Source organism: Solanum dulcamara, chromosome 2 (assembly GCF_947179165.1).
Source record: "Solanum dulcamara chromosome 2, daSolDulc1.2, whole genome shotgun sequence".
Taxonomy (NCBI): domain Eukaryota; kingdom Viridiplantae; phylum Streptophyta; class Magnoliopsida; order Solanales; family Solanaceae; genus Solanum; species Solanum dulcamara.
The window spans coordinates 30,881,864-30,953,952 of record NC_077238.1 but is presented as its reverse complement, the minus strand read 5'-3'; positions in this window follow the sequence as shown (position 1 = coordinate 30,953,952).

The following is a 72,089-nucleotide window of genomic DNA, read 5'->3' as shown; positions in this document are numbered from 1 at the left end:
TTTTGGGAGTCCGTCAGCTTAGGATTCCATGCAGCTCAGCTGGAAGAGGCTCCATTGTATCGGAGCCTAGTTTTTGATACTGTCCACGGATGTATAGAAATTGTTTTATCCATTCAGGGGTACGGCGGGGGCCCTGTCCCACCATATGTTGTCATTTATATGTTTAGAGGTCTGCAGACATGTATATGTGGGTTGTGTATGTCAGTTTGATTAAGCTGAGTCTACATGATATATGATATATGTTATTATGTTATGGCAGCCTTGTCGGCTTGCGTGCCCTATCGGGTTGTGGTACAAATGAAAAGGGCTACAGGTTTATGAAAATATTATCGCCCAGTGGGGCTCTGTTACATGATATTGTCTTATTTATGATTCAATGTGACCTCAGCTAATAGATATATGTACGGGGGGTCCAGGTCGGACCCCAGTTGCGGCCTACGGGGTTGGGTCGTGACACTAACGGTCTTGGAGGAGTAATCCAAAACTGCATGAATAGTAGAAAACCAATCTATGCATAGAATCAAGTCAAAGTCTACCATATCTAGCACAATTAGGTTCGTTCTAGTATCATACCTCACGTAGTCACCACAGAAGATCGCTACACTCGATCTTATACTAAAGAATCACCTATGGGGGTAGCTAAACACATAAGCACAAGTAATGGCTCACATAAAACATCCCATCGAGTATCATAACGCGAAGACACATACGAGTAAATAGACCCCAAATCAAATAAAGCATAGATGGGCTAATAAGAAATGGAGATCGTACCTATGAGGATAGAATCCAATGTCTCCACCTTCAATCGACTCAGAAAAAAGAATATATGTGACTGTGTCCACCTTTACCACCTGTCCGACCTGCCTAGGGACAACCCTTAGTATCCTTAAACTCACCCTATCATCGTGTACAATTTCTCTAGGCGACTGAACTGGGGTCTTGGGGCCTAAAACTATTGACCCTATGGACTCTAGTGACTCCGCCGTCTGTAATGGATTATAGTAGGAAACTTCCTAGCAAAGTGGCTTATCACATCACACTCATGCTGAATGAACCTCCCTGTGATATCCCAGCTGAACCTGAATGAACACCATGGCCTGATACCTAGAAGACTGACCTGAAGTCTTGTTGCTCTGACCACCGGCATCTGTAAATCTACTTCGATAAGCTGTAAGGCTACCTGCACAAGTCTACTAGGTAGATACTTAATCTTGGGTGCATCTACAAGCCCATGTACCATGTTTTCCCATATTTTTTAGGCATTTTTTATACGATATTATAGCTAATTGGTGTGTTTTAAATGAAATACCTATAAAGTGCAAACTAAGGTAGATGTTTAATTAAATGCAGGAAGTTGGAGAAGCACAAGAATTAAGGGAGAAAATTTCTCTCCAAGCGCGATGCTGGCACGCCGTGCCAGCATACAAACTTCAGAAGATCATTCCGAATGCGATATTTGCGCACCACACTAGGAGGAAAATAACAAATTCTCTACAGGCGTGATGCTGGCATGCCGTGCCAACCTACAAACTACAGAGGCAATTTCATGGCGTGATACTAGTGCACCACGCCACTGCAGTGCCATTAACTTTTCATTTGTTTATTATTTTGGGTCTGGCAATAATTAAAGTGGAAGCACTTTAAAGAGATTGTTTTAGGGTTTGAAATAGGTGCTGCATTTTTGATGGCGGAAAAGAGAAGAGAGCAAGAAGAACACAAGCATCTTAAGTTCCTTTTCTTCTTCTTTTCTTGTTCTCAGTAATTTGTTTGAATTTAAGTACTTTTTTTATCATTGGAGTATGAGTAGCTAAGCACCCAAAATTCTGAGGCTATTGCTACAAAGTCATTATTTACTATTATTTGAGTTTGGTTAATGATTGGGTTATTGATTTTAATTTCTCTTTCATTCTTGTGGATATGATTTTTGATGTTTGGCCAGCATTAAAATATATGTGTTGTCTACCTTGAATTCAGAAGAGTACAAGTAGATAGAACAAAGAATGGAAGGAATGTGTTCATACTAGAATATTCTAGGATAATTCGTATATAGGATGCTGTGACACATACCTATATGTAACGTTTGGTTATGATAAATGATGATAGTTTAAATGCATCTTTATTATTTCATTCCTATCCCCGCTCAATGATGAAGTTAGGTTGAAGATGAAGATAGGGAATTATAGGTCGGGAGACCATGATTGGATTAATAACCCTTTTTGACCAGTAATTGAATAACCTATCGGAGATTGAGATCAAAGAATAGTAAGCTTGACTTCACATTATGCCATAGCCCTTCATAATCTGATTAATATACGTAACTACTGCACTATTTTTATTTGTAGAAAATTTTCTTACAATCCAAAACCATTAAAAAATTATCTCACATCTATCTCACCATCGCAATTAATATAGTTATTTAAAAGAAATAGTTCGCCTTATCAAGGTCACTGTGGGTTCGATATATGTCTTGAAAGAGCTGCTTTACTACTTTAAAGACTACGTACACTTGCGTATGCAATTGTAGACACAACTGAACACATATACACAGAACCCATACATATGTCTACAGAGTTCTAAGAGTATCAATAGTATCATATGATAGGATAGGGCCCCCCCGTACCCCTAAATAAACATATATGTATATCAAAAGGATCTGTATAAAAAGTCTAGGCTCCGGGACAATAGAGCACTCCAAGACAGTTGAATAGAAATCCTAAGCTGGTGGATCGCCGAAGCTAGCATCTATACCTACAAGCATGAAATGCACCCCCCCCCCCTCTGAAGAAGGGGTAGTTAGTGCGAGATGTGTACTATATATGTAAAGCATGAAATACAATAAGAAAGATCATAACTGAAGTAAAGAGTCCAGGAGACAAGTATGATAGTCAAGAACTCACTGTACCTGTGCCTTACGAAACAAATCATGCATGTCATTATCACATACCGTACCTGGCCCATTATGGTACTCGGTGCCATAATCGTATCATTATATTATCATATCATTATATACATATACATATACCATACCCAGCCCTCTAGTAAGTGACTCAGTGAACAAAGTCGTGCGCACAAATATCGTACCTAGCCCATCATGGGACTCGGTTCCATAACCATATCATTGCATCATTATATCATCATATAGCATACTTGGCCCCCTAGTGAGGGACTCGATAGATAATATAGTAAAATGTGCATGATAACATACCCAGCCCGAGACTCGGTGAGAGATGTAATAACAGTATGCATGAGTAGAGTAGTGAGTAACCTTATGCATTTAAATTATCATTTGAGACTCAATAAATAAGTAGACTAATCAATACTTGAGTATCAGGGCGATAGTCATGTTCAGTACTCTTTGAGTGTCATTATGAACTATATTAAATAAAGCCTCAGGGATCATAGAAATGGATCAAGATAATGCGAAACAACTTATGAAAGTTAAGGACATTAATCATTATAGGGTCCTTAATATTAGGGACTTTCATATACTAACTACTATCCAATGTATAAAAGACTAAAGGGCAGTAGATCAACTACTTTAAGAGTTTTAACGTCAATAAGTGAATAAAAAATCATGAATCATACACGGAACTAATGAATGGAATTAACCCAAAGCTTATATCATATATCACTTATATCTAAGATATGCCAAAAGAAAGAAGGGCTAGCTTTACATACCTTCAATGCTTATCTATAACACAATACGTATACATTGCCCGTAGTGTCTCAACCTATATTGAGACGTCAAGAATTGTGGTTAAGCTATGGGTAGGTTTCAAAATGTACTCCAACGCTGGCAGCTCATTTCTAGAAAAATAGGCAACATTTTCCTTAAATTTAAACCAACTACATAACAACCAAGTCAACATCAACAACCACACATTCAAGTCCTATATCAAAGTTAGCCATGGAAAGATTCAAGAACATTCCAAAACAGTCCACATAATATGATGTTATATAGTTTTTTACATAACGACTATGACGTAATCAAGTTACTCTTAATAATCTATAGCCATAACACTTTATCTAATGACCTTATAATAGTCCAACAATTACAACAACACTATAGCCTTAACTACTCTTAGTCCTTCAATTTAACAAGACTTTAGTCCTTCAATTCAACAAGAACAATAACACACCCAAAACAGCCCCTAACTAACAACGTAAAGAGATGCCCGATACTCTCACGAACACCTACGAGCATGCCAAACAGACCATATACGTTCATTATATATTACTTAATACATTCTTTCGGTCTAAGTTCATGAACTACACCAGCAACCACACGTTAACATCACCTTCTTATGTTCAAGATAATTACATCAACATCATATAAACTTCTACAACAGCCCACACAACAATTACAACTACCACTTTAACCATTTAATTCCTTCATTCTCATTACATAACCCATGATACTAACAACCAAATTATTAATCTAATTCAACTCATCGACTTTATTTAAAATAGCCCCTATGGCTTGAACAACATTCCAATAACCACATACATAATTTCATACATTCAATTCACTTTTACACATTCACAACACGTCCAAATTCATCCTAAAACATATAGAAAATGATTAACTCTTACCTTAATGGGTTGGCTTCTTAAGTTGCCTCAAACTTGTGGATTACACGTGAGGCCTTCTTCCTGCTCTAATGATTAGTTCACATTATTAATCACCTCCAATTGATCAAAAACTACCTTAGAAATTTTATGTGGGGATCAGAATTTGGGAGCTTGATTTGTTCAACCATAGTTGTGAGTTGCCATGGCATGGACTTTCCTTTTTCTCTATATTTCCAATGATTGAAGATGAAAGAAATAAGCTTCTTAGTCATTAAATTGGGTATATATAGGCTACTTAGGGGTTGGACATGTGTCCACCCTTATGACATGTGTCCATTGTTGACATGTGTCCCATTATCATCCACACAACAATCAGATTCGGCCACATATCTTAGTGGGGCCCACTTAGTGGTCTAATTAAATTAATTAATCATAATTAATCACTAATCCTCACTTAATTCCTTCCACAAGTTTGTAAGTAGTTGCATAACCTACTTTCCCTTTTCATTTAAAATGCATCTCACCTATTCTAAGTAGGTGCATCACCTACTTGTTCTTTTCGTAGGTTAGCATATAGTCTTATCTTAAGGAGAAAAGGAAGAAGAGAATATAAAGTTTATGCAATGAGGTATTGATGTTGAAACAGACTTGCATCTTGTAATAAATAAAAAAGAGAAAAAGTTTGAGAGACAAAGTAAGCAATAAGGAGGGGTAACCTTAAATAGGCGGTTGAAGTGGAGCAATTGATAAGTGTAATATATGGAAATGCTTGGGAAAATTACCAAATAATAGTTCTTACCCGTCCATCATCCTACATTACAACCTGTGAAGATCTAGTGATCCTAATACTATTATAGTCTTGTATTAGTAGAGCAAAATACTAAGGGCAAGCCTATAGAAATTCTTGTGTCGCCCATGAAATCATTTGAGAGAGTGAGTGACTTTGTTTCTATACACCCACTATGGGAAAAAATGCTAATTGAGTGCTTGTGGGTGTTTCAATTGTAGTGAGATGCACAAGTTCAATTTTAAGGATTTGATAATTTATATGATGTTCAACTGAATGATATATATAGTTTGGTGTCTTATAGAGTTAGTCCTTGAGGTTGGGGGTTTTAAACAAGTCATGAGGATGTGAACATGCTTAGCTAGTGCTCATTATGCAGCCAAGACAGACTACCTTCTGTTCATGTTGGGTTAATGTCTGTGTCGAAGCCACGTGTTCATTTGAGGATAAACAAAAGTCTAAGTGTGGGGTGGTGATCTTGGGTTCATCTACGAGCCCATGTACCGTGTTTGCCCATATTTGTTGGAATTTTTGATAAGATATTGGAGCCAATTGGTGTGTTTTGAATGAAATACCTATCAAGTGCAAAATAAGGTAGGTGTTTATGTAAATGCAGGAAGTTGGAGAAGCACAATAAATAAGGGAGAAAATTTCTCTGCAAGCATGATGCTGGCGCACCACGCTAACATACCAACTTCAGAGCTCATTCCAGATGTGATATTGGCATGCCGCACCAGGAGGGAAACAACAAATTCTCTACAGGCGCGATGCTGGTGCGCCACGCTAGCATATAAACTATAAAGGAAATTTCATGTGCGATACTGACGCGCCGCGCCACTGTAGTGCTAACATCTTTTTATCTGTTTATTATTCTAGGATCGACAATAATTGAAATAGAAGCACTTTAAATAGATTGTTTTAGGGTTTGAGACAGGGCTGCATTTTTTTAGGCGGAAAAGTGAAGAGAGAGCAACAACAATATAAGCATCTTAGGTTCCGTTTCTTCTTCTTTTCTTGTTCTCATTAATTTGTATGAAGTTAAGTACTTGTTTTTCTCATTGGAGTATGAGTAGTTAAGCACCCAAAATTCTGGGGTACGAAGTCATGGTTTAATATTATTTGAATTTTGTTGATGATTGGGTTATTGATTTTAATTACTCTTGCATTCTTGTGGATATGATTTTGATGTTTGGCCAGCATTAAGATATATGTGTTGTCTACCTTGAATTCAGAAGAGGACAAGTAGATAGAACAAATAATGAAAGGAATGTGTTCATACTAGAATATTCTAGGATTATTCGTATATAGGATGCTCGTGACACATACCTATATGCCACGTTTGGTTCTGATAAAGGATGATAGTTTAAACGCATCTTTATTATTTCATTCATATCCCCGCTGAATGATGAAGTTAGGTTGATGATAAACATAGGGAATTATAGGTCAGGAGATCATGATTGGATTAATAACCCTTTTTGACCAGTAATTGAATAACCCATCAAAGACCGAGATCAAACAATAGAAATCTTAACTTCACATTATGCCATAGCCCTAGAATTTCTCATAATCTAATTAATATACATAACTACTACACTGTTTTTATTTGTAGAAATTTTTCTTACAATCCAAAACCATTATCAAATTATCTTACATCCATCTCACAATCACAATTAGTGTATTCATTGAAAAGAAATAGTTTGCCTTATCAAGGTCACTGTGGGTTCGATATCTAGCTTGAAAGAGCAGCTTTACAACTTGAGAGACTATGTACACTTGCGTATGCAATTATAGACCCAACCATATTGCTATGGATGGCCTCTGCAAAAACAACCCATACTATGTGATTGGCGTCCACTGAAACTTCCCTGGAAACAAGGCTTCTTGTCGCTGCCTCCGTTGTCCATGAGATGCATAAACTCAATAGTATGGACATGGCCTACTATCTGCAGGAATGAACAGCCTGATGCACTCATATGCTCTATAGCTAGCCTCAAATGAACATATAACCCTCTGACAAACCAGCGTACCCGCCCTCCTCTATACGCAAAATTATAGTAGCATGATTAGAGATCTCATGAAACTGAGACTCATTCTCTGTGACTGTCGTGACTATCATCGATCTCTATAAAACTATTGTGAACACATCTCTTAATCTCTCCCTTAAGCTGGGTGTACATACTTCTCCAAGAAAGCCTTGGAGAACTTAGTCCATGACATGGGCGGTGATCCCGTGGGTCTACAACTAATATATGATCTGCACCACTACTTCGCTGGTCCATCCAACTGGAAAGAAGTATAATCGACCCCGTGAGACTCCACTAATTGGAGTTTATGCAACCTCTCCTAGGAACTCACTAGAAACTCATGGGCATCCTCACCCGCGACACCTGAGAACCTATGAGGGGCCAATCTGATAAATCTCCCTAATATCTTCTTCTTCTCTGTGATCATAACCGATCTAGCTGCCAGGTGTTGAATCATCGTAGGAATAGGCTGAATTACTGAATGAGCTGTAGTAGTAGGCTGTAAAACTAGGGTCTGATCATATTGTGCCCTGGCCTGGCCTAAAGTCTGAGCCTCATCTCGGACTTGAGGTCCAGTTGATGTGCTAGGAAGGGTCCCTGCTTGGGACATACCCTCCATAAAACTAAGAATCTGGGATAGAGTATCTTGTAACACTGGTGTGGCCACGAATCCAAGGGGAGTGTGGGATGGATGCTCCTTTGTCAGTTGAGGATCGAACTCCTCAACCTCTTTATCCATCTCCGACAAAGGTGTTGTGGCCTAAGCTCTGCCTCGGCCTTTGATTCTTCCTCGATCCCTACACCAAAATGGGGCTCTATCTGCAGGTGCAGGGGGTCCTCATCTGCCTTGGGTGGATTTCTTCCTCGCCATCTGAGAAAGAGTGAAACAATAGTATTTAGAGGTGTTTATCATCATTAGCACACGAAGAGAAACAAGAATAGTAAATTAATTCTTAATAATGTATTATAGCCTCCCGAATATTGGATACGGATGTCATCGTACTGATTCGTGGGAATCTACTAGACCCTTGCTTGTATAATGGTGAGACCAGTGAATTTAACCTCTAATACCACTAACGACCCAAATCTGGGCCATGATGGTGACTACTATAACCCTCGACTAGGCAAGCCAAACCTAAGTCAAATCTCAATCTAATTAAATAATTAATAACATAAGGAAGCGGAAGAAAAAATAATATGACAAAAGAAAAGTAAGGCCAGGTGTAGATATGTAAATACGATACAAAATATACAAAAGGCCCAATAGTGACCAAAATAAATGACAAACTGACCCAAGATAAATCTCCGAACTTGGTGTCTCCTATACAAGAGCTACTAAGTACAAAAGATGACAATGTAAAAATATACAATAAAGATCTGACTATCCAAAAGTACAAGTGTAAGTCAGTATAAAAAAGGGAAAAAAGGAAGTCTCTAAACACCGAAAGCTCACCATAATCCGAATCTACCATCGCTAAGGATGATCAGACATGTGCTGGGAAGGCTTGAACTGGGAGCTTCATAAAAAAATGCAAATGTTCAGTATGAGTACCAAAACATGGGATACTCAGTAGGCATCATAGGCCGACCAATCTTAGAAAGAATAAATAAATAATAAGTAGTACGATGATACTAATAACAATAAGAGAAAAACATAAACTACAAATACATGAAAAGAGGGTACGAGAATAATCATAAGATAATCAAATGAGTCCAACTAATCATGTAATCACATCAATAATCTCAACTGATAAAATACCGGGAGAATGGACAATTATAATCGTAGTTAAGGCTCAATATCCTCCAAAAGTATCATGAAGCACCCAGAATAACCCTCAAGCTCATCAAATAATAGGGTGCCCAAAGTCATACCTTGAGCTCATCAACATCAAAATAATAACTCGGAATACATATCAACGGGCCACCCAAAATTCACACCTCAAACTTATCAAATAAAATAAAGTGTAGCCCAAAGTCAATAAAAGGGCTGCCCGAAATCATACCTCAAGCTCATCAACTATAAATTTCCATAAATAAGATATCACCAGTTTTTCCTTAAATCCCTCCTATTTATTCAACAACAAGAAGTTCTATTATTATTTTTTACTCTTTCTTTTAAATAGGGCTTTTAACACTGGCGAGGTAAATAACGCAAATGGTATAACAAAAATCATATGACAGCCACCTCTACCTCCAATCCAGCCTGCCTGGGGACCTCCCTTAGTACCCTCAGACTTACCCCTACCACCCTACATAATCTCTCTAGGCGGCTGAACTAGGGCACTGAGGCCTAAAACTAATGACCCGATGGACCCTAGTGACTCCGCCATTTATAATGGCTGATAGTAGGAAACTCTCTAACAAAGTGTCCTATCATACCACACTCATGCTGAATGAACTCTTTGTGATGTCCCAGCTAAACCAGAATGACCACCATCGCTTTAATACCTAGAAGACTGACCTCAAGAAGACTGACCTAATGTCTGGTCGCTCTGACTGCCGGCACCTAATGATCCACCATCAGTAAGCTGTAAAGCTTCCTGCACTAGTCTACTAGGTAGATACTGCAGTGGATGGCCTCTACCAAAAGAACACTTACTATGTGACTGGCGTCCACCAAATCTGCCTTAGAGATAAGGCTTCTTATCTCTTCCTTTGTAGGCCTCATGACACATAGACTCAATAGTACAGATATGGTCTATTATATGTAGGAAGGAACACACCGATACAACTATCTGCTCTATAGTCATCCTCAAAGGAACATATAACCCTCTAACAAACTGGCATACCCTCTCCTTCTCAGTCGGCATAATCATGATAACATGATTAGAGAGCTCACAAAACCGAGAATCATACTCTATGACTGTCATCGATCCTTGTACAAGCATTGCAAACTCATCTCTTAGTCTCTCCCTTAAGCTACGGGGTACATACTTCTCAAATAAAGACTCGGAGAACTGAGTCCATAACATGGGTGGCGATCCTGCGGGTCTGCAACTAAGATATGATCTCCACCACTTCTTCATCGATCCTTCTAGCTGGAAAGCGGTGTAATTGACCCTGTGGGACTCCACTAATTGGATTTTATGCAACCTCTCCTAGGAACTAACAAGAAACATGTGGGCAACCTCGCTTGCGACACTTGAGAACTTGGGAGGAGCCAATCTGATAAATCTCTCTAACATCTTCTACTCCTCTACTATCATAACTGGTCTAGCTACCATATGTTGAAGAACCATATAAATAGGCTGAATCTCCGAATGAGCTATAGTAGTAGGTTGTAGAACTAAGGTCTGATTATATTGTGCCCTGGCCTGGCCTAAAGTCTGAGCCTCCTTTCAGACTTGAGGTCTAGTTGATATTCTAGGCAGGGTCCCTACTTGGGACATACCCTTCATGAAACTAAGGATACGGGTCAGAGTATCCTGTAACACTGGTGAGGCCACGAAACCAGGTGGAGGCTGGGTTTGATGCTCCTTTGCTGGTTGAGGCTCGAACTACTCAACCTCTTTATCCTTCTCTGGCAAAGGTGTTGTGGCATGAGCTCTGTGTTATATTCCTTATTTTTGTACATTGGAATATTTTAAGCTAATCGAGATAAGTTTAAGGACAAAATCATTTTGAGATATGAGATAGAGACTTTTTAATCTCGATTTTTAATATGTGCACGATCTGCTAATTAATTACAATTAATGTGGAAATATTAGTAGAGATTAGGGATTAACTAACCATGATTAGATTATTAAGTAGGGATTTATAATTAGTTAAGGTAATTAGAGTGCTAAATTGACCCCACTACAACATGGCCAAATCTGATTGGTCCATGCTATAGTGGGACACATGTTTTAAGGGTTGATAGCATATATATGTACCAGCTGATGACAAATCATAACACATAATCATTTTCATAATTCATGTTCTTCATAACAACTCTTGAAAGAAAATTAAGAACAGCCATGGAAGCAAGTTCACGACCAACTCCAATATGGTGATAGAAAGGGAATTTTAATTCCATAAAACTGTTCTAAATATTCCAAGGGGGAAGCAATATTAGGATTTAAATTGAGAAAGAAGAAGTGGTGCAATTGGTGCAAGTAATTGTAGGATCTGTCCTAACTTGTTTGAGTTAAGATTTATTTTTCCTATGGTACAGTTGAAGTTAATGATATTCTGATGAAGAGATTAATTTGTATTAACTGCAATTGGAAGTAAGAAATTACATGATTATTGTTGGCGTTGTAAATGGACAAAATTGGAGTTGTTCTAATTGCATTAACGATTGATTAGTGTTGTCATTATTATGTTATTATATTTAAAGGTAATTTGCTTAAGTTGAAGGGCTAGAAATATAGTTATATATAAGTATAGGTGCTGCTTATGTTGCTCAAGACCCTTTTATAATTCCCTTAACATAACTTATAATACTCTAGGTACATAATCTCATGTCGTTCCTCTGCCGCTAATTTGGACTCTTCCATCTCGCGCGATCATACTAGTACTGACGTACTAAGGTCCATCAGAATTTAAATGTTAAGCGTACTTGGAAGAGAGTAATATTGGGATGGATGACCTCCTTGGGAAGTCTTTGTGTCGTGTTTCATTGCAATCCTTGCAATAATGTACGAGGCACTCAACTTAGTCCAAGATTTACCTTAGCGTTATCTTGCTAGTCTTCATGTTTTACCCTGCCCTTTCTCCTATTATCTTGCAACCGGTATAGGGGTAGATCCTAAGTTCCACCAGGACCATGTCCCTTTTTGGTCTTTTGATTTAACTTCTCTTATTGTATTCACCCCTTTTCGTATACACCCATTTATTCAGGTCTCAGCTAACGGTTCCCCGTACGGTCTTAGATATCATGGATTCTATCCATTATGGCTGGCTTTTAGATCTTGCTATCTTGTCCTAGTATGGGATTTCTTTTGAAGTTTTAAGTGTTCACAATAACACGTTGTAGTAGCGGTTGGTTTTACCTAATGCTTGTATGTTTCATATCCATTTCCCCTCTTTAAGGTGTAGCCATGCCATTGTCTGTTTATTTTTAGCCTTCCAAGGGCATATAAGTCTTTTCTAACATATTTAGCATACTGCATCTACCTATACCTTAAGTTACCTACGTATGAGACTTTAACACAATTAGAAGGTACTTATCATCATTTCAAATTTCGCTTTCTGGGGCACTTATATTTGGATCACACATGTTTCAAACTTAGTCATAATACTATCTTAATCCCCAAGGGATACCATTTATTCTCCTACTAACTTCGCAGTGCAACGGTTGTTCTACAACCCTACATTCCTAATCCTTGCAGGATCTCACTATTCTCTAAGATGGCGTCACATATACACAGTCCTTCTTTATGCCTCAATAGCTTTCACGCTTATCATGCATCCGATGCTTGCCTTTTCAGCAACATATCAAGTTTGCCTAATGGTAGGTCTATCCTATCACCATGTCATTACACTTATACCTTTAAATTTACAACTATACATTCTTCTCTCGTTCTTCTCTCATATTCAATTACTCATATCTATCTTAGGTGCCTCCGTTAGAATTTCCTTACCATCTCCCTCGTAAGACAACCTAGGTATGACAGCTATCTATTCTCACCTTGCTTTTCTACAATAAAGTCTCCTATTGGTGTTGTTATCTCAAATGGTTCCATTAATTCGGCGTTCATTCCGGCCTTACCAACAACAAAAGGAGATGCATATATGATAAAGTGGAATCTAGGTTTGTTAATGCACATGTATCTTGTAAGAATATTTATAATATACCTGTATCCATATTTAGTGGTGCCTCCTGGTCTTGTCCGCTAGTTAAAGCATGAATACAACTTGAAGTACCGCTAGAACTAGAAGGTCCACCATGGCCTCTACCATGGCCCGCTGACCCATAAGTACCCCGCCCCACAGGGGGTATAGCCATTGAAGAAGAAGAAACCGCAATTGTTCTCATAGGCGGAGCTGTACAACTAAACCTACTTCTAAATGGACATTTCCTCATGAAATAGCCTTGACAGCCACACGTAAAATAAGCACCTGTCCCAAAACGGCATTTCCCAGGATGAGCCCTATCACAATGAGGACACTGAGGAAAAAATGGGCTTGACTGACACAAATTGTTGCCTATTTGTGGACCTAGCACCCTGGAATTCTGAACGACTCCTGAACATCCCATCGTATCAAATCTCCAACCTGGGAACTAATGGGGTGCACTCCAGGTTGGTTGGGAAGGGTATCCACTATACTGTAGAGGGTGTCCGCCTTGGAATTCCACCAAATCACCCATCGACTTAGATTTCTTATGTTGGCCTCTGTCATAACCTCTATCGGGTTGTTGCCCTCTGTATTTCCCCTTTCTACCTCGCCCATGCCTTCGGGCCTGCCCTGCCACTAATCTAGTAGCAATAAAACTACATCTCTTATCGCCCTATCCTCTGGCCCTGGTTGTGGGGCTGAAGGTTCAAATACTGAGGCCTCAGGTTCTGCGACTACTGCTCCCCCAGGCCCTTCTGGAAGTGGCGGCATAATAGAGCTTGCCGACTGGAACACAATCCCCGATATATGTCACGACCCAACCCCGTAGGCTATGAATGGGGTCCGACCTAGACCCCCCTATGAACCTGGCTATTAACTGTGGTCAAATTGAACTATAAATAAAACAATATCATGTAACAGAGCCCCACTGGAGATAAAATTTTCATAAACATGTAGCCCTTTTTGTTTGTATCACAACATGATAGGGCACGCGAGCCGACAAGGCTGCCATAACATAATAATATATATCATATATCATGTAGACCCAGCTGAATTAAACTGACATACACAACCCACATATACATGTCTGCAGACCTCTAAAAATATTAATGACAACATATGGCGGGACAGAGCGCCCACCGTACCCCTGAATAGACAAAATAATTTTTATACATCAATGGTAAGTATCAAAAGATAGGCTCTAATACAAAGGAGCTTCCTCCAGCTGAACTGAGCGGAATCCTAAGCTGACGGACTCCCAAAACCTGTACCTGTACCTGCAGGCATGAAATACATACCCCCGAAGAAAGGGGGTCAGTACGACATATGTACTAAGTATGTAAAACATAACATAATACAACTGGAGGTATGTCCGAAATAGAGAAGCAGGAGAACAGTTTATCAGATCGGAAACATATACCTGTACTCTGTGAATCATAAAAACATGCATGCTCATATTTTCAATATAGCCGGCCCCGTTAGGGGTCCGGTGAATCATATATGTATTTTCAGTATCACGCCCCGTGCTATTGTCACCTTATTACAACACATCATCATAGTATCAGTATCAGGCCCTAGGCCATCGTCACCTTATTACAACATATCATCATCATATATATACATACGGATGCCGGCCCTCTAGCGAGGGACTTAGTGTATAATGCAGTGAATTGCACGAATCTGACGACAGGCCCGAGACTCGGAGAAGAAGTGTTATAATATACATGAGTAGAGTAATGAGAAACAAAATACAGTTTAAATCATTATCTGAGACTCAGCGAATCATCACTTGGAGGTTAGGGTAGGGATGTAATTGTTTTAAGTTCCCTCTAACTGTCAGTCGGGGTTATATCAGTTAGGATCTCAGGGACCCTAGACGCATACTTAAGTAAGGCCATTTCACTTATGGAACCAGAACATTTGTTATCTAATAGTTTTAAGATAACCTACAGCAATTCACACGAGGCCAACAACCTGCAGCAGTTCACACCAACAGTATACAACATAAACTCCAAATGACTTATTCAAAAATACGATATCACAATAGGGCGTTTAGCCTTTATTTTATAATGCCTTTAATTATACGCAACGGGGGGGTCATGTGGTTGCCACCAGACGCACCTTAACCCTCTTTAGAACATATTTAGGCCCTTCAACAACACAACACACCCCTGCAGCAATAACTCACAAGAACAATACTTTACTTCGACGACAATTCAACTATAACGATTTCAATTTCATTTATTTCTAACGTCGCACTTTTTATGACTTTTACCCAACTTCCATCAGCCCCAAAGGTGTGTAATACACCCTATAATAACATCATAAACTTCAAATTAGAGGGGAAGACCTTACCTTTCCCGGAATTGGCTAGAACTCGCCAAAATTGTGCCTCAGAACTTTTTTAGCGCGCTGTAACATCGTGGCAGCTTGCTGTCCGAATTTTGCTGCACCAAACCCTAATTTTATTCTAATAATACCTCCATATCATCGTATTATATGATAAGTAATTAATTTATGGAACGAAGCTCGGAGGCGTACCTTGGCAGCCCCTAGGCCGTAGCCCTCCTCTCTTCTTTCTCTCACGTTTCTGCCCAACTTTTCTAAGTGTACAGATGAATAAATTACTTCTTAGTCATAATAATATACATATATATACCTCCACGTGACCGGGGAATACCTTAGATAATTAATTCATGGAGAAAAACTTGGAAACTTACCTTAATTTTCTCCAAGCAAGCTCATGGCTGCTCCCTTCTTCTCCTCACGTTTTTCTTCTCTTATGTTGCTGAAATTTCAGATGAGTACTGATTTAATAGTCATCATAATATATACATGTATTCCGCTTTAGAAGGGGCCATGTGGTAGCCCCCTAGGGTGACACGTGGCAGCCTATGCGGCCAATTATATGCTGCCATGTGGCAGCGGGGTCCACCCCCCCAAGTAGGTAGGTGAGTCACCTACTTTCTTGACGTGCTTGTTTGTCACCTGCTTGCTTGAGGTGCTTGCTTGTCACCTGCTTGCTTCACTTTTGTAAGTTCGGAAACTAGTTTTTGCTCCCTCTCGTAGGTTCGTAATCTCGTTTTATTTTAAGAGCCTATGTAACCCATGATACACAAGTTTGGTACGTAATCCAATAGATTAAGTAGGAAAGACCTCCAAGTTAGTATCTTACGTAGGTAAATCGAGTCCTACCACTCATTACTTGGCCTCCAATTCCTTCCGGATTCTTATGACTTCATCTCCAACCTTCTCTACTATGGGGTATGACATTCTCCCTTCCTTAGAGTCATTTGATAGTGTCGTAGCGTATCCGAATCACATGATAATGTCCAAGGAACTTATGAGACATTTCGAGTTTAAAAAGGGTAGGGTGTAACAACATAGACTAGGCACGAGTCCTAGTAACCTTTAGGGCCTGACCCATTTCTTCAGCTATTGATTTGCCCTTCTGGGCGGTTGTTGATTTTCTTGACAACATCACTGCAATATAATGGTTTGTTAGGGAGAAATCATCCTAACTGCTATTACTATTAATTTAACAATTAGCATATTCCTCGGGGTCAGCTACACTCGTAGGTTTACCAACTCTTATCATTACGATGGGCACTACCTTTCAAGTCCTATTTTAATCCTATACCTCCTTCTCCTTTTTATTTCTAAGAAAAATTTGGGCAGAGTTTCCTCTGTATTTTTTACTATTCCAAACCTATAGGCAGAAAATGCCAACAATGCCTCACAGGGCCAACATATATATACATCCATATCGCAGCCACACGGGGCACCCAATATTACCAGGAATATGAAATGATGGACTTACCTTATATGTACAACTCGTACTGCCCTGTCTACTTTTCTATGTCAATCGCACTTCAATGTCTTACCTGACACATATCTTTCATTCCTTGTCCTTCTGCTGAAATCACTGGTTAGTATGAGAAATTTCATTTCCTATGACTCGAATCTATTGCACGATCTTAGATATGAAAGAAAGAAAACATCCTAAATGCCCTATAGCTTCATGTTTATAGTGTGGCGCGCAACACATCAATACACAAGACTCTACTAGACACGGTCTGTAGACATTCCAAGGATGAACTACTCTGATACCACTTCTATCATAACCTAACCCCGTGGACCGTGACTAGGGTCCGATCTAGACCCTCGTATACATATTTATCAACTGTGGCCAAGTCAAATTTGAACCCCAATGGGGTATAACATTTTCATAACACATAGCTTCTTTCGTCACAATATGGAAGGGCATATAACCCGACAAGTATGCCACATATATAAACATTTACAATATTTCATATAGACCTAGCTGAACAAAACTTATGCATACCACCCACATATACATGTCTATAGACCTCTAAGAGTAGTGACTCTAACATATGGCGGGATAAGGCCCCCGCCGTACCTATTTACAAACGAAAGTAAATATGAACATCAAGGATCAGTACAAAAATGGGGCTCCGATTTAATGGAGCTACTTCCAGAATGGCTGAGCAGAATCCTAGGCTAGCGGACTCCCAAAGAAAGGGGATCAGTACAACACATGTACTGAGTATGTAAAACATAACACAATTGGAAGTATGTCTAAAATAGAGAAGTAGGGGGTAAATTATAAAATTAGAAACCTATACCTGTGAAAGTAAAATCATGCATTCTCAAATTTTCAATATAGACAGCCCTATTAGGGATCTAGTAAATCATATCCGTAGAACCATCACCTCCGTATTACAACAAATCGTCACATATATACATACGTACCCGGCCCTCTAGTGAGGCTGCGATGAATAATGTAGTGGAATTATGCACGAATCTGATAACCAATTCGGGACTAGGAGAAGAAGTATTACAGTATACACGAGTAGAGTAGTGGGAAACAAAACACAATTTAAATCATTATCTGAGACTGAATGAAGTCATCAAACAAAATATCATTTGGAGATCAGGGTAGGAAGTATCTGACGTATACCCTCTAAATGTCACTAAGGACTGGTAAAAAGGAGTTTTGGAAATCTTGGATATATACCAGTGTGAAATATCTTATAGAAGTCTGAGCATTGGTTATCTCAGAGCCTTTGCTTTTTAAAAGAAGAGTTTTGTTTAATCAATCACTATACAGTCACATAGAAGACTCGAGGAATGTGAGTTTATCTACTTTAAGAGTCTTAACATCCAAAAGTAATCAAGAGTCCTGAAGTCATATTCAGGACCTAGGAATAAAGTTGCACCAAAGCTTACATCATCCATAGTCAATATCTAAGACATGCCAAAAGAAAGAAGAGATAGTTTCACATACCTCTATACGGGTTACTCTTTATCCCGTTCGTCTCGTCTTTCTTTGAATCTAAGTATCATGAAAGAAATATGAGTATAGACATACTTAGACTTTTCAGCATTTATACGACCTATGAGTATTCACAAAATTCATTTTCTCGCTCGTCTTCTCGACTAGTTCTTTAACTAGTTAAAGGGTTAACGGAAATCGGGCAGCACCTTCTCTATAATGTGCCCTATCTGAATTCCCAATTATGTCCTTAATACCTACAGACAACCAACAACATAACCAGAAGATCATATATATATATATATATATATATAACATGGCAACATTACACAATATAAACTCCAAACGACTGGCTCAAAACTACGTTACCAAAATAAGGTTTCTAATTTCCGTTTTGCAAAACCTTTAGCCGTACAAAGCGGGGGATCGTGTGGATGCAACAAAAAACTCCCCCAACTCCTTTGGAAAACTCTTAGGCCCTGCAACACACTACCACACGACCATAATCAGCCCCCACACGCATAACGCCTCCTTTCGACTACAATTTAACTATAACAATTCCAATTTAGTTTATTTCGGACGTCGAGCATTTCCATAATTTTTATTAAACTTCCATCAGACTACAAGGTATTTAGTACACCTTATAACAACACCATAAACTTGAAATTAGAAGGAAAGACCTTACCTTACTCGAAATTGGTCAAAATTCACCAAAATTGCGCCTCGGAACTTCTCTAGCGCGCTTTAAACGCCGTGGATGATAGCTGTCCATTTTGGGCTGAACCAAGCCATGATTTTATAATAGTAATACCTTCATATTATTGTGGTATATGCTAAATAATTAATTTATGAAGCGAAATCGGGACTTACCTTATTTGTTTCCTCCAAACCGTCACTATTTTCTCTCAACTTTAGGGTTTGTTTTCTTTTATTTTCTGCAGAATTTTTGGAGTAAAAACTGAAGCTAAGTCATTATATACATGTATATTGGTGGTCCTAGGAGGCGACACATGTCAGCCCCTAAGAGGGACACATGTCCAACATTTATTGAGCCACCATATCTATGCAAGCAAGTAGAGGCTGCCATATGGATATTGTTACACCCCGCACTCTCGAGCTCGAAACATCTTATTAAGTTCCTTAGACACTATCATGTGAGCCGTATAAGCTACAACACTATCAAACAACTCTAAGGAAAGAAGATTGTGATACCTCGTGAGAAAGAATGTTAGAAATAGAGTTATAAGAATCCGAAAGGAATTGGAGGCCAAGTAATGAGTCGTAGGACTCGATTTACCTACGTAAGCAACTAAGTTAAGATTCTTATACACTTAAGTTGCTTAAGGATATATCAAGATTACGTAGTGCGGATTACATCGGCTCTTAAAACAAGACGAGATTACGAACCCACGGGGGAGAGGAGAAGGAGATATGTGGCAGCAAAAGGAGGTGCCATGTGGCAGTCTAGGGAAGTGCCACGTGGAAGAAGGTGACCCACCTGCTTGGGGTCAAGTAGGTGACCCACCTACTTGGGGGTGGGCCCCACCAAGGACACGTGGCAGCCTTGGAGGCTAAGGGTGGATTCGTGGCCCAATAAAGGCTTGACATGTGTCACCCTTAGGGGATGACACGTGTCACTTCCTAAAGGAACCATATATATATATATGTGTTAATGACTCTTAAGTCATTTGGAGTCCAAAAACATCTGCCAAACATACAGAGAAAATGTGAGAGGAAGAGAGTACTACGGCAGCCATGGTTCAAGAAGAATTAAGGTAAGTTCTTCACTTTTATTCCGTGAATTAATTATCTATGGTTTTCTCTAAGAATGTGGAGGTGTATATAAAAATTTTACGATGTCTACGGAATTAATTCTTCAGCTTGGAACTTGAGAGGAAGTGGAAAGAACAAAGAGGGAAAACGTTAAAAACTAGTTAACAAACCTATTTTTGGAGGGGACAGTTGTTAGTAATATTGGTATAACTTCTTGTGTATAGCTTCTTTTTGGGTGATTCAATATGTTTTTCAAAGTTATTTCATAGGTATATAACTTTCATTTAGACTTTCAAATCCATTTTTGCTTTTAGCTTCTCGAAAAAGTGTGCTGAAGTGTAGAGGAGGTACTGCACAGATTTTTGTTTTGGAAATCTTACACGGATTGCTGTTGGTGTTTTGGGCATATCTTTTTGTACAAAATTGATGTAGGGGTGATTATAAATTTTATGCTACCCTAAGACACATTTCTATAACTTTCATGAAGGACGTAAATCCTATTTCCCTCCATTACCCCTTCGAAACGAAGCGACAAGGTAAAATAGTAAGCTGTCCAGAATTCACATTTTGATAGTTTTGAGTGAGTTGTTGTTGTAGGGGTGTAATGTATTGTCGTAGGTCCTAAATGCATTCTAAAAGGGATGTGGATGCTGCTGGTTTCATCCACACGACCCCTTGGTGCGTATATTAAAAGGCGTTACAAAATAAAGGCTAGACGCCCTATTGTGATATCGTATTTTTGAATAAGTCGTTTGGAGTTTATGTTGTATATTGTTGGTGTGAATTGCTGCTGGTTGTTGTTGTTGGTTGGCTGTATGTCTTAGGGACCTAATTGGAAATTTGGATAGCGCACATTATAGGGGAGGTTCTGCCCAATTTTCATCGACGCCTTAGCGAATAACAGAACTAGTCGGAGAAACGACTAAGGAAATAGATTTCATTATTACTAAGGTATAACCTAGGGTGCTGGAAAGTAAAAGGGGTTGATATTCATATTACTTTCATGTTGAACAGGTTCAAAGGATGGCTAGGCAAGCAGGATAAGGAATAATTCAGACAAGGTATGTGAAGCTTTCTTTTGGCGCATTTTTGGAATAAGTATGTAGAGCTATTCTTCTTTTCTTTTGGCATGTCTTAGATGTAAGCTATAAATGATATGTATATGACATTTGGGATTCAATCCATTTGTAAAGCCCTGAGTAAGAGTCGAGACCCTCGTTTACTTCTTGATATTAGAACTCCTGCAATAACTGAGTCATTTCCTTTAAGTCTTCTATGTGATGAAACTAGTACATGTAAAGCCTATCTCTTCTTTCCTTTGGAATGGCTTAATTTTTCGTAAAATGATATATGATATAGATTTGGAGAAAATTCCAATTATGATCTCTGAGTATAATTCGTGACTTGAAGTCACTTCTGACATTAAAAGCCTGAAAGTAGTCAATCTATTATTCTCGAGCCTGCTATATAGTGAATAGTAAGTGGAGAAACAAGCTCCTTTTCTTGAAGGCTCTGAAACGATCAATGTCTCTGATTGCATAACTATGACTCTGATTGCATAACTGTGTCTCTGGTTGCAAAACCGTATCTCTGATTGCTTAAACCATGTTTCTAATTGTATAAGCTATGTAGCATTGTCTTGATGCATGTCTGTGATTCGTGATGCCCCAATTGATGTAAACCCTAATGACATCTAAAGGGCACTTCGGATGAGTACCTTCCTGATCTTCAGGTGACGGTTCACTTGAGTGTTTCATTGAGTCTTAGAGGGTGACTTAGTTTCATATAGTTTCTCATTACTCTACTCGTGTATGCTGTAACCCTTCTTTCTTCGCATCCCACAATGGGCTGGATATTATGTGGTGCGTAGCTTTACTACTTCTTTCACCGCGTCCCAGGCCAGATATGTATAGTTCCACGCACGAGGAGACGTTGCCGTACATGAGGTGTGATATATGTTATATGTTATGATGATACGATTATTCACCGAGTCCCGGGCCGGCTATAATATGATTGTATATATGGTGAAATAAGGAAGGAACATCGAGTCCCTCCTTAGAGGGTCGGGTACGGTATGTATATTATGATGGTACGCTATAGATGTACACCACTCCATTCAATGAGTCCCTTACTAAAGGGGTCGGATACTTTATATAGGCATGCATATAAGATTAGAGTGATACATTTGCGACCCCAAGCCCCGTAGTGAACCGAATGTAATACGATGACATACATGATAAGATTATACCATATACGATGATATGATACCGTATATGATGATATGATACCGTATATGATGAAAATGATGAAATAAAATACATGATGATAAGATGACATGTGAATATAAGAAAATACTTATGACACCGAGTTTACTAGAGGGTCGAGCACAGCATATGATGATGTGTATGATTTATGTGTCCTAAGGTGCAGGTACAGTAATTCGTTAAGTTGTTATACTTGTCCCCTGCATCCCTATTTCAGTTATGGCCTCAGTTACGATGTGTTATGCTTTACATACTCAGTACATATATCGTACTGACCCCCCTTTTCTCGGGGGGCTGCGTTTCATGCCCGCAGGAATAGATGTTCGTTCGGGAGATCCGTCAGCTTAGGAGTTCCTCTCAGCTATGTCGGAAGTGCTTCACTATTCTGGAGCCTAATTTTTTATACTAGTCACTTAATGTATATATTTGTACATTCAGGGGTACGACGGGGGCCTTGTCCCTCCATATGTTGCTGTTACTATTCCTAGAGGTCTGTAGACATATGGATATGGGTTGTTTGTGAGTTTGTTTCGATTGTGCCTATACGGAATATTGTGAATGTTTTTTCGTTATAGTAGCCTTCTCGGCTTGCATGCCCTTATCTGTTATGAGATGAGTGAAGGAGGCCATACGTACACGAAAAAGTTTTGACTCATTGGGGTTTTGTGTGAGTAGTATCACCTTGTTCATGGTTCAATTTTACTACAACTGATAGGTTGGTATACGGGGGTCCAGGTCGGACCCTTGTCGCGGCCTATGGGGTTAGGTCGTGACAGAAGTGGTATTAGAGCAGTTCGTCCTTGGAGTGTCTACAGACCGTGTCTAGTAGAGTCTTGTTTATCGATGTGTTGTGCACTACATCTATAGATAGGAGGCTATAGGACATTTAGGATGTTACTTTCTTTCATATCTAAGATAGTGCGATAGAGCCGAGCCATAGGAAATGAAATTCCTCATACTAACCTGCAATTTTAGCAGGAGGACAACGCCAATAGAAGAAAGTAATTGACAATATTGGATGTTAGAAAGCACGCAGATAAGTAAAGGCACGAAGGACCTATGTCAGGTAAGGTGTTGCAATACAATTGATATATAAAGTTAGAAAATGAAAGGAAAATTATACAGGAAAGTGCAATAGGAGCAGTTCGAGGGGACATACGAGGTAAGTCCATGTTCATACTGCTAATGTGGGCGCCCTGTGTGGCTGCGATATTAGATAATATGAATATATATGTGTGCCCTGGGTAGATGCGATATGATACGATACGATACGAATATATATATGTGTTCCCTATGAGGCATTATTGGTATTTTCTGTGTGCAGCTGTTGAGATAGTAAGAAATATAGAGGAAACTCTGCCCAAATTTTTCTAGAAATAAGAGGAGAATGAGATACAGGGCTGTAGTATGTCTTGAAAGGTTCTTCTCGCAACAATGATAAAATTTGACTAAATGAGGATGGCTGACCTCGAGAAATAAGTTAATTGTTGATTTAATGGCAATAGAAACTAGGAGGTCGATACTGGAATAGTAGAACGAAGTTAGAAAGGACCTATAAGCCAAAGAAGATGACTTAAAGAGGACTGATAGATTGGGATAAAATGATATAGTAAGGCATTGCCTGAAGTGATACATAAGGATAAACTATGACAAGTTATAGTTGAAGGAAGTAACAGTATGATTTAGACAAGAGTACGAGGGATAAAGAATTGTGACGGATATGAAGTGTTAATAAGACATCTTGTGAAACATTAAGGATAATACTAGCTAAGAAAGGTAGGTAGCCCATAGTAAGAATCGTGAAGAAAGTCAAGTGGTGTTATACTATGGGACTGAATGTGAACAGGGTACCAGGTGAATATAACAAAAACCGTTGTGAGAATAAGTAAAGCTTAGTAAGGAAAGTTTCGAATAAAGGTTATGTGATGACAAAAAGGATAGCTAGTACAAGGAAATAAAGAGTAATATGGAATTCCTTGCGCCCAACCAAAAATGAAAATGAGCTGGAGGAATAATAGAGAAGTTATAATATAGGCGTTCAAGATAGATGTGATTAATTAAATATGAGTACCGAACAAAAAGAAAGATAGACAGTTACGAATTAAAAGTATAGTAGGATGAAAGAGTAATAAGATAAGGCCCCTATTACAATGAAGTTAATATGGTTTTAAGCAGGATTAGAAGGGAGCCTGAAGCACATGACAAAGATGAAAGTTCAGAAGGCATAATGAAGTTAATATACGTGACTCCACCTTGATGGTTAGTGAGATCCTACAAGGAAAGGGTATATCAATTTGCAGAACAACTACTACATTACAAGGTTATTAGAAGAATAAGCTGTATCCACGGGAATAAAGTTAGTATAATGACGAATCTTGAAACATGAGTCATTAAAGTATAAGTACACTCGAGTGGGGAATTTGCACCAATTATGAGACCTCGCTAATTACTGATTGGGATGAATGGAATGTGGCTTTGAATGCACTGCTACATTACAGATATTACTCGAGTATCAATCGTTAGATGAGATTTTATATGATACATTGCGAATACTAAAGCACCCTACGGTTATGCTAGGGTTTCCTAGAAAGGCAACCTAACGTGGGGATGATTTAACAGAAGATGTAGATATGGTGCAGCACGTTAAATATGTTGGAGTAAGAATTGTTTGCGTGTGAATAGCTAAAAATAAATGGAGGATGACATGGGTACACCCTAAAAGGGGGGAAGTGGACAAGAGAAGTACAGGCATAAGAGAAAATCAACTGACGCTATTGTATGTAAATGGGAATGCTTAGACTTCAAACGAGACCCCATAAGGGATGAACTCGATCATACCCGCACTAATGCACCGTATTCCGTCAAAACTCCGAAGTTAAGCGTGCTTGGGTAAGAGTAGCACTCGGATGGGTGACCCCCTGGGAAGTGAAAAAAGGAACGAAACAAGTATGACAAAAAGAGATTATAAAGGCGTGTTAGTACAATGACACATATAGAACAGAGTAAGCCAAGAGCAGAAAAGATTATGACTGAAATACAAAGCATCTTGTGAAAATGGCACAAGAATAGTTGTGCATCTTACGAACATTGGCATACTAAGAGCGAGGTCAAATGATTACTCGATAAAAGAAAGTCAGTAATAGCAATGTGATTGCCATATTTAGAACCTATTAAAGAAAAGAGTAAGGTGGTTCGAGGCAGAACTATTAAGATATAATCGATATTAAGGACAAAAGTCATAGCGGAGCCCGAACCTCTCCTGACCTCGACCGAATGAGGTAAGCCACTAGTATAGCGACACTAAAGCATTTTCTGGATCTCTCTACGTACCTACACACGTTTGTGTAAGCATTACAGTATAATGTGTGGTAATAAAACTAGAAAGAAGATCTGAGTAAAAGAGCAAGATAGCATACCTAAGGTGTTATAAGTTGAATTAAGAGAAGTTGTATAATGGCTTAAACGAAGAGGAGCATCAGAGGATTGATAGCCTATTACGGGGGATGGGAATCCCGACTCGGAGATGGAAGGTGATTAATGTAGGTTATAGTGCAGGCTGACCTCGCACTCTATGGAAGTATAAGTTTATATGGGTTATGGTAGATAAGCTGACAAAATTAACCCATTTTCTTCCAATTAGGAAGGTATAATCAGCTAAGGGTTATACGAGATGACATAGTAAGGAAACAATGAGATTTCACGGGGTTCCCATATCTATTATCTCGGACGTGGAAGTTCAATGTACGACTAATCGCTGGAGATCATTCCGATAAGGATTGGGAACACAGGTGAATCTTAGTATGACATTTTTCCCTTCGATTAAGGGATAGGCCCAGAGGGGATCCAGTAAATTATTGATGAAGTAAAGATTAATCCGGGACAAGCTATCGATTAGAAGCCTAGAGTCGGTAAGAAGGGGATACATTGATCCTTCTTAGGGCATTTGTAGAATAGATAAAGCTGCCTATGAGTGGGACCTATCGTCCGATTTGAAACAATACATTCAGTTTTCATAGTTCAATGCTCCGTAAGAATGTGAACGATGCTCCCAGAATATTTCCTGTGGAGGAGGTCCACGTAACAGGGAGTTATCCTAAGAGGGGCAACCCATTTCCATCCGGGATCAGCACATTAAATGGGTTGCGAACTAATGACATAGCTTCCGTCAAGGTACTGTGGCGGAATAAGAATCGTGAAGACATAACTTAGGAGGTTGAAGAGGATATGAAACATAGGTGTCCATACCTATTCCCGATGTCTAAAGATAATCCCCAGTCCTGGAACTCGTATATTAATTACTTGGATGAGAATGTATGTCAATCCAGTAGAAAGGAATCTCCCTACAATTTGTATAAAGTCTTAAGGGAAGTTTTATTCAACATTCGGGGATGAATATTCTAAAGGGGGGAAGGATATTACACCCCGCACTCTCGAGCTTGAAACGTCTTCTTAAGTTCCTTATACACTATCATGTGATCCGGATAAGCTACGACACTATCAAACAACTCTAAGGAAAGAAGATTGTGATACCTCGTGAGAAGGAATGTTGGAAATGGAGTCATAAGAATCCGAAAGGAATTGGAGGCCAAGTAATGAGTCTTAGGTCTCAATTTACCTACGTAAGCCACTAAGTTAAGAGTCTTATACACTTAAGTTGCTTAAGGAACTATCAAGCTTACATAGTGCGGATTACATCGGCTCTTAAGACAAGAAGAGATTACGAACCCACAGGGGAGAGGAGAAGGCGACATGTGGCAGCAAAAGAAGTTGCCACGTGGCAGTCTAGGGAAGTGCCATGTAGCAGAAGTGACCCACCTTCTTGGGTTCAAGTAGGTGACCCACCTACTTGGGGGTGGGCCCCACCAAGGACACTGGGCAGCCTTGGAGGCTAAGGGTGGATCCGTGGCCCAATAAGGGCTTGACACGTGTCACCCTTAGGGGATGACATGTGTCACTTCCTAAAGGAACCATATATATATGTGTTAATTACTCTTAAGTCATTTGGAGTCCAAAAACATCAGCCAAACATAGAGAGAAAACGTGAGAGGAAGAGAGTACTACGGCAGCCATGGTTCATGAAGAATTAAGGTAAGTTCTTCACTTTTCTTCCATGAATTAATTATCTACGATGTTCCCTAAGCACGTGGAGGTGTATATATGTATTTTAAGATGTCAAAGGAATTAATTCTTCAGCTTGGAACTTGAGACGAAGTTGAAAGAACAAAGAGGGAAAACGTTAAAAACTAGTTAACAAACCCATTTTTAGAGGGGACAGTTGTTAGTAATATTTGTATAACTTCTTGTGTATAGCATAGTTTTGGGTTATTAAATATGTTTTGGAAAGGTATTTCATATTTATATAACTTTAATTTATACTTTCAAATCCAGTTGTGCTTTTAGCTTCTCGAAAAAGGGTGATGAAGTGTAGAGGAGGTACTGCTCAGATTTTGGTTTTGGAAATCTTACACGGATTGCTGTTGGTGTTTTGGACATATCTTTTTGTACAAAATTTATGTAGGGGTGATTAAAATTGTATGCTACCCTAAGAAACATGTTCGTAACTTTTATAAAGGACGTAAATCCTGTTTCCCTCCATTACCCCTTCGAAATGAAGCGACAAGGTAAAATAGTAAGCTGTCCAGAATTCACATTTTGATAGTTTTGAGTGAGTTGTTGCTGCAGAGGTGTAATGTATTATTGCAGGGACTAAATACATTCTAAAAGGGGTGTGGATGCTGCTGTTTGAAGCCACACGACCTCTCGTTGCGTATAATGAAAGGTATTATAAAATAAAGGCTAGACGCCCTATTATGATATCGTATTTTTGAATAAGTCTTTTGGGGTTTATGTTGTATATTGTTGGTGTGAATTGCTGAAGGTTGTTGTTGTTGGTTGGCTGTAGGTCTTAAGGACCTAATTGAAAATTTGGATAGGGCACATTATAGGGGGGTGCTGCCCAATTTTCATCAATGCCTTAGCGAATAACAGAACTAGTCGGGGAAACAACTAAGGAAATAGATTTCATTAATACTAAGGTGTAACCTAGGGTGATGGAAAGTAAAAGGGGTTGATATTAATATTACTTTTATGTTGAATAGGTTCAAAGGACGGCAAGGCAAGCAGGATAAGGAATAATTCAGGCAAGGTATTTGAAGCTTTCTTTTGGCACATTTTTTGAATAAGTATGTAGAGCTATTCTTCTTTTCTTTTGGCATGTCTTAGATGTAAGCTATAAATGATATGTATATGACATTAGAGATTCAATCCATTCATAAAGCCCTGAGTATGAGTCGAGACTCTCGTTTACTTCTTGATATTAGAACTCCTGTAATAACTGAGTTATTGCCTTTAAGTCTTCTATGTGATGAAAACTAGTACATGTAAATCCTATCTCTTCTTTCCTTTGGAATGGCTTTATTTTTAGTGAAATGATATATGATATAGATTTGGAGAAAATTCCAATTATGAGCTCTGAGTATAATTCGTGACTTGTAGTCACTTCTGACAATTAAAAGCCTGAAAGTAGTCAAACTATTATTCTTGAGCCTGCTATATAGTGAATAGTAAGTGGAGATGCAAGCTCCTTTTCTTGAAGGCTCTGAAATGATCAATGTCTCCGATTGCATAACTGTGTCTCTGATTGCATAACCATGTCTCTGATTGCATAAACCATGTTTCTAATTGCATAAGCTATGTAGCATTGTCTTGATGCATGTCTGTGATTCCTGATGCCCCAATTGATGTAACCCCTAATGACATCTAAAGGGCACTTCAGATGAGTACCTTCTTAGTCTTCAGGTGACGGTTCACTTGAGTGTTTCATTCAGTCTCAGAGGGTGACTTAGTTGCATATAGTTTCTCATTACTCTACTCGTGCATGCTGTAAGCCTTCTTTCTTTGCATCCCACGATGGGCCGAATATTATGTCGGGCGCAGCTTTACTACTTCTTTCACCATGTCCCAGGACGGATGTGTATAGTTCCATGCACGAGAAGATGATGCCGTACGTGAGGTATGAGATATGTTATATGTTATGACAATATGATTATTCACCGAGTCCCGGGCCGACTGTAATATCATAGTATATGTGGCGAAATAAGGAAGGAACACCGAGTCCTTCTTTAGAGGGCCGGGTACGGTATGTATATTATGATGGTACGCTATAAATGTACACCACTCCATTCACTGAGTCCCTCACTAAAGGGGCCAGATACTTTATGTAAGCATGCATATTAGATTAGAGTGATACATTTGCGACCCCGAGCCCCGTAGTGAACCGGATGTAATACGATGACATACATAATAAGATTATACCATATACAATAATATGATACCGTATATGATGATATGATGAAATAAAATACATAATGATATGATGACATGTGAATATGAGAAAATGCTTATGACACCGAGTTCACTAGAGGGCCAGGCATAACATATAATGATGTGTATGATTTACGTGTCCTAAGGTGCAGGTACAGTAATTCGTTAAGTTGTTATACTTGTTCCCTGCATCCCTATTTCAGCTATAGCCTCAGTTACGATGTGTTATGCTTTATATACTCAGTACATATATCGTACTGCCCTTTATTTTTTCGGGGGGCTGTGTTTAATGCCCGTAGGTACAGATGTTCATTTTGGAGATCCGTCAGCTTAGGAGTTCCTCTCAGCTATGTCAGAAGTGCTTCAGTATTCTGGAGTCTAATTTTTGATACTGGTCACTTAATGTATATAATTGTACATTCAGGGGTAGGGCAGGGGCCCTGTCCCGCCATATGTTGCTTTTACTATTCCTAGAGGTCTGTAGACATATGGATGTGGGTTGTTTGTGAGTTTGTTTCGATTGTTCCTATACAGATTGTTGTGAATCTTTTTCTATTATAGCAGCCTTGTCGGTTTGCATGCCCATATGTGTTATAAGATGAGTGAAGGAGGCCATACGTACATGAAAAAGTTTTAACTTATTGGGGTTTTGTGTGAGTAGTATCACCTTGTTCATGGTTCAATTTCACTACAACTGATAGGTAGGTATACGGGGGTCCAGGTCGGACCCTAGTCGCGGCCTACGGGTTTGGGTCATGACAGAAGTGGGGCCCACCTCCCCCAACCAGGTGGGTCACCTACTTGATCCTAAGCAGGTGGGTCACCTGCTTGCTTGAGGTGCTGCCACGTGTCACTCCTCCATTGGCTGCCACATCTCATCTTTTCCCCTTCTTCGTGGGTTAGTAATCTTATCTTATTTTAAGAGCCTATGTAATCCATGCTACGTAATCTTGGTACGTACTCCAATAGCTTAAGTATGTAAGACTTCTAAGTTAGTAGCTTACGCATGTAAATCGAGTCCTACAATTCGTTACTTGGCCTCCAACTCCTTCCAACTTCTCTTGACACTATTTCCAACCTTCCCTACTATGGGGTATCACATTCTCCCTTTTTGGAGTTATAGTATCGTAGCTTAGGCGGCTCACATGATAACTTCTAAGTAACTTAAGGAACATTACGAGCTCAAGAGTGTGGGGTGTAACAGGACAGTAGAGGTCTCATTGCCACTTTCAAGAAGGTTAGTAACACATTTCAAGGTTCAAAAGTGTGGGGTGTAACATTCACCCCCCCCCCCCCTTTAGAACATTCGTCCTCGAATGTTAACTTGGCTTATAGGGTTTTATGAGTATTTTGAGGGTTCTATATAATCGTTGCCTCCCAATTTAGTAAGGAGGATAGATGTCACGACCCAACCCCGTAGGCCGCGACTAGGGTCCTACCTGGGGGGCCCCCGTACACATATCTATTAGTTGTGGTCATATTGAATCGTAAATAAGAAAATATCATGTAACATAGCCCTACCGGGTGATAACATTTTCATTAACCTATAGCCCTTTTCGTTTGTATCACAACATGACAGGGCACGCAAGCTGACAAGGTTGCCATAACAAAATCACATATATCATATATCAGGTAGACCCAGCTGAATCAAACTGACATACACAACCCACATATACATGTCTGCAGACCTCTAAATATAATAATGACAACATATGGCGGGACAGGGCCCCCGCCGTACCCATGAATAAATAAAACGATGATATACATCAGTAGCTAGTGCCAAAACTAGGCTCCGATACAATGGAGCCCCATCTAGGTGAGCTAAGTGGAATCCTAAGTTAATGGACTCCCAAAACTCGCACCTATACCTACGGGCATGAAACGCAGCCCCTCAAAGAAAGGGGGTCAGTACGACATATGTACTGAATATGTAAAATATAACATAATACAACTGAAAGCATATCTGAAGTAGAGAAATAGGGGATAAACTATCAAAATTGGAAACCTGTACCTGTACTCTGTGGGTCATAAAAGCATGCATGCTCAAATTATACAATATAACCGGCCTTTTCAGGGATCCAGTGAATCATATCTGTAGTATCAGTATCAGGCCTTGCGCCATCATCACCTTATTACAATACAGCATCATCATATATATATACATACGTACCCGACCCTCTAGTGAAGGGCTCGATGGACAATGCAGTGAGTTGTGCACGATAACGGATCCGGCCTGGGACTCGATGAAAGAAGGGTTACAGTATACATAGTTAGAGTAGTAAGAAACAAAACACAATTTAAATCATTATCTGAGACTCAATGAAGTCATCAAGTGAACCATCACCTGGGGATCAGGGCAGAAAGTATGTGACGTATACTTTCTAACTATCACTAAAGACTATGTAAAAAGGAGTTTTTAGAAATCTTAGACGTATGCGAATGTGAAATATCTTATAGCAGTCCGAGCATTGATTATCTCAGAGGCTTTCTTTTTTTACAAACAAGAGTTTAGTCGAATCAATTGTTATACAGTCATATAGAAGACTCGAGGATAGCAGCTTACTACTTTAAAGTTTAACATTCAAAAGTGAGTGAGGGTCCTGAAGTTATATTCAGAAACCGGGAATGGAATTACCCCCAAAGCTCATATCATATCCTGCTTACATCTAAGACATGTAAAAAGAGAAAAGATAGGCTAAACCTATACCAAGAACATACCAAGAGAAGCTTCACATACCTCTTGGGAGTTACTCTTTATCCTTCTCGTCTCGTCGTCCTCTGAACCTATTCAATATTAAAGTAATACGAATATCAACTACTCTTAGCTTTCTAGCATCTTAGGTTACACCTTAGTATTAATGGAATCTATTTCCTTAGTCGTTTCCTCGACTAGTTCTTTAGTTTGTTAAGGCGTTAACAAAAATTGGGCAGCACCTCCCCTATAATGTGCCCTATCCAGAATTCCAATTAGGTCCCTAAGACCTATAGAAAACCAAAAACAACAACCTGCAGCATATGTTTAAGTAATCCACATCAACAATATACAACATAAACTCCAAACGACTTATTCAAAAATACGATATCACAATAGGCCGTCTAGCCTTTATTTTGTAATGCCTTTCATTATATGCAATGAGGGGTCGTGTGGCTTTAACCAGAAGCATCCACATCCCTTTTAGAATGCACTTAGGCCCTGCAATAATACATTACATCCCCTGCAGCAACAACTCACTCAAAACTATCAAAACGTGAATTCTGGACAGCTTACTGTTTTACATTGTCACTTCGTTTTGAAGGTATAATAGAGGGAAATAGGATTTACGTCCTTCATGAAAGTTATAGACATGTGTATTAGGGTCTCATACAATTTTGAATCACCCCTACATAAATTTTGTACAAAAATATATGCTCAAAACACCAACAACAATCCGTGTAAGATTTCCAAAACCGAAATCTGGGAAGTACCTCCTCTATGCTTCATCACCCTTTTTCGAGAAGCTAAATGCAAAAATAGATTTTAAAGTCTAAATGAAAGTTATATAACTATGAAATAAATTTTCAAAACATATTTAATCACCCGAAACGAAGGTATACATAAGAAGTTATACCAATATTACTAACAACTGTCCCTTGTAAAAACGGGTTTGTTAACTAGTTTTTAACATTTTCCCTCTTTGTTCTTTCAACTTTCTCTCAAGTTCCCAGCTGAAGAATTAATTCCGTAGACATCGTAAGATACATATATACACCTCCATGTGTTGATGAACACCATAGATAATTAATTCACGGAGGAAAATTGGAACTTACCTTGTAAAGGAGCCATCCGTAACTATGTTCCTTTGCTCTCAAGCTTTTTCAGTTTTTGGCTAAGTTTTAAGATAAGGAATGAATTCCTTAGTCACTTAAAATACATATATAGGGTGGATTTGGAGGTGACACATGTCAGCTCCATAGGGTGACATGTGTCTAGCCATTATTGGGCCACGTATGCATGCTGCCAATAGGGTGCTACCAGGTGGCAGTGGGGTCCACCTCCCCCAAGAAGGTGGGTCACCTACTTGACCCCAAGCAGGTGGGTCACCTGTTTGATTGAGGTGCTGCCACGTGTTGCCTTCCTAGGCTGCCACATGTCATCTTTTTCTCTTCCTCGTGGGTTCGTAATCTCGTCTTATTTTAAGAACCCATGTAATCCTTGCTACTTAAGCTCGACGGTACTTAAGTATCTTAAGTGTGTAGGACTTATAATTTAGTAACTTACATAGGTAAGTCGAGTCCCACAACTCCTTACTTGGCCTCCAACTTTTCCGACTTCTCATAACCCTATTTCAAACGTTCCCTACTATGGGGCATCACATTCTCCTTTACTTGGAGTTGTTTGATAGTGTCATAGCGTATCCGTCTCACATGATAATGTCTAAGGAACTTATGAGACATTCCGAGTTTAAAAAGGGTGGGGTGTAACATCCTTCCCCCCTTTAGAACATTCGTCCACAAATGTTAGAAAAAATGCCTCTTAGTACCTTATACAAATCGTAGGGAGATTCTTTGCGATCTTCTTAACGCATACTTCCCTACAAGTACTTCATATACGTGTTTCAGGAGTTGGGGTTACTTGTAAATATCGTTTATAGGTGCGGATACTTATAATTCATGTTCTCTTCAGTTCCCCAATTATCCTCTTTCTGGTTTTGGTTTTTCTATCGTATCTTGCTAGAAGGCACGTCTTTAGTCTACAATCTTCCAGTTTGTCGATCTAAGATGGCCATAGGTTTTGCCTCATAGGATTCCATCTCCTGGACCTTATCTATGGAATATACCCTAGGTGGCTCATCAGTACCTTTGCGAAGCTTTCTTATCTGATGGACTTGGCGTATAGTTTCCAAGTGAGGTGGTAAGCTCAACTTACCTTCCACGTTGCCCATCTTATGAGTAACTTGATACAGTCTAATATATTTTAGGTTAAGTTCCCTTTTCTGGGTAACTCCGTTATAAACATCCAATCATCAACTTGAACTCTGTATGTCGATGTCGATTATCTATATCTGATCTCTGCCGACTCTGTGTTGTTAGTCAATAGTTGGCTTAATCCTGTTTGGCCTACCAACTTAGTCTTTTTTCCCCAACAGGGGGACTTATACACTTTGCCTTACAACATTTTGTAGGGGGTCATCTGAATGCTGGAATGGTAGCCCTTCTCGTTGGCAAACTCAATAAGTGGGGACGATCATCTCAGTTACTCTTAAAGCCAACCATATAATAGTATGCTTAGTCGATTCAGCAGCTCAAGGAAAAATTTGGTATAAAGACCTATTTGTGCTCCCGAGCTTTTCTTGGACTGATCTCTAGATGTTAATCATAATTGAAGTCCCTCTATCTGAGATATTAGCAGGGGAAACCTCACGAAACCTTATTACCTCTTTGTCCTATAACTTCATTTAGTTCCAACTGCATAGGTGGTTTTGTTTGAAAGCAAATGAGCTGATTCGTTAGCCTCGTATAGTCCTTCTCGACTCTTTTCATAACTTTAACTGGCATTCAATCTTTTGGGTCCTTCTCCCTTTTTTTTTTCCAATCCTTAGGGTTGGCTACTGAATAATGTTGCAGTCCCCTCATATAATGCCTCTCGTAGTCGTTCTATGCTTTGTCTAACATGATCTAGTATAATTCCGAAGGAATTTTGGCATATAAGCTCATCATCTTGTAGTAACCAGTTAGTTCTGCCAGTTTCATTTAAACTCTTTCACCACTTTCCTTACCCCCACTTGTAACCCTTTAGACACATTACCCTATGTCATTTTCTCCCTTACAAAATAACGAGAGGGTACAAGAAGTATCCTAGAATTATCCCGCTAGTCCTCATGTTTCACCTCGCCTTTTTCTCCCTTATCCTACATTCGATGTCGGGGGAGATCTTTGGCCCAATCGTGTCCATGTATTATGTCACCCGTATTACCAATTCCATCTCAATAGTTTGGCTTAACCTATCTTTGCATCTCTCGGTAGTTAATTATAACTTGGGCTTTTTTGCCTGGAATAATAGCCATGGGGACTCCGTAAGGTCCTACCACTCTCTTACTCTATAATTATACACTTTCTCGGTGGAGTAGGCAACCTTTGATCGAAGAGGCAGGGATTAATATCGTTAATCCACAAGTAACATTCCCTCCAGATTCATCTGGCACTGGAGTGCGAAGTGAGTCTTGTAGTCCTGGTCATATTATGAAATTTTTGACCTTGGGCACTGCTTCCTGTCATTCGTAAATTACATTAGCTGGTACCCTTACCTTTTGGGTTCTGCTTTTTCTCCCTCAGAGTTATCTACCAAGTGGTGTCGAAATTCCCTCGCCCACTAGCCCATATAGTCATTCTGCGGTTTTCCTCTCATTAACTTGTTCTATATTGAAGAGTTGTGGCATTTGAGTTCGTCATCAGTTATCAATTAGCTAATCCTTCTTTTTTTCTTAAGCCCATGTTACAATTGCCTTACCGTATCTTATAGTACTCTAGGTACATAATCTCATATCATTTCTCCGTTGCTAGTTCAGATTCCTCCATCTCGCGCGATCACACCAATATTAACGCATTAAGTTCTATTAGAATTTTGAAGTTAAGCGTGCTGGGGCGAGAGTAATATTAGTATGGGTGACCTCCCTGGGAAGTCTTCGTGTTGTGTTTCATTGTAATCCTTGGCATAATGTGTGGGGAACTCGACTTATCTCCAGATTTACCTCAGTGTTGTCTCGCGAGTCTTTATGTTTTGCCCTGCCCTTTCGTCTGTTATCTTGCATCCAGTATCGACGTAGACCTTTAGCTCCACAATCCTTCATTCACTTTGTGTTCTCCTCATTTTCTACCACAGGAGGCTTTCTATTCCTTTTTCTTTGATTATTTATCTATCGCAACATCATTTGCGACTAACCCTATAACTAACATTTTGGCTTTTGGTCTAGCATGCTGTCATTATCCTTCGGAATGTCTCTTAAGTTGGTTGATATCCTTCCGTGGTTACACTTTTTTGTTTTTATACGCAGTTGCCTTCTAGTGTTATACTGTTCACGGTCTCATCACAAACTTCTTAACGCTGCCTTATGTATCATTCTGGCTTCTATCTAATTATTGGTAGCTTCTGGACCTTTCTAACTTGGTTCAGCAAGATATCTTATTGATGTTTAGACGTCTATCTCACATATATTGCTATATCAATTGCCTCCTCCTATCTTTGCTATTTTCTCATTAACTTCCCCCTTTAGAGGGTACTCGTACTTTCATCTGCTTGTACCTTGCTCTATGTCTCTTTGTCCAGTCTCAATTTTGCCCAATCTCCTCCTCCAATCTACTTGGCACTGCATCATGTCTCTGTCTATCTTCATATTTTATAATTGGACTATCCGCATATGGAGCCATGGCTAAATTACGAAGCGATGAGAACCTTTCCATATTTAATGTGACGTCCTGTGTACTAATCGGTACTTGAATAATGTGACCCAAGGAACAACTCATGTAAGGCCACCTTCTACTTTTCCTTTTCCTAGAATTATTTCGCACCAGTAGTCGTTCCAATTCCAATTAGGCAGTGCTAGTATTCTGACGATAACTATTTAAGGTTTTCTTGAAGTAGTAGCTTTATCCCAACCTACATCCTTTGCTTCTTGGGGAAAATAGATGTTGCACCATTTGTTCCTTAAGTTTTCCATGCTCGTCCCTTAAGGGTTCCACTATTTTTGGGGCGACGTTGTGTACATGCCTCATCATTTTTTTCTATCTTAAGCCCATGCTCTCACTGCATTCTCAACGCGGGCCTTTAACTTAGTCAACGCGTACTAAGTGCTTCTTACTAGTGGTTCCACTTTATCCCTGCATACTCGTATCACACTGTTCAATGAATACTTACATATCCCCCTTTTAATTCGTATTCGTGTTCAGTTCCTGACATCTCTTTAAGGTGCTTCTGTTAGAAGTTCTTTCCCTAATTAGTTAGTGGAGAACTATAAACTGTTATCATAAATCATTTTCCAACCATTGTTGGAAGAAATCAAAACCTCTTAAACATCACAGTACTTCCCTGTTAATACTTTCCCTACCTTGTCCCCTTCTGAGTTTATCTCGAGTTATGAACAACTCGTCTAATTTACAATAGGAGTTGAGGGCTTGGTATTCTTTCAAAACGAGTGAAACTCATTCGCAGGACCTCTTATCCTTCATCCCGAGCCCTCTGTTTATATTCCTACAGTACAAATACAGCTGGAGATACCGTAGTCTGAACTTTACTACTTAAATAAGCTTTTATTCCTTCGAGATAAAATTCTTCAAGTAAAAAGGGTTCTCCTTATTGACGACCTGAAGGGTACCTCTTACAGCTTTAGTTAAACACGGTAGGGGTACTTGGTATCAATTTTCCAGACATCTAAAAAATCTATGTACCATTCCCTTTTCCTTGTTCTGGGAAAATTTCGGCAGAGTTTCCTCTATACTTCTGACTATCCCACAACCTGCACGCAGAAAATACCAACAATGCCTCACAGGGCCAACACACATATATAATATATATTCATGTCATATCACAGCCGCACAGGGCTTTCAATATCATCTAATATTGCAGCCACACAGGGCTTTCAATGTCAATAATAATATAAAAATACTGGACTTACCTCATACGTCAAACTTCAAACTGCATCTGTTGCACTTTCTGTCTGCTTTCCTTTTTGGTTTCAACTTTACATTTCAATAGTACTTCAATACCTTACCCGACGGATATCTTTCGTGGCTTTACTTTACTTACCTCTATGCTTCGTAACTTTCAATGTCGTCAATTACTTCCTTCTGTTGGTGTCGTCCTTCTGTTAAGATCCAAGGTTAGTATAAGGATTTTCCTATGACTCAGATCTAAAGCACGATCTTAGATGTAGAAGAAAGGCAACATCCTAAATGTCTTGTAGCTTCCTGTTTATAGATATGGCGCGCAACACATCGATAACCAAGACTCTACTAGACACGGTCGGTAGACAATCCAAGGACGAACTGCTCTGATACCACTTCTGTCATGACCTAACCCCATAGGCCATGACTGGGGTCCGACCTGGACCCCCCATGTACCTGGCTATCAACTGTGGTCAAATTGAACTATAAATAAAACAATATCATAAACCTGTAGCCCTTTTCATTTGTATCACAACATGACAGGGCACGCGAGCCAACAAGGCTGCCATAACATAATAACATATATCATATATCATGTAGACCCAGCTGAATCAAACTAACATACACAACCCACATATATATGTCCGCAGACCTCTAAAAATATTAACGACAACATATGGCGGCACAGGCCCTCGCCATACCCCTGAATAGACAAAATAATTTTTATACATTAATGGTCAGTATCAAAAGCTAGGCTCCGATACAAAGGAGCCTCCTCTAGCTGAACTGAGCGGAATCCTAAGCTGACGGACTCCCAAAACCTGTGCCTGTACTTATACCTGCGGGTATGAAATGCAACCCGCTGAAGAAAGGGGGTAAGTACGACATATGTACTGAGTATGTAAAACGTAACATAATACAACTGGAGGTATGTCCGAAACAGAGAAGCAGGAGAATAATTTATCAGATCGGAAACATGTACCTGGACTCTGTGAATCATAAAATATGCATGCTCAAATTTTTAATCTAGCCGCCCCGTTAGGGGTCCGGTGAATCATATATGTAGTTTCAGTATCAGGCCCCATGCCATCGTCACCTTATTACAACACATCATCATAGTATCAGTATCAGGCCCCAGACCATCGTTACCTTATTATAACACATCATCATCCTATATATACATATGGATGCCGGCCCTATAGCGAGGGACTCAGTGAATAATACAGTGAATTGCATGAATCTGACGACTGGCCCGAGACTCGAAGAAGAAGTATTACAGTATACACGAGTAGAGTAGTGAGAAACAAAACACAGTTTAAATCATTATCTGAGACTCAACGAAGTCATCAAGCGATCATCACTTTGAGGTCAGGGTAGGGATGTTATTATTTTAAGTGCATTCTAACTGTCACTCGGGGTTATATCATTTAGGATCTTAGGGACCCTAGACGCATACTAAATTAAGGCCAATTCATTTATGGAACCAAAACATTTGTTATCTAATAGTTTTAAGACTCGGAGTCTGTACATTCATACGTCTTTAACATATAGGAGTTTCTAGGGAAATAGTTTAACTACCATAGAGTTCAACATTCAGTGGTAAATAAGAGATACTGTGAATAGGAAGAGAATGAGCTTTACTTACCTATGCCAAAACATGTGAATAGGAAGTTTCACATACCTTGTCTGAATTATTCTTTATCATATTTTTCTTGCCGTCCTTTGAACCTTTTCAACATGAAAGTAATATAAATATCAACTCCTCTTAACTTTCCAGCACCCTAGGTTACACCTTAGTAGTAATGGAATCTATTTCCTTAGTCGTTTCCCCGACTAGTTCTGTTTTTTGCTAAGGCGTCGCCGAAAATTAGGCAGCACCTCCCCTATAATATTGTCACGACCCAACCCCGTAGGCCGCGACTGGGGTCTAACCTGGACCCCCCGTACATATATCTATTAGTTGAGGTCACATTGAATCATAAATAAAACAATATCATGTAACAGAGCCCCACTGGGTGATAACATTTTCATAAACCTGTAGCCTTTTTCGTTTGTACCACAACCCGATAGGGCACGCAAGCCGATAAGGCTGCCATAACATAATAACATATATCATATATCATGTAGACCCAGCTGAATCAAACTGACATACACAACCCACATATACATGTCTGCAGACCTCTAAAAATATAAATGACAACATATGGCGGGACAGGGCCCCCGCCGTACCCCTGAATGGATAAAACAATTTCTATATATCTGTGGACAGTATCAAAAACTAGGCCCCGATACAAGGGAGCCTCTTCCAGCTGATATGCATGGAATCCTAAACCGACGGACTCCCAAAATCTGTATCTGTACCTGCGGGCATGAACGCAGCCCCCCGAGAAAGGGGATCAGTACGATATATGTACTGAGTATGCAAAACATAATATAATACAACTAGAAGCATATCTGAGATAGAGAATAGGGGATAAGATATCAATTTAGAAACATGTACCTGTACTTTGTGAATTACAAAAACATGCATGTTCGAGTCATATCATATAGCCGGCCCTTTCGGGGGTCCGGTGAATCATCTTTGTAAAATCATCTCTGTAAAACCATCATGGCCCAGTGCCATCACCACCTTATTACAACACATCATCATATATCTATACGCGTATCCTGGCCCTCTATTGAGGGACTCGGGGAATAATGCGGTGAACTGTGCACGAGAACATATCCTGGCCCGGGACTCAGGGAAAGAAGTGTTACAATATACACGAGTAGAGTAGTGAGTAACTATATGCAATTTAAATCATTATCAGAGACTCGACAGAATAAGAAAGTTAAGCTTTTATTTGAGAACCCGAGTAATGGTGTAGTCATCTCGAGTGTCCCTTAAATGCCATTATGGGCTGTCTCAAAAGTAATCTCAGGGACCCTAAACATGTATTAACATAGGGCCAAATCATTTATGGAATCAAAACACTTAATCTTGTATAGTCTTTAAGACTTGGAGCCTGTACCTTTGGTACCTTTTTAACATATACCAGTTTCCAGGGAAATAGTTTGACTACTGTAGGAGTTCAATATTCAGAAGTAAATAAGAGATGTTTGAGAATAGAGTTACCCTAGAGCTCAGATCATATTCAACTTACAACTAAGACAAAGGCATGCCCAAAAGAAGAAAGAGAATAAGCTTTATGTAGTCTGTACTTTCCTTCAGGGGATCTGTATACACATTTTTCGTACCCAGCCTATCATGGGGCTCGGTGAATCATTATGGCATCATAATCTCCCTTTCGTACCAAATACGTATCAAGGGAAATAAGAGATAGCTTTCCACACACTACTGTTTAACACGTAGAAGCCTTACTAGGCAATACTCAATCCTTGCAGAAATTCCAATACTAAGCAGTGGATAGGGGTTATGAGGCATAATTGGAGTTTTGGGAATGGAATTATCCCCACATTCCACACACAATTCACTTAAGGCTAAAACTTGCCAAAAGGAAAGAAAGATAGTTGTACGAGCTTATACCAAAATACGCCAAGAGAAAGCTTTACATACCTTGTCTGAATTATTCCTTATCCTGCTTGCCTCACCGTCCTTTGAAACTATTCAACATGAAAGTAATGTAAATATCAACCCCTCTTAACTTTCCAGCATCTTAGGTTACACCTTAGTATCAATGGAATCTATTTCCTTAGTCGTTTTCCCGACTAGTTTTGTTATTCGCTAAGGCGTCGACGAAAATTGGGCAGCACCTCCCCTGTAATGTGCCCTATCCAAATTTCCAATTAGGTCCCTAAGACCTACAGCTAACCAACAATAACAACCTGCAGTAATTCATACCAACAATATACAACATAAACTCCAAACGACTTATTCAAAAATACGATATCAAAATAGGGCGTCTAGCCTTTATTTTGTTACGCCTTTAATTATACATAATGAGGGGTCATGTGGCTTCGACCAGCAGCACCCTAACCCACATTAAGACATATCTAGGCCATGAAACAACAAGCCACACCCCTGCAGAAGCAACTCACAAGAACAACACTTTATTTCGATGACAATTCACCTCTAGCGACTCCAATTTAGTTTATTTCGAACGTCGAGCATTTCTACAACATTCTTAAACTTCCAGCAGCATAAAAGGGGTGTAATACACCATATAACAATACCATAAACTCTAATTTAAAAGGAAAGGCCTTACCTTACGTTAAACTTGTCAAACTCGCCAAAACTATCCAAAATGTGAAATCTGGACAGCTTACAGTTTTACCTTGTCGCTCCGTTTCGAAGGGGTAATGGAGGGAAATAGGATTTACGTCCTTCATAAAAGTTATATACATGTGTCTTAGGGTCGTAAAAAATTCCGAATCATCTCTACATCAATTTTGTACAAAAAGATATGACCAAAATACTTACAGCTATCCGTGTAGAATTTCCAAAACCAAATCTGAGCAGTACTTCCTCTACGCTTCATCACCATTTTCGAGATGATACATGTAAAACTGGATTTTGTAGTCTGAATGAAAGTTATAGACCCATGAAATACCTTTCCAAAACATATTAAATCACTCAAAACGAATCTGTACACAATAAGTTATACCAATATTACTAACCACTGTCCCTTCCAAAAATGAGTTTGTTAACTAGAGTTTTCTCTTATTTTCTCTTCCAAATTCCAATTGCAAAGCTGGAGTTTTACTTCCATGAAGGTCTTAAAATACATATATACGTATCCATGTACTTAAGGTACACCGTATATAATTAATTCACGGAAGAAAATTGGAAAACTAACCTTTAAACTTCAAGAACCATGGCTGCCTCTCTATTTCTCTCCCTCACGTTTTTTTTTCTCTATGTTGGCTGATGTTTTGATGGATAACTGAAGTATATGATATATATCTACATATATATGTGGCTTTAGGGTGTGACAGGTGTCAACCCCAAGAGGTGACACATGTCCAGCCCCTATTGGGCCACCGTATCATGCTGCCAACTATGGGCTGCCATGTGGCAGTGGGGTCCCCCCCCAAGCAGGTGGGTCACCTACTTGACCCCAAGCAGGTGGGTCACCTGCTTGCTTGAGGTGCTTCCACGTGTCGCTTCTTCATTGGCTATCATGTGTTGTCTTTTTCCCTTCCTTGTGGGCTCGTAATCTCGTCTTATTTGATGTACCTATGTAATTCGTGCTACATAAGTTTGATATATGCTTAAGTAGCTCAAGTGAATATGACTTTTAACTTAGTAGCTTACATAGGTAAATCGAGTCCTACGACTCATTACTTGGCCTCCAATTCCTTCCGGACTCTTATGATTTCATCTCCAACCTTCTCTAGTATGGGGTATCACATTCTCCCTTCCTTAGAGCCGTTTGATAGTGTCGTAACTTAAGTGGCTCACATGCTAGCTTCTAAGTAACTTAAGGGACATTCCGAGTTCAAAGATGTGGGATGTAACATCCTTCCCCCCTTTAGAACATTCGTCCCCGAATGTTAAATGCAACCTTCTGTAAGACTTTATATAAATTATAGAGGGGTTCCTTTCCTTTATGCTATCACATATATTCCCATCTATATTATTAACATACGAGTGCTCAAGAGTTGGAGTTACCTGTAGACATCGGTTACAGGTGCAAATACTTGTATTCCATATTCTCTTCAGTTCCCTGATCATCCTCTTTTTGGTTTTGGTTTTTCCACCGTAACTTGATGGAAGATACGTCTTTAGTCTACAATCTTCCAGTTTGTCGATCCAGGATGGTGGTAGGATTTTCCTCATAGGATTCCATCTACTGGACCTCATTTATGGAATATACCCTGGGTGACTCGTCCGTATCTAATGGACTGGGCGTATAGTTTCCACCTGAGGTGGTAAGCTTAACTTACCAGCCACGTTGCCCACCTTATGAGTAACTTGATACCGTCTAACATATTCTGGGTCAAGTTCCTTTTCTAGGTGACCCTATGATGAACATCCAATCATCAACTTGAACTCTGTATGTCGACGTCGATTATCTGTATGTCATTCCTGCCGACTCTGGGCTCTTAGTCAATAGCTTACTTAATCATGTCGAGGCCATTAGAATACTATAGTAGTAATTATTATTGTAGGCAACTTGATAAGTGATGGATAATCATTTCGGCTACCTTCGAAGTTAATCTCCCGGCTTGTGGCATATCTTCTAGCGTCTAATAGTGCACTCAGTCTGTTTAGTAGCTCGAGGGAGAAATGCGGTACTAAGACCTGTCTGTGCTCCTGACCTCTTCTTGGACTGATCTCAAGGCGTTAATTATAATTGAAGTCCCTTTATCTGGGATATTAGATGAGGAAACCTCACCGAACCTTACCATTCTCCATGTTCTATAACTCCCTCTAATTTCAGCAGCATAGGTGCTCTTGATTGGAAGCAAATGGGCTGATTCATTAGCCTAATCACAACAACTCATATAGCACCCTACTCTTACCGAGTATAAAATGGGTGCGTAATGACGTGGATAATTTGGGAACCGTTAGCCTCGTATAGTCTTTCTCGACTCTTTTCAGAACTTTAACTGGCATTCGATCTTTTGGGTCCTTCTTCCCCTCTTTTTCCAATCCTTAGGGTTGGCTACCGAATAATGTTGCAGTTCCCCCATATAATGGCGCTCGTAGTCGTTCTGTGCTTTGTCTAACATGATCTGGTGTAATTCCAAAAGAGTTTTGGCATAGAAGCTCGCTATCCTGTAGTAACCAGCCAGTTCAGTCAGTTTTACTTAAACCTTTTCACAATTTCCCTTACCCCCGCTTATAATCCTCTAGACACATTATCTTGTGTCATTTTTTTTACCTTTACAAGAATAAGAGAGGGTACAAAAAGTATCCTAGCGTTACCTCGCCAGTCCTCATGTCTTACCCTGCTTTTCCTCCCTTCCTACACTCGAGGTCGGGGTAGATCTTTGGTCCAATCGTGGCCATGTCTTACTTTACCAGTAGTACTAGTTCCATCTCGGTAGTTTGGCTTAACTTATCTTTGCACCTCTCGGTAGTTAGTTGTAACTTGGGCTCCTTCGCTTGGGATAATAGCTGTGGGGACTCCGTAAGGTCCTACCACTTTTTTTTTACTCTATAATTTTACACCTTCTCGGCAGATTAGGTAACCTTTGATCGAAGGAGTAGGGACTAATATCGTTATTCCACAAGTAACATTCCCTCCAGAGTCATCTGGCGCTGGAGTGCAAAATGAGTGTTGTAGTCCTGGTCATATTGTGGGATTTTCGACCTTGGGCACTGCTTCCTGTCATTTGTAAGTTACATCAAATGTTTTGCTTTTTCTTGCCCTCAGAGTTGGTTGCCCAATGGTGTCAAAGTTCCCTCGCCTACTGGCCCATAAAACCCTTCGGTGGTTTGCCTCTTATTAACAGGTACTATGTTAACGAACTGTGGCATTCGAATGTGTCATCAGTTAGCAAGTAGTTAATCCTCCTTGTTTTTCTTAAGTCCTTGTTAGAATTTCCTTAACGTATCTTATAATACTCTGGGTACATAATCTCATATCGTTTCTCCGTCACTAGTTCAGATTCTTCCATCTCGCGCAATCACACCAGCACTAATACATTAACTTCCATCAGAATATTGAAGTTAAGCGTGCTGGGGCGAGAGTAATATCGGGATGGGTGACCTCTATGGGAAGTCTTCGTGTCGCGTTTCATTGCAACCTTTTCCACGAGGTGCGGGCACTCAACTTAGCTCAAGATTTACCTTAGCGTTGTCTCGCGAGTCTTTATGTTTTGCCCTGTCCTTTCGTCTGTTATCTTGCATCTAGTATCGGCGTAGACCTTTAGTTCCACGATCTTTTATTCACTTTGTGTTCTCCTTATTTTCTACCACAGGAGGCTTCCTATTCCTTTTTCTTTGGTTATTTATCTATCGCAACATCATTTGCGACTAACTCTATAACCAACATTTTGGCTTTTGGTCTAGCATACTGTCGTTATCCTTTGTAGTGTCTCTTGAATTATTCGATATCCTTTCATTGGTACATTCTTCTGTTTTTATACGCAGCCGCCTTCTAGTGTTATGTTGTTCAGGGTCTCGTCACAAACTTCTTAACGCTACCTTATGTAGCATTCCGGCTTCCCTCCAATTATTGGTAACTTCCGGACCTTCCCAACTTAGTTTAGCAAAATATCTTATCGAAGTTTAGACGTCTATCTCACATTTATTGCTATATCAATTGCCTAAACCTTTGCCATTTTCTCATTAACTTCCCCCCTTTAGGGGGTACTCGTACTTTCCTCTGTATGTACTTGTAGTTGTTCCAATTTCAATTAGGTAGTGCTAGTATTCCGATGATAACTATTCCAGGTTTTCTCGAAGTAGTGGTTTTACCCCAACCTATATCCTTTGCTTCTTGGGGCGAATAAAAGTTACGTCATTTGTTCCTTAAGTTTGCCATCCTCGTCCCTTAAGGGTTCCACCATTTTCGGGCCGACATCATGTACACGCATCATTTTTCATTTTTTTTCTTAAGCTCCATGCTCTTACTGCGTTCTCAACATAGGCCTTTAACATAGTCAACACGTACTAAATGCGTCTTACTAGTGGTTCCACTTTGTCCCTACATACTCGTATCACACTGTTCAATTCATACTTACATATCCCCTTTTTAATTCGTATTCGTCCCTGATATCTCCCTGAGATGCTTCCGTTAGGAGTTCTTTTCCCAATTAGTCGGTGGAAGACTATAAACTGTTATCATAAATCATTTTCCAACCATTGTTGGAAGAAACTAAAATTTCTTAAACATCAAAATACTTCTGTTAATACTTGACCTACCTGGTCCCCTTCCGAGTTTACCCTCGAGTTATGAATAACTCATCTAATTTACAATAGGAGTTGGGGGCTTGGAACCTTCAAAAAGAGTGAATCTCAATTACTGGACATCTTACCCTTCAATCTGAGCTTCTCTTTTGTTGTCCTACAACACAATTATGGTTGGAGATACTACGATCTGAACTGTACTGCTCAGACAGACTTTTGTTTCTTCGAAATAAACTTTCCCAAGTAAAGAGGGTGCCCCTTATTGACGACATGAAGAGTACCTCTTACAACTTTACTTTAGCATAATACGGGTACTCGATATCAATTTCCCAGACATGTTATAAGCTATGTTTTACTCCATTTTTCTTGTTCTGGGAGAATTTCGGCAGAGTTTCCTCTATATTTCTTACTTATCCCAAAACCTGCATGCAGAAAATACCAACAATGCCTCACAGGGCCAACATATATATATATATATCACAGCCGCAAAGGGCTTCCAATGTCATCTCATATCGCATCCACACGGGGCTTTCAATATTAATAGTAATATAAAAATACTGGACTTACCTCGTATGTTCAACTTCAAACTGCATCTGTTGCACTTTTTGTCTGCTTTCCTTTTAGGTTTCAACTTTATATTTCAATACCTTACCTGACGAATATCTTTCATGGCTTTACTACACTTACTTGCATGCTTCGTAACTTTCCATGTCATCAATTACTTCCTTCTGTTGGTGTCGTCCTTCTGTTAAGATCCAAGGTTAGTATAAAGAATTTTCCTATTACTCGGATCTATAGCACGATCTCAGATGTAGAAGAAAGGTAACATCCTAAATGTCCTGTAGCTTCCTGTTTATAGATGTGGCGCGCAACACATCGATAACCAAGACTCTACTTGACACGGTCTGCAGATACTCCGAGGATGAACTGCTCTGATACCACTTCTGTCATGACCCAACCCCGTAGGCCGCGACTGGGGTCCGACCTGGACCCCCCGTATATATATCTATTAGCTGAGGTCACATTGAATCATAAATAAAACAATATCATCTAACAGAGCCCCACTGGGTGATAACATTTTCATAAACCTGTAGCCCTTTTCGTTTGTACCACAACCCGATAGGGCACGCAAGCCGACAAGGCTGCCATAACATAATAACATATATCATATATCATGTAGACCTAGTTGAATCAAACTGACATACACAACCCACATATACATGTTTGCAGACCTCTAAAAATATAAATGATAACATATGGCGGGACAGGGCCCCCGTCGTACCCCTGAATGGATAAAACAATTTATATACATCCGTGGACAGTATCAAAAACTAGGCCCCGATACAAGGGAGACTCTTCCAGCTGAGATGCATGGAATCCTAAACTGACGGACTCCCAAAATCTGTATCTGTACCTGCGGGTATGAACTCAGCCCCCCGAGAAAGGGGGTCAGTACGATATATGTACTGAGTATGCAAAACATAATATAAGACAACTGGAAGCATATCTGAGATAGAGAATAGGGGATAAGATATCAATTCAGAAACCTGTACCTGTACTTTGTGAATTACAAAAACATGCATGTTCGAGTCATATCATATAGCCGGCCCTTTCGGGGGTCCGGTGAATCATCTTTGTAAAATCATCTCTGTAAAACCATCATGGCCCCAGTGCCATCACCACCTTATTACAACACATCATCATATATCTATACGCGTATCCTGGCCCTCTATTGAGGGACTCGGGGAATAATGCGGTGAACTGTGCACGAGAACATATCCTGGCCCGGGATTCAGGGAAAGAAGTGTTACAATATACACGAGTAGAGTAGTGAGTAACTATATGCAATTTAAATCATTATCAAAGACTCGACAGAATAAGAAAGTTAAACTTTTGTTTGAGAACCCGAGTAATGGTGTAGTCATCTCGAGTGTCCCTTAAATGCCATTATGGGCTGTCTCAAAAGTAATCTCAGGGACCCTAAACATGTATTAACGTAGGGCCAAATCATTTATGGAATCAAAACACTTAATCTTGTATAGTCTTTAAGACTTGGAGCATGTACCTTTGGTACCTTTTTAACATATACCAGTTTCCAGGGAAATAGTTTGACTACTGTAGGAGTTCAATATTCAGAAGTAAATAAGAGATGTTTGAGAATAGAGTTACCCTAGAGCTCAGATCATATTCAACTTACAACTAAGACAAAGGCATGCCCAAAAGAAGAAAGAGAATAAGCTTTATGTAGTTTGTACTTTCCTTCAGGGGATCTGTATACACATTTTTCGTATCCGGCCCATCATGGGGCTCGGTAAATTATTATGGCATCATAATCTCCCTTTTGTACCAAATACGTATCAAGGGAAATGAGAGATAGCTTTCCACACACTACTGTTTAACACGTAGAAGCCTTACTAGGCAATACTCAATCCTTGCAGAAATTCCAATACTAAGCAGTGGATAGGGGTTATGAGGCATAATTGGAGTTTTGGGAATGGAATTATCCCCACATTCCACACACAATTCACTTAAGGCTAAAACTTGCCAAAAGGAAAGAAAGATAGTTTTACGAGCTTATACCAAAATACGCCAAGAGAAAGCTTTACATACCTTGTCTGAATTATTCATTATCCTGCTTGCCTCGTCGTCCTTTGAAACTATTCAACATGAACGTAATATAAATATCAACCCCTCTTAACTTTCCAGCATCTTAGGTTACACCTTAGTATCAATGGAATCTATTTCCTTAGTCGTTTCCCCGACTAGTTTTGTTATTCGCTAAGGCATCGATGAAAATTGGGCAGCACCTCCCCTGTAATGTGCCCTATCCAAATTTCCAATTAGGTCCCTAAGACCTACAGATAACCAACAACAACAACCTGCAGCAATTCATACCAACAATATACAACATAAACTCCAAATGACTTATTCAAAAATACGATATCAAAATAGGGCGTCTAGCCTTTATTTTGTTACGCCTTTAATTATACATAACGAGGGGTCATGTGTCTTAGACCAGAAGCACCCTAACCCACATTAAGACATATTTAGGCCCTGAAACAACAAGCCACACCCCTGCAGCAGCAACTCACAAGAACGACAATTTATTTCGATGACAATTCACCTCTAGCGACTCCAATTTAGTTTATTTCGAACGTCGAGCATTTCTACAACATTCTTAAACTTCCAGCAGCATACAAGGGGTGTAATACACCATATAACAATACCATAAACTCCAATTTAAAAGGAAAGACCTTACCTTACGTTAAACTTGTCAAACTCGCCAAAACTATCCAAAATGTGAAATCTGGACAGCTTACTGTTTTACCTTGTCGCTCCGTTTCGAAGGGGTAATGGAGGGAAATAAGATTTACATCCTTCATAAAAGTTATATACATGTGTCTTAGGGTCGCAAAAAATTCCTAATCATCTCTACATCAATTTTGTACAAAAAGATATGACCAAAATACTTATAGCTATCCGTGTAGAATTTCCAAAACCAAATCTGAGCAGTACCTCCTCTACGCTTCATCACCATTTTTCGAGATGATACATGTCAAACTGGATTTTGTAGTCTGAATGAAAGTTATAGACCCACGAAATACCTTTCCAAAACATATTAAATCACTCAAAATGAATCTGTACACAAGAGGTTATACCAATATTACTAACCACTGTCCCTTCCAAAAATGGGTTTGTTAACTAGAGTTTTCTCTTATTTTCTCTTCCAAATTCCAATTGCAAAGCTGGAGTTTTACTTCCATGAAGGTCTTAAAATACATATATACGTATCCATGTACTTAAGGTACACCGTATATAATTAATTCATGGAAGAAAATTGGAAAACTAACCTTTAAACTTCAAGAACCATGGCTGCCTCTCTATTTCTCTCCCTCACGTTTTTTTTTCTCTATGTTGGCTGATGTTTTGATGTATAACTGAAGTATATGATATATATCTACATATATATGTGGCTTTAGGGTGTGACACGTGTCAACCCCAAGAGGTGACACATGTCCAGCCCCTATTGGGCCACCGTATCATGCTGCCAACTATGGGCTGCCATGTGGCAGTGGGGTCCCCCCCCAAGCAGGTGGGTCACCTACTTGACCCTAAGCAGGTGGGTCACCTGCTTGCTTGAGGTGCTGCCACGTGTCGCTTCTTCATTGGCTATCACGTGTCGTCTTTTTTCCCTTCCTCGTGGGCTCGTAATCTCGTCTTATTTTATGTACCTATGTAATCCGTGCTACGTAAGTTTGATATATGCTTAAGTAGCTCAAGTGCATATGACTTTTAACTTAGTAGCTTACATAGGTAAATCGAGTCCTACGACTCATTACTTGGCCTCCAATTCCTTCCGGACTCTTATGATTTCATCTCCAACCTTCTCTAGTATGGGGTATCACATTCTCCCTTCCTTAGAGCCGTTTGATAGTGTCGTAACTTAAGTGGCTCACATGCTAGCTTCTAAGTAACTTAAGGGACATTCCGAGTTCAAAGATGTGGGGTGTAACAAATGTGCCCTATTCAAATTTCAAATTAGGTCCCTAATACCTACATCCAACCAAAAACAACAACCTGCTGCAATTCACACCAACAGTATACAACATAAACTCCAAATAACTTATTCAAAAATACGATATCATAATTGGGAGTTTAGCCTTTATTTTGTAACGCCTTTAATTATACGCAACGGGGGGTCATTTGGTTGCCACCAGAAGCACCGTAAACCACTTTAGAACATATTTAGGCCCTGAAACAACACACCAAACCCCTGCAGCAACAACCCACAAGAACAACACTTTACTTCGACGATAATTCAACTATAACGATTTCAATATCGTTTATTTCTAACGTCGCACTTTTTATGACTTTTACCCAAATTCCATCATAAAAAAAGGTGTGTAATACACCCTATAATAATATCATAAAATTCAAATTAGAGGGGAAGACCTTACCTTTCCCGAAATTGGCTAGAACTCGCCGAAATTATGCCTCAGAACTGTTTTAGCGTGCTGTAACGTCGTGGCAGCTTGCTGTCCGATTTTTTCTGAAAAAAACCCTAATTTTATACTACTAATACCTCCATATCATCGTATTATACGCTAAGTAATTAATTTATGGAACGAAGCTCGGAGGCGTACCTTGGCAGCCCCTAGGACGTAGCCCTCCTCTCTTCTTTCTCTCACGTTTCTGCCCAACATTTCTAAGTGTAAAGATGAATAAATGACTTCTTAGTCATCATAATATACATATATATACCTCCACGCGACCGAGGAACACCTTAGATAATTAATTCACGGAGAAAAACTTGGAAACTTACCTTAATTTTCTCCAAGCAAGCTCATGGCTGCTCCCTTCTCCTCACGTTTTTCCTCTCTTAGGTTGCTGAAATTTTGGATGAGTACTGATTTACTAGTCATCATAATATATACATGTATTCCCCTTTAGAAGGTGCCACGTGGCAGCCCCTTGGGGTGACACGTGGCAGCCCATGCGGCCAATCATATGCTGCCATGTGGCAGCGGGGTCTAACCCCCAAGCAGGCAGGTGAGTCACCAGCTTGCTTGAGGTGCTTTTTTGTCACCTACTTTCTTGAGGTGCTTGCTTGTCACCTGCTTGCTTCATTTTCGTATGTTCGGAAACTATTGTTTTCTCCCTCTCGTAGGTTCGTAATCTCGTCTTATTTTAAGAGCCTATGTAACCCATGCTACACAAGCTTGGTACGTACTCCAATAGATTAAGTATGTAAGACCTCCAAGTTAGTATCTTACCTATGTAAATCGAGTCTTACGACTCATTACTTGGTTTCCAATTCCTTTTGAATTCTTATGACTTCATCTCCAACCTTCTCTACTATGGGGTATCACATTCTCCCTTCCTTAGAGTCGTTTGATAGTGTCGTAGCGTATCCAGCTCACATGATATTGTCCAAGGAGCTTATGAGACATTCTGAGTTTAAAAAGGATGGGGTGTAACAACATAGACTGGGCACGAGTCCTAGTAATCTTCGGGGCCTGACCCATTCTTCAGCTATTGATTTGCCCTTCTGGGCGGTTGTTGCTTTTCTTGAAAACATTGCTGCAATATAATGGTTTTTAGGGAGAAATAATCCTAACTGCTATTACTATTAATTCAACAATAAGCTTATTCCTCGGGGTCAGCTACACTCATAGGTTTACCAACTCTTATCATTACGATGGTCACTACCTTTCAAGGCCTATTTTAATCTTATACCTCCTTCTCCTTTTTATTTCTAAGAAAAATTTGGGCAGAGTTTCCTCTGTATTTTTTACTATTCCAAACCTACATGCAGAAAATATCAACAATGCCTCACAAGGCCAACATATATATACATCCATATCGCAGCCACACGGGGCACCCAATATTACCAGCAATATGAAATGATGGACTTACCTTATATGTCCAACTCAAACTGCCCTGTCTACTTTTCTATGTCAATCGCACTTCAATGTCTTACTTGACACATAAGTTTCATGCCTTTACTTTCTGCGTGCTGTGTAACTCCCAACATCGTCCATTACTTTTTTTTTATTGATGTTGTCCTTCTGCTGAAATCACTGGTTAGTATGAGAAATTTTATTTCCTTTGACTTGGCTCTATCGCACGATCTTAGATATGAAAGAAAAAACATCCTAAATGCCCTATAGCTTCATGTTTATAGATGTGGCGCACAACACATCAATACACAAGACTCTACTAGACACGTTATATAGACATTCCAAGGATGAACTACTCTGATACCACTTCTGTCATAACCCAACCCCGTGGGCCGCCACTAGGGTCTGATCTGGACACCTGTATACATATCTATCAGCTGTGGTCAAGTCAAATTGGAACCCCAGTGGGGTATAACATTTTCATAACACATAGATTCTTTCATCACAACATGAAAGGGCATATAAGCCGATAAGGCTGCCATACATATAAATATTTACAATATTTCATATAGATCTAGCTAAACAAAACTTACACATACCACCCACATATACATGTCTATAGACCTCTAAGAGTAGTGACTCTAACATATGGCGGGATAAGGCCCCCGCCGTATCTATTTACAAACGAAAGTAAATATGAACATCAAGGATCAGTACAAAAATGGGGCTCCGATTTAATGGAGCTTCTTCTAGAACGGCTGAGCAGAATCCTAGGCTGGAGGACTCCCAAAACCTGTGCCTGTACTTGTACCTACGGGCATGAAATGCAGCCCTCTGAAGAAAGGGGGTCAGTATGACACATGTACTGAGTATGTAAAACATAACACAATTGGACGTATGTCTGAAATAGAGAAGTAGGGGGTAAATTATCAAATCAGAAACCTATACCTAGGAAAGTAAAATCATGCATGCTCAAATTTTCAATATAGATAGCCCTATCAGGGATATGGTGAATCATATCTATATAACCATCACCTCCTTATTACAACACATTGTCACATATATACATACGTACCCGACCCTCTAGTGAGGGTGCGATGAACAATGCAGTGGAATTGTGCACGAATTCGATAACCAATTCGGGACTCGGAGAAGAAGTATTACAATATACACGAGTAGAGTAGTGGGAAACAAAACACAATTTAAATCATTATCTCAGACTCAATGAAGTCATCAAACGAACCATCACTTAGAGATCAGGGTAGGAAGTATCTGACGTATACCCTCTAAATGTCAATAAGGACTAGGTAAAAAAGAGTTTTGGAAATCTTGGACATATACCAGTGTGAAATATCTTATAGAAGTCTGAGCATTGGTTATCTCAGAGCCTTTGCTTTTTAAAAGAAGAGTTTTGTTTAATCAATCACTATACAGTCACATAGAAGACTCGAGGAATGGGGGTTTATCTACTTTAAGTGTCTTAACATCCAAAAGTAATCAAGAGTCCTGAAGTCATAATCAGGACGTAGGAATGAAGTTGCACCAAAGCTTAACACATCCATAGTCTATATCTAGGATATGCCAAAAAAAGTAGAGATAGTTTCATATACCTCTTTACGGGTTACTCTTTATCCCGTTCGTCTCATCGTCCTTTGAACCTAAGTATCATGAAAGAAATATGAGTATTGACATCCTTAGACTTTTCATCATTTATACTACCTACGAGTATTCACAAAATTCATTTTCTCGCTCGTCTTCTCGACTAGTTCTTTAACTAGTTAAAGAGTTAACGGAAATCGGGCAGCACCTCCTCTATAATGTGCCCTATCCGAATTCCTACATCCAACCAACAACATAACCAGAAGATCATATATATATATATATATATATATATATATATATAACATGGCAACATTATACAATATAAACTCCAAACGACTGGCTCGAAACTACGTTACAAAAATAAGGTTTCTAATTTCCGTTTTGCAAAACCTTTAACTGTACGAAGCGGGGGGTCATGTGGATGCAACCAGAAACTCCCCCACCTCCTTTATAAAAATCTTAGGACCTGCAACACACTACCACACGACCATAAGCATCCCCCACACGCATAACGCCTCATTTCGACTACAATTTAACTATAACGATTCCAATTTAGTTTATTTCGGACGTCGAGCATTTCCATAATATTTATTAAACTTCCATCAGACTAAAAGGTGTGTAATACACCATATAACAACACCATAAACTTGAAATTAGAAGGGAAGACCTTACCTTACCCGAAATTGGTCAAAATTCACCAAATTTGCGCCTCGGAACTTTTCTAGCGCGCTTTAAATGCCGTTACTGCTTGCTGTCCATTTTGGGCTGAACCAAGCCATGATTTTATACTACTAATACCTTCATATCATCATGGTATATGATAGATAATTAATTTATGGAGCGAAATCGGGACTTACCTTATTTGTTTCCTCCAAGACGTCACTATTTTCTCTCAACTTTAGGGTTTGTTTTCTTTTATTTGCTGCTGAAGTTTTGGAGTACAAACTGAAGCTAAGTCATGATATAAATGTATATTGGTGGTCCTAGGAGGTGATACGTGTCATCCCTTAAGAGGGACACGTGTCTAGCCCCTATTGGGCCACCATAACTATGCAAGCAAGGAGAGGCTGCCATATGGAAGTTGTTACACCCCGCACTCTCGAACTCGAAACGTCTTCTTAAGTTCCTTAGACACTATCATGTGAGACGGATAAGCTACAACACTATCAAAAAACTCTAAGGAAAGAAGATTGTGATACCTCATGAGAAGGAATGTTGGAAATGGAGTCATAAGAATTCAAAAGGAATTGGAGGCCAAGTAATGAGTCATAGGACTCGATTTACCTAAGTAAGCCACTAAGTTAAGAGTCTTATACACTTTAGTTGCTTAAGTATATATCAATCTTACGTAGTGCGGATTACATCGGCTCTTAAGACAAGACGAGATTACGAACTCACGGGGGAAAGGAGAAGGCGACATGTGGCAGCAAAAAGAGGTGCCACATGGAAGACTAGGGAAGTGCCATGTGGAAAAAGGTGACCCACCTGCTTGGGGTCAAGTAGGTGACCCACCTACTTGGGGGTGGGCCCCACCAAGGACACGGGGCAACCTTGGAGGCTAAGGGTGGATCCGTGGCCTAATAAGGGCTTGACATGTGTCACCCTTAAGGGATGACACATGTCACTTCCTAAAGGAACCATATATATATATGTTAATGACTCTTAAGTCATTTGTAGTCCAAAAACATCAGCCAAACATAGAGAGAAAACGTGAGAGGAAGAGAGTACTACGGCAGCCATGGTTCAAGAAGAATTAAGGTAAGTTCTTCACTTTTCTTCCGTGAATTAATTATCTATGGTCTTCCCTAAGCATGTGGAGGTGTATATATGTATCTTACGATGTCTACGGAATTAATTCTTCAGCATGGAACTTGAGAGGAAGTTGAAAGAGCAAAGAGGGAAAACGTTAAAAACTAGTTAACAAACCCATTTTTGGAGGGGACAGTTGTTAGTAATATTGGTATAACTTCTTCTGTATAGCATCGTTTCAGGTGATTCAATATGTTTTGGAAATTTATTTCATAGTTCTATAACTTTAAATTAGACTTTCAAATCCATTTTTGCATTTATCGTCTCGAAAAAGGGTGATGAAGTGTAGAGGAGGTACTGCCCAGATTTTTGTTTTGGAAATCTTACACGGATTGCTGTTGGTGTTTTGGACATATCTTTTTGTACAAAATTGATGTAGGGGTGATTCTAAATTTTATGCGACCCTAAGACACATGTATATAACTTTCATGAGGGACATAAATCCTGTTTCCCTCCATTACCCCTTCGAAACAAAGCGACAAGGTAAAATAGTAAGCTGTCCAGAATTTACGTTTTGATAGTTTTGAGTGAGTTGTTGCTGCAGGGGTGTAATGTATTGTTTCAGGGCCTAAAATAATTCTAAAAGGGATGTGGATGCTGCTGGTTTTGGCCACACGACCCCTCGTTGCGTATAATGAAAGGCATTACAAAATAAAGACTAGACGCCATATTGTGATATCGTATTTTTGAGTAAGTCGTTTGGAGTTTATGTTGTATATTGTTGGTGTGAATTGCTGCAGGTTGTTGTTGTTGGTTGGATATAGGTCTTAGGGACCTAATTGGCAATTTGGATAGGGAACATTATAGGGAAGGTGCTGCCCAATTTTCGTCGATGCCTTAGCGAATAACAAAACTAATCGGGGAAACGACTAAGAAAATAGATTTCATTAATACTAAGGTGTAACCTAGGGTGATGGAAAGTAAAAGTGGTTGATATTCATATTACTTTCATGTTGAATAGGTTTAAAGGACGGCGAGGCAAGCAGGATAAGGAATAATTCAGACAAGGTATGTGAAGCTTTCTTTTGGCGCATTTTTGGAATAAGTATGTAGAGCTATTCTTCCTTTCTTTTGGCATGTCTTAGATGTAAGCTATAAATGATATGTATATGACATTTGGGATTCAATCCATTCGTAAAGCCCTGAGTATGAGTCGAGACTCTCGTTTACTTTTTGATATTAGAACTCCTGCAATGACTGAGTCATTCCCTTTAAGTCTTCTATGTGATGAAAACTAGTACATGTAATGCCTATCTCTTCTTTCCTTTGGAATGGCTTAATTTTAAGTGAAATGATATATGATATAGATTTGTAGAAAATTCCAATTATGAGCTCTGAGTATAATTCGTGACTTGTAGTCACTTCTGACATTAAAAGCCTGAAAGTAGTCAAACTATTATTCTCGAGCCTACTATATAGTGAATAGTAAGTGGAGATACAAGCTCTTTTTCTTGAAGGCTCTGAAACGATCAATGTCTTTGATTGCATAACTGTGTCTCTGATTGCATAACCGTGTCTCTGATTGCATAAACCAAGTTTCTGATTGCATAAGCTATGTAGCATTGTCTTGATGCATGTCTGTGATTCCTTATGCCCCAATTGATGTAACCCCTAATGACATCTAAAGGGCACTTCAGATGAGTACCTTCTTGGTCTTCAGGTGACAGTTCACTTGAGTGTTTCATTCAGTCTCAGAGGGTGACTTAGTTGAATATAGTTTCTCATTACTCTACTCGTGCATGCTGTAACCCTTCTTTCTTCGAGTCCCATAATGGGCCGGATATTATATCGAGCGCAACTTTACTACTTTTTTCACCGCATCCCAGGCCCGATGTATATTGTTCCACGCACGAAAAGACGATGTCGTACGTGAGGTTTGATATATGTTATATGTTATAACGATACGATTATTCACCGAGTCTCAGGCCGGCTGTAATATGATAGTATATATGGCGAAATAAGGAAGGAACATCGAGTCCCTCCTTAGAGGGTCGGGTACGGTATGTATATTATGATGGTACGCTATAGACGTACACCACTCTATTGATCGAATCCCTCACTAAAGGGACACGATACTTTATATATGCATGCATATGAGATTAGAGTGATACATTTGCGACCCCGAGCCCCATAGTGAACCAAATATAGTACGATGACATACATGATAAGATTATACCATATATGATGATATGATACCGTATATGATAATACCGTACACCACTCTATTGATCGAATCCCTCACTAAAGGGTCCGAATACTTTATATAGGCATGCATATGAGATTAGAGTGATACGTTTGCGACCCTGAGCCCCGTAGTGAACCAAATGTAATACGATGACATACGTGATAAGATTATACCGTATACGATGATATGATACCGTATCTGATAATATGATACCGTATATGATGATACGATGAAATAAAATACATAATGATACGATGAAATGTGAATATAAGAAAATGCTTATGACATCGAGTTCACTAGAGGGCCGGGCACAGCATCTGATGATGTATATGATTTACGTGTCCTAAGGTACAGGTACATTAATTTGTTAAGTTGTTATATTTGTCCCTTGCATCCCTATTTCAGTTATGGCCTCAGTTACGATGTGCTATGCTTTACATACTCAGTACATATATCGTACGGACCCTTTTTTTCTCGGGGGGGCTGCGTTTTATACCCGTAGGTACAGAGGTTCATTCTGGAGATCCGTTAGCTTAGGAGTTCCTCTCAGCTATGTCGGAAGTGCTTCACTGTTCTGGAATTTAATTTTTGACACTGATCACTTAATGTATATATTTGTACATTTAGGGGTACGACGAGGGCCCTGTCCCGCTATATGTTGTTGTTTCTATTCCTAGAGGTCTGTAGACATATGGATGTGGGCTATTTGTGAATTCGTTTCAATTCTACTTATACGGCTTATTGTGAATGTTTTTTTGTTATAGCAGCCTTGTCGGCTTGCATGCCCTTATGTGTTATGAGATGAGTGAAGGAGGCCACACGTACACGAAAAAGTTTTAACTCATTGAGGTTTTATGTGAGTAGTATCACCTTGTTCATGGTTCAATTTGACTACAACTGATAGGTGGGTATACGAGGTCCAGTTTGGATACCAATTGTGGCCTACGGGGTTGGGTTGTGATAGTAGTGGGGCCCACCTCCCCCAACCAAGTGGGTCACCTACTTGATCCCAAGCAGGTGGGTCACCTGCTTGCTTAAGGTGCTGCCACGTGTCATTCCTCCATTGGCTACCACATCTCATCTTATTTTAAGAGCCTATGTAATCCATGCTACGTAAGCTTGGTACGTAGTCCAATAGCTTAAGTATGTAAGACTTCTAAGTTAGTAGCTTACGTAGGTAAATCGAGTCCTACGACTCGTTACTTGGCCTCCAACTCCTTCCAACTTCTCTTGACACTATTTCCAACCTTCCCTACTATGGGGTATCACATTCTCCTTTTTTGGAGTTGTATGATAGTGTCGTAGCTTAGGCAGCTCACATGATAACTTCTAAGTAACTTAAGGAACATTCCAAGATCAAGAGTGTGGGATGTAATAGAATAGTAGAGGTCTTATGGACACTTTCATGAAGGTTAGGAACACATTTCAAGGTTCAAAAGTGCGGGGTGTAACATTCTTCCCCCCTTTAGAACATTCGTCCTCGAATGTTAACTTGGCTTACAGGGTTTTACAAGGATTTTGAGGGTTCTGTATAAACGTTGCCTCCCAATTTAGTTAGGAGGATAGATGTCACGACCCAACCCCATAGGCCATGACTGGGGTCCGACCTGGACCCTCCGTACACATATCTATTAGCTGTGGTCACATTGAATCATAAATAAGACAATATCATGTAACAGAGCCCTACCGGACGAGAACATTTTCATAAACCTATAGCCCTTTTTGTTTATATCATAACATGACAGGTCACGCCAGCCGACAAGGCTGCCATAACATAATCACACATATCATATAACAGGTAGACCCAACTGAATCAAGCTGACATACACAACCCACATATACATATCTGTAGACCTCTAAAAATAAGAATGAAAACATATAGCGGGATAGGGCCCCCACCGTACCCCTGAATAAATAAAACGATGATATACATCAGTGGCTAGTGCCAAAACTAAGCTCCGATACAATGGAACCCCTTCCAGCTGAGCTAAGCATAATCCTACGCTGACGGACTCCCAAAACTCGTACCTGTACCTGCGGGCATGAAATGCAACCTCCCAAAGAATGGGGGTCAGTACGATATATGCACTCAGTATGTAAAACATAACATAATACAACTGGAAGCATATCTAAAGTAGAGAAACAGGGGATAAACTATCAAAATTGGAAACCTGTACCTGTACTCTGCGAGTCATAAAAGCATGCATGCTCAAATTATACAATATAGTCGGCCCTTTCAGGGATCCGGTGAATCATATCTGTAGTATTAGTATCAGGCCCTGCTCCATCATCACCTTATTACAACACATCATCATCATATATATATACATAAGTACCCAACCCTCTAGTGAAGGGCTCGGTGGACAATGCAGTGAGTTGTACATGATAATGGACCCGGCCCGAGACTCGGTGAAAGAAGGGTTACAGTATACACAATTAGAGTAGTGAGAGCGAAAGATCTCCCCCCATATCGAATGTAGGATAAGGGAGAAAAAGATGAGGTGAAACATGAGGACTAGCGGGATAATGCTAGGATACTTCTTATACCCTCTCATCATTTTGTAAGGGAAAAAATGACATAGGGTAATGTGTCTAGAAGGTTATAAGTGGGGGTAAGGAAAGTGGTGAAAGAGTTTAAATGAAACTGGCAGAACAAACTGGTTACTACAGGATGATGAGCTTATATGCCAAAATTCCTTCGGAAGTATACCAGATTATGTTAGAAAAAGCAAAGAACGACTACAAGAGCCATTATATGAGGGGACTATAACATTATTCGGTAGCCAACCCTAAGGATTGGGAAAAAAAGGGGAGAAGGACCCAAAAGATCGAATGCCAGTTAAAGTTATGAAAAGAGTCGAGAAGGACTATACGAGGCTAACGAATCAACTCATTTGCTTTCAAACAAAACCACCTATGTAGTTGGAACTAGGTGAAGTTATAGGACAAAGAGGTAATAAGGTTTTGTGAGGTTTCCCCTGTTAATATTTCAGATAGAGGGACTTCAATTATGATTAACATCTAGAGATCAGTCCAAGAAAAGCTCGGGAGCATAAATAGGTCTTCATACCACATTTTTACTTGAGCTACTGAATCGACTAAGCATACTATTATATGGTTGGCTTTAAGAGTAACTGAGACGATCGTCCCCTACTTATTGAGTTTGCCAACGGGAAGGGCTACCATTCCAGCATTCAGATGACCCCCTATAAAATGTTGTAAGGCAAAGTGTATAAGTCCCCCTATTGGGGAAAAAAGACTAAGTTGGTAGGCCAAACAGGATTAAGCCAACTATTGACTAACAACACAGAGTCAACAGATATCAGATATAGATAATCGGCATCGACATACAGAGTTTAAGTTGATGATTGGATGTTTATAATGGAGTTACCCAGAAAAGGGAACTTAACCTAAAATATATTAGACTGTATCAAGTTACTCATAAGATGGGCAACGTGGAAGGTAAGTTGATCTTACCACCTCACTTGGAAACTATACGCCCAGTCCATCAGATAAGAATGCTTCGCAAAGGTTCTGACAAGCCACCTAGGGTATATTCCATAGATAAGGTCCAGTAGATGGAATTCTGTGAGGCAAAACCTATCACCATCTTAGATTGGCAAACTGGAAGATTGTAGACTAAAGACGTGCCTTCCAACAAGAAACGATAGAAAAACCAAAACCAAAAAGAGGATGATCGGAGAACTGAAGAGAACATGAAATACAAGTATCCGCACCTGTAACTGATATTTACAGGTAACCCCAACTCTTGAAACACGTATATGAAGTACTTGTAGGGAAGTATGTGTTAAGAAGATCGCAAAGAATCTCCCTACGATTTGTATAAGGACTAAGAGGAGTTTTGTCTAACATTCGAGGACGAATGTTCTAAATGGGGGAAGGATGTTACACCCCACCCTTTTTAAACTAGGAATGTCTCATAAGTTACTTGGACATTATAATGTGAGCCGGATACGCTACGACACTATCAAACAACTCCAAGGAAAGGAGAATGTGATGCCCATAGTAGGGAAGGTTGGAAATAGGGTTATGAGAAGTCAGAAGAAGTTAGAGGCCAAGTAAGGAGTCGTGGGACTCGACTTACCTACGTAAGTTACTAACTTATAAGTCCTACACACATAAGATACTTGAGTACCGTCGATCGTAAGTAGAAGGATTACACGGGTTCTTAAAATAAGATGAGATTATGAACCCATGAGGAAGAGAAAAAAACGACACATGGCAGCTTAGGAAGGCAACACGTGGCAGCACCTCAAGCAAGCAGGTGACCCACCTGCTTGGGGTCAAGTAGGTGACTCACCTTCTTAGGGGAGGTAGACCCCACTGCCACGTGGCAGCACCCTATTGGCAGTATGCATACATAGCCTAATAAGGGCTAGACACATGTCACCCTATGGGGCTGACATGTGTCACCGGAAAAGCCACCCTATATATGTATGTTAAGTGACTAAGGAATTCATTCCTTATCTTAAAACATAGCCAAAAGCTGAAAAAGCTTGAGAGCAAAGGAACATAGCTACGAATGGCTCCTTTTCAAGGTAAGTTCCAATTTTTCTCAATGAATTAATTATCTACGGTGTTCATCAACACGTAGAGGTGTATATATGTATCTTACGATGTCTACGGAATTAATTCTTCAGCTAGGAACTTGAGAGAAAGTTGAAAGAACAAAGAAGGAAAACATTAAAAACTAGTTAACAAACCCATTTTTGGAGGGGACAGTGGTTAGTAATATTGGTATAACTTCTTATGTATAGCTTCGTTTTGGGTGATTAAATATGTGTTTGAAATTTATTTCATAGGTCTATAACTTTCATTTAGACTTTAAAATCCAGTCTGCTTTCCTTTTAGGTTTCAACTTTATATTTCAATACCTTACCTGACGAATATCTTTCATGGCTTTACTACACTTACTTGCATGCTTCGTAACTTTCCATGTCATCAATTACTTCCTTCTGTTGGTGTCGTCCTTCTGTTAAGATCCAAGGTTAGTATAAAGAATTTTCCTATTACTCGGATCTATAGCACGATCTCAGAAGTAGAAGAAAGGTAACATCCTAAATGTCCTGTAGCTTCCTATTTATAGATGTGGCGTGCAACACATCGATAACCAAGACTCTACTTGACACGGTCTGCAGATACTCCGAGGACGAACTGCTCTGATACCACTTCTGTCACGACCCAACCCCGTAGGCCGCGACTGGGGTCCGACCTGGACCCCCCGTACATATATCTATTAGCTGAGGTCACATTGAATCATAAATAAAACAATATCATGTAACAGAGCCCCACTGGGTGATAACATTTTCATAAACCTGTAGCCCTTTTCGTTTGTACCACAACCCGATAGGGCACGCAAACCGACAAGGCTGCCATAACATAATAACATATATCATATATCATGTAGACCTAGTTGAATCAAACTGACATACACAACCCACATATACATGTTTGCAGACCTCTAAAAATATAAATGATAACATATGGCGGGACAGGGCCCCCGTCGTACCCCTGAATGGATAAAACAATTTATATACATCCGTGGACAGTATCAAAAACTAGGCCCCGATACAAGGGAGACTCTTCCAGCTGAGATGCATGGAATCCTAAACTGACGGACTCCCAAAATCTGTATCTGTACCTGCGGGTATGAACTCAGCCCCCCGAGAAAGGGGGTCAGTACGATATATGTACTGAGTATGCAAAACATAATATAAGACAACTGGAAGCATATCTGAGATAGAGAATAGGGGATAAGATATCAATTCAGAAACCTGTACCTGTACTTTGTGAATTACAAAAACATGCATGTTCGAGTCATATCATATAGCCGGCCCTTTCGGGGGTCCGGTGAATCATCTTTGTAAAATCATCTCTGTAAAACCATCATGGCCCCAGTGCCATCACCACCTTATTACAACACATCATCATATATACGCGTATCTTGGCCCTCTATTGAGGGACTCGGGGAATAATGCGGTGAACTGTGCACGAGAACATATCCTGGCTCGGGACTCAGGGAAAGAAGTGTTACAATATACACGAGTAGAGTAGTGAGTAACTATATGCAATTTAAATCATTATCAGAGACTCGACAGAATAAGAAAGTTAAACTTTTGTTTGAGAACCCGAGTAATGGTGTAGTCATCTCGAGTGTCCCTTAAATACCATTATGGGCTGTCTCAAAAGTAATCTCAGGGACCCTAAACATGTATTAACGTAGGGCCAAATCATTTATGGAATCAAAACACTTAATCTTGTATAGTCTTTAAGACTTGGAGCATGTACCTTTGGTACCTTTTTAACATATACCAGTTTCCAGGGAAATAGTTTGACTACTGTAGGAGTTCAATATTCAGAAGTAAATAAGAGATGTTTGAGAATAGAGTTACCCTAGAGCTCAGATCATATTCAACTTACAACTAAGACAAAGGCATGCCCAAAAGAAGAAAGAGAATAAGCTTTATGTAGTTTGTACTTTCCTTCAGGGGATCTGTATACACATTTTTCGTATCCGGCCCATCATGGGGCTCGGTAAATTATTATGGCATCATAATCTCCCTTTTGTACCAAATACGTATCAAGGGAAATGAGAGATAGCTTTCCACACACTACTGTTTAACACGTAGAAGCCTTACTAGGCAATACTCAATCCTTGCAGAAATTCCAATACTAAGCAGTGGATAGGGGTTATGAGGCATAATTGGAGTTTTGGGAATGGAATTATCCCCACATTCCACACACAATTCACTTAAGGCTAAAACTTGCCAAAAGGAAAGAAAGATAGTTTTACGAGCTTATACCAAAATACGCCAAGAGAAAGCTTTACATACCTTGTCTGAATTATTCATTATCCTGCTTGCCTCGTCGTCCTTTGAAACTATTCAACATGAAAGTAATATAAATATCAACCCCTCTTAACTTTCCAGCATCTTAGGTTACACCTTAGTATCAATGGAATCTATTTCCTTAGTCGTTTCCCCGACTAGTTTTGTTATTCGCTAAGGCATCGACGAAAATTGGGCAGCACCTCCCCTGTAATGTGCCCTATCCAAATTTCCAATTAGGTCCCTAAGACATACAGCTAACCAACAACAACAACCTGCAACAATTCATACCAACAATATACAACATAAACTCCAAATGACTTATTCAAAAATACGATATCAAAATAGGGCGTCTAGCCTTTATTTTGTTACGCCTTTAATTATACATAACGAGGGGTCATGTGTCTTAGACCAGCAGCACCCTAACCCACATTAAGACATATTTAGGCCCTGAAACAACAAGCCACACCCCTGCAGCAGCAACTCACAAGAACGACAATTTATTTCGATGACAATTCACCTCTAGCGACTCCAATTTAGTTTATTTCGAACGTCGAGCATTTCTACAACATTCTTAAACTTCCAGCAGCATACAAGGGGTGTAATACACCATATAACAATACCATAAACTCCAATTTAAAAGGAAAGACCTTACCTTACGTTAAACTTGTCAAACTCGCCAAAACTATCCAAAATGTGAAATCTGAACAGCTTACTGTTTTACCTTGTCGCTCCGTTTCGAAGGGGTAATGGAGGGAAATAAGATTTACATCCTTCATAAAAGTTATATACATGTGTCTTAGGGTCGCAAAAAATTCCTAATCATCTCTACATCAATTTTGTACAAAAAGATATGACCAAAATACTTACAGCTATCCGTGTAGAATTTCCAAAACCAAATCTGAGCAGTACCTCCTCTACGCTTCATCACCATTTTTCGAGATGATACATGTCAAACTGGATTTTGTAGTCTGAATGAAAGTTATAGACCCACTAAATACCTTTCCAAAACATATTAAATCACTCAAAACGAATCTGTACACAAGAAGTTATACCAATATTACTAACCACTGTCCCTTCCAAAAACGGGTTTGTTAACTAGAGTTTTCTCTTATTTTCTCTTCCAAATTCCAATTGCAAAGCTGGAGTTTTACTTCCATGAAGGTCTTAAAATACATATATATGTATCCATGTACTTAAGGTACACCGTATATAATTAATTCATGGAAGAAAATTGGAAAACTAACCTTTAAACTTCAAGAACCATGGCTGCCTCTCTATTTCTCTCCCTCACGTTTTTTTTTCTCTATGTTGGCTGATGTTTTGATGGATAACTGAAGTATATAATATATATCTACATATATATGTGGCTTTAGGGTGTGACACGTGTCAACCCCAAGAGGTGACACATGTCCAGCCCCTATTGGGCCACCGTATCATGCTGCCAACTATGGGCTGCCATGTGGCAGTGGGGTCCCCCCCCCAAGAAGGTGGGTCACCTACTTGACCCCAAGCAGGTGGGTCACCTGCTTGCTTGAGGTGCTGCCACGTGTCGCTTCTTCATTGGCTATCACGTGTCGTCTTTTTTCCCTTCCTCGTGGGCTCGTAATCTCGTCTTATTTTATGTACCTATGTAATCCGTGCTACGTAAGTTTGATATATGCTTAAGTAGCTCAAGTGCATATGACTTTTAACTTAGTAGCTTACATAGGTAAATCGAGTCCTACGACTCATTACTTGGCCTCCAATTCCTTCCGGACTCTTATGATTTCATCTCCAACCTTCTCTAGTATGGGGTATCACATTCTCCCTTCCTTAGAGCCGTTTGATAGTGTCGTAACTTAAGTGGCTCACATGCTAGCTTCTAAGTAACTTAAGGGACATTCCGAGTTCAAAGATGTGGGGTGTAACAAATGTGCCCTATTCAAATTTCAAATTAGGTCCCTAATACCTACATCCAACCAAAAACAACAACCTGCTGCAATTCACACCAACAGTATACAACATAAACTCCAAATAACTTATTCAAAAATACGATATCATAATTGGGAGTTTAGCCTTTATTTTGTAACGCCTTTAATTATACGCAACGGGGGGGCATTTGGTTGCCACCAGAAGCACCGTAAACCACTTTAGAACATATTTAGGCCCTGAAACAACACACCAAACCCCTGCAGCAACAACCCACAAGAACAACACTTTACTTCGACGATAATTCAACTATAACGATTTCAATATCGTTTATTTCTAACGTCGCACTTTTTACGACTTTTACCCAAATTCCATCATAAAAAAAGGTGTGTAATACACCCTATAATAATATCATAAAATTCAAATTAGAGGGGAAGACCTTACCTTTCCCGAAATTGGCTAGAACTCGCCGAAATTATGCCTCAGAACTGTTTTAGCGTGCTGTAACGTCGTGGCAGCTTGCTGTCCGATTTTTTCTGAAAAAAACCCTAATTTTATACTACTAATACCTCCATATCATCGTATTATACGCTAAGTAATTAATTTATGGAACGAAGCTCGAAGGCGTACCTTGGCAGCCCCTAGGCCGTAGCCCTCCTCTCTTCTTTCTCTCACGTTTCTGCCCAACTTTTCTAAGTGTAAAGATGAATAAATGACTTCTTATTCATCATAATATACATATATATACCTCCACGCGACCGAGGAACACCTTAGATAATTAATTCACGGAGAAAAACTTGGAAACTTACCTTAATTTTCTCCAAGCAAGCTCATGGCTGCTCCCTTCTTCTCCTCACGTTTTTCCTCTCTTATGTTGCTGAAATTTTGGATGAGTACTGATTTACTAGTCATCATAATATATACATGTATTCCCCTTTAGAAGGTGCCACGTGGCAGCCCCTTGGGGTGACACGTGGCAGCCCATGCGGCCAATCATATGCTGCCATGTGGCAGCGGGGTCTACCCCCCAAGCAGGCAGGTGAGTCACCAGCTTGCTTGAGGTGCTTTCTTGTCACCTACTTTCTTGAGGTGCTTGCTTGTCACCTGCTTGCTTCATTTTCGTATGTTCGGAAACTAGTTTTTTCTCCCTCTCGTAGGTTTGTAACCCATGCTACACAAGCTTGGTACGTACTCCAATAGATTAAGTATGTAAGACCTCCAAGTTAGTATCTTACCTATGTAAATCGAGTCTTACGACTCATTACTTGGCTTCCAATTCCTTTTGAATTCTTATGACTTCATCTCCAACCTTCTCTACTATGGGGTATCACATTCTCCCTTCCTTAGAGTTGTTTGATAGTGTCGTAGCGTATCCAGCTCACATGATATTGTCCAAGGAGCTTATGAGACATTCTGAGTTTAAAAAGGATGGGGTGTAACAACATAGACTGGGCACGAGTCCTAGTAATCTTCGGGGCCTGACCCATTCTTCAGCTATTGATTTGCCCTTCTGGGCGGTTGTTGCTTTTCTTGAAAACATTGCTGCAATATAATGGTTTTTTAGGGAGAAATAATCCTAACTGCTATTACTATTAATTCAACAATAAGCTTATTCCTCGGGGTCAGCTACACTCATAGGTTTACCAACTCTTATCATTACAATGGTCACTACCTTTCAAGGCCTATTTTAATCTTATACCTCCTTCTCCTTTTTATTTCTAAGAAAAATTTGGGCAGAGTTTCCTCTGTATTTTTTACTATTCCAAACCTACATGCAGAAAATATCAACAATGCCTCACAAGGCCAACATATATATACATCCATATCGCAGCCACACGGGGCACCCAATATTACCAGCAATATGAAATGATGGACTTACCTTATATGTCCAACTCAAACTGCCCTGTCTACTTCTCTATGTCAATCGCACTTCAATGTCTTACTTGACACATAAGTTTCATGCCTTTACTTTCTGCGTGCTGTGTAACTCCCAACATCGTCCATTACTTTTTTTTATTGATGTTGTCCTTCTGCTGAAATCACTGGTTAATATGAGAAATTTTATTTCCTTTGACTCGGCTCTATCGCACGATCTTAGATATGAAAGAAAGAAAACATCCTAAATGCCCTATAGCTTCATGTTTATAGATGTGGCGCAGAACACATCAATACACAAGACTCTACTAGACACGTTATATAGACATTCCAAGGATGAACTACTCTGATACCACTTCTGTCATAACCCAACCCCGTGGGCCGCCACTAGGGTCTGATCTGGACACCTGTATACATATCTATCAGCTGTGGTCAAGTCAAATTGGAACCCCAGTGGGGTATAACATTTTCATAACACATAGATTCTTTCATCACAACATGAAAGGGCATATAAGCCGATAAGGCTGCCATACATATAAATATTTACAATATTTCATATAGACCTAGCTAAACAAAACTTACACATACCACCCACATATACATGTCTATAGACCTCTAAGAGTAGTGACTCTAACATATGGCGGGATAAGGCCCCCGCCGTATCTATTTACAAACGAAAGTAAATATGAACATCAAGGATCAGTACAAAAATGGGGCTCCGATTTAATGGAGCTTCTTCTAGAACGGCTGAGCAGAATCCTAGGCTGGAGGACTCCCAAAACCTGTGCCTGTACTTGTACCTACGGGCATGAAATGCAGCCCGCTGAAGAAAGGGGGTCAGTATGACACATGTACTGAGTATGTAAAACATAACACAATTGGACGTATGTCTGAAATAGAGAAGTAGGGGGTAAATTATCAAATCAGAAACCTATACCTAGGAAAGTAAAATCATGCATGCTCAAATTTTCAATATAGATAGCCCTATCAGGGATATGGTGAATCATATCTATAGAACCATCACCTCCTTATTACAACACATTGTCACATATATACATACGTACCCGACCCTCTAGTGAGGGTGCGATGAACAATGCAGTGGAATTGTGCACGAATTCGATAACCAATTCGGGACTCGGAGAAGAAGTATTACAATATACACGAGTAGAGTAGTGGGAAACAAAACACAATTTAAATCATTATCTCAGACTCAATGAAGTCATCAAACGAACCATCACTTAGAGATCAGGGTAGGAAGTATCTGACGTATACCCTCTAAATGTCAATAAGGACTAGGTAAAAAAGAGTTTTGGAAATCTTGGACATATACCAGTGTGAAATATCTTATAGAAGTCTGAGCATTGGTTATCTCAGAGCCTTTGCTTTTTAAAAGAAGAGTTTTGTTTAATCAATCACTATACAGTCACATAGAAGACTCGAGGAATGGGGGTTTATCTACTTTAAGTGTCTTAACATCCAAAAGTAATCAAGAGTCCTGAAGTCATAATCAGGACGTAGGAATGAAGTTGCACCAAAGCTTAACACATCCATAGTCTATATCTAGGATATGCCAAAAAAAAGTAGAGATAGTTTCATATACCTCTTTACGGGTTACTCTTTATCCCGTTCGTCTCATCGTCCTTTGAACCTAAGTATCATGAAAGAAATATGAGTATTGACATCCTTAGACTTTTCATCATTTATACTACCTACGAGTATTCACAAAATTCATTTTCTCGCTCGTCTTCTCGACTAGTTCTTTAACTAGTTAAAGAGTTAACGGAAATCGGGCAGCACCTCCTCTATAATGTGCCCTATCCGAATTCCTACATCCAACCAACAACATAACCAGAAGATCATATATATATATATATATATAACATGGCAACATTACACAATATAAACTCCAAACGACTGGCTCGAAACTACGTTACAAAAATAAGGTTTCTAATTTCCGTTTTGCAAAACCTTTAACTGTACGAAGCGGGGGGTCATGTGGATGCAACCAGAAACTCCCCCACCTCCTTTATAAAACTCTTAGGACCTGCAACACACTACCACACGACCATAAGCATCCCCCACACGCATAACGCCTCATTTCGACTACAATTTAACTATAACGATTCCAATTTAGTTTATTTCGGACGTCGAGCATTTCCATAATATTTATTAAACTTCCATCAGACTAAAAGGTGTGTAATACACCATATAACAACACCATA